This window comes from Paramormyrops kingsleyae, chromosome 15 (genome assembly GCF_048594095.1).
Source record: "Paramormyrops kingsleyae isolate MSU_618 chromosome 15, PKINGS_0.4, whole genome shotgun sequence".
NCBI lineage: Eukaryota > Metazoa > Chordata > Actinopteri > Osteoglossiformes > Mormyridae > Paramormyrops > Paramormyrops kingsleyae.
The window spans coordinates 19,318,456-19,379,403 of NC_132811.1; the positions used below are offsets into that span (position 1 = coordinate 19,318,456).

The window sequence follows — 60,948 nt, forward strand, 5'->3', positions numbered from 1 at the left end:
TCTGACATCCTCCCATCCATACATTAGCGAGAGCATAGATCACCTGACCAGCAGGAATGTGAGAGAAAATCAAATGATCCAGAGAAAACCTCAGAAACACGGCAATGCTGTTAAAGAGCCCAAAGGATCTTGGGATTGGACTCGAACCCTCAAGAAGGGGGCAGAGTGATCAGCTGTACCCTATAGTGTATAATGTTCTCAGCACCGGTAGGCAGCGTATGGTGGATGTATGGGCGATGATCTAACCTCCAGCTTTGAAACAAACCTTATTAACATCAGTGTACGTGCAGTTTATAAAATGCATTAGTGAGGCTGTAAGTTTGTGAACGTGCCAGTAGACTGAAAGGACCTGCCCTTTGAACATTTGGCATAGATTTAACATCTAACAGTCCACACCTGACAGCAAGAAGAGTGGAAGGGGAAGAAAATCCAAGCTCTTTCCAAACAGAACACCTCACTACTCTGGTGTCCATTGCAGCAACCAGGTTTATATTGGAAAATGCTAGCTGTTACCATGGAGACAGCCACGGCACCGTTTTGCATCAAAATACCTGATAAGGTTTATTCACATTACATTCAGAGTGATTTCAGCCAGAGGGGTTAAATTATAACATTGTAAAAGTAAGGAACCCCTATGAAACATAGTCTAGCTGCATTTGTTCAAAGAACTCCCAAAATTTACATAATTTAGTTTACAAACAAATCATGTAGTAACAACATTTTTATTTTACTTTAGCAGTTTGTGTAGCTTAATATTAGCTAGCTAAACTTTATTAGGTAGATAACTTGGCTTCTTTTGGCCCATTTTTGACATGCTGGTAAGGATCAAGCATAAACAGTTAGAATGACAGGCCTTTGCCAGTAGGCCGTACTCCTCTACTATTCTGTATCACTTCACTGCTTTTTCCTATAAAATGTATTTAGTTTACTGATGACCTAAATAAAGAAGCACTAAACTCATTTGAGTTTCTGTGGATGTGGATTACAGCTGTGCATAAAATTACAGCATATCTATAAAATTGTATTTTCAATGTGAATTCATTCAGTCATACACTATATGGACAGAAGTATTGGGACACACCTCTTAATCATTGAACTCAGGGGTTTCATTCAGACCCATTGCCACAGGTGTATAGAATCAAGCACCTGGCCATGCAGTCAGGTTTACACACATTTGTGAAAGAATGGGTCATTATGAAGAGCTCAGGGAATTCAAGCGAGGTACTGTCACAGGATGCCACCTTTGCAATAAGTCAGTTCACAAAATGTATTCCCTGTTAGATATTCCATGGTTAGCTGTAAGTGGTATTATTTCAAGGTTGAAGCGTTTAGGAACAGCAGAAACTCAGCCATGAAGTGACAGAACGGGGTCGCAGAGTGCAGAGGTGCCTAGTGTGTAAAAGCAACTGCAGGGTTCCAAACTTCCTCTGGCATTAACCCCAGTATAAGTACCTGTGCACCAGCAGCTTCATGGAATGGGCTTCCATGGCCGAGGTGCTACATGCAAGCCTCACATCACCAAGCGCAATGCTAGACGTCAGATGGAATGGTGTAAATCACACTGCCACTGGACCCTGGAGCAGGGGAAATGTGTTCTGTGGAGTGTCGAATCACACTTGTCTAGCAGTCTGATGGACGAGTCTGGGTTTGGCAGATGCCAGGAGAACATTACCTGCCTGACTGCATTGTGCCAACTGTAAAGTTTAGTGGAGGAGGGATAATGGTATGGGGGTGTTTTTCAGGGTGATGGCCCCTTAGATCCAGTGAAGGGAAATCTTATTGCTTCAGCATACCAAGACATTTTGGACAATGCTGTGCTTCCAACTTTGTGGGAACAGTTTGGCGGAGGTCCTTTTCTGTTTCAGCATGACTCTGCCCCAGTGCACAAAGTAAGGTCCATAAAGACATGGTTGGGTGAGTTTGGTGTGGAAAAACTTGACTGGCCCCCACAGAGCACTGACCTCAACCCCATCGAATACCTTTTCAGTTATTACTGCTAAATGCAGGCCTGCATTTAGGACTTATTACTGCTAAATGCAGGCCTGCTTTTCCAGGCCACCTGGCTCATCTAGAGGCCACAAAATGGCAGCCACCTGAGAAACATTGGTCAAGAACTGCATTGAGAGTGACATTTACTGCATTTATTCAAAATATGAATTGGGGAATCCTGAACTATATTCATCTACAGCTACAATCTAGTTCCCCTAATCCAGTCCACTATTTACTTGACACAGAAGTGATTGGTCCCCAAGGCCACGCCTACCTCCAGTTATCCCAATATATAATTTACTGAAATCCGTGTATTTAATTAAGCTCAAAATGGGGTCCATGGTGAAAAGAATTGCATGGAAATATGTTTTATTGTGTTTTTCCTGACATTTACGCAGTGACACAAACTAAGAGCTGGGGTTTATGGGGGTTCATTAAAAGCTTTGTGGGTGTGGCTTTCTGTTCTGTTCTATGCAGCGCTGAAAACAGCCATTCATTTTCTTGAATGTGAATTCACGGGCTGCCCCAACATTTTGGAGTCTTCCACTCCTTTACCCTCAGAGACTGCCGGGATAGTGACCCGTGACATGAAAGAATGCTGGCCTATCTGAATTATTCAATAACTACGTGCAGCCGTTACACATTGAGTGACTTATACAAATTAAAAGCACTGAGAATTCACAGTGCGTTCAATCCCCTCTCAGCATGTAGGTCAGCCCATCGTCAGTCTGACCCAGACTCAGCGCCACACAATTGCTGTTTTTCATACTTGCTCCTGAACAAATCACTGTAGTACATAATAACAGCAAATTGAACATGTAAGTGAAATTGAGAAAAAACGCATCCTTTATTGTTTTCTGTGTTACTGCACGTAGATTTTTTTTTATAAAACTCTAAATGAAGAAAAGCGCAGAGAGAGCAGCTGGGAAATGGACTGAAACGTGCAGCTTATCCAGCCTCATCAGGAACTTATGCGCTGGTCAAACAACCACAAGAAGAAAAGAGCTTTAAAGCCTAGTTCATACTTCATTTTTGCGCATGTTCTTTCGGGCTGCAGATGCTCGTCCGCGTTGCAGCTTGTGTTCATGCTATATTTGGCTGCGGATGCGGATGGTTGCAGTCAGTGCATGCATGCAGCAGTGACATTCTCCTGACCAGAAGAGGGCAGATATATTGCAACACATACAAATACAAGCTGTGTAGCGAAACTGGTAAACTTCTATTACACAACACAAGGCTTGGGCGGTATTACAGTAAGAGGCGGTATTCCAGTAATAAGGCATACCAGAGTATTTTGAAATTGTTACCACAAAGTTAGCCAGGACTCCACCGGCTCACCGAATTTTATTGCCAAGGTTTTAAAATGCCGGAATAGTGCAACTTTTTAATATTCAGTATACTTCGGTATAATGTCTGGCCAGTACGAAAAATCAGACATGCGAGTAACTCTGACCCTCCTCATACAGCTGCTCACCATAACTACTACAACAACAAGAACTACTACTCTTCCTCTACTCTTTCGTTGTTGACTGCTGATCGGTGAGCATCCACGCTGCCACCTACTGGAAACACCTAATCAATTATCTTGCACATGCATAGTTGATGCCCACGGATGCGCAAGGATTCCACTAGACGCAAAACTGTGGGCTACATGTGTACTGACCACAGCCAAGCCGATGACGAAATTTACATCACATTCCCTCGTCTGCAACCCAAAACAACCGAAAGTGAAGTATTAACTGGCCTTAAGACACCAACCATGTTCTCCCCTGGCAGATCACGTGGGTGCACAGCACTTTGTTCAGTGTGACGATGCCTCCAGGGATTTCCTCCATTGTTATCTTTTAGCTAGAGGCCTCTCCCTGGGGCAAAATTCAAACCAAACACTAATGTTAGCAAAGGCAAATTGTTTCTCTCTCTCTCTCTCTGTTTTCTTCATCTGAAGCCTTAATGCGGTCTGAATTGCGTCAGGCCCCAGACCGTTCAGAAAGCTTGGAAAATAATTACGCAAAATTAATGCATGCGGCAGCCTCGCCAAAGCCACGATGTGCCCACGTCTGGCATGATGTGCCAGCGCCCATCCCGAGCCCCTTTCCATCCAATTCCCCTTCCTGTAAGAGTACACTTGTGTGATACTTGTATATGTCCTTTAGAGACACTCTGTGTGAAAATACCCTCCATTAAGTCAGGTCATTAATCTTTACTCATGACATGTTTCCTGTTACAGTGTTGCCCAAATGAACAGCTTACCAACTGATTTCAGAATAAACATATGTGCTTATTGAAATGCGAAATAACTAATGTCTGCATCCTGTGTTCAGGTTAAACTAACAGAAGTACCTTTCTCCTCGATCCACATTTCTGGTTAGATCAAATATCCGCATCACACCAACACTCTACATTACAAAATAAAGACACCCCCCCCCCCCACACACACACACACACACACACACACACACATATACACATACACACACACACACACATTCAGGGCTTTAGAAGATATACAGCTGACAGCAATGAGGGAATTACTGTGTAACATTTTGTATTATATGGGGTTTGCATGTTTTCTCTAACACAGGTTTTCTCCCACAATCCAAAGGCATCTCCTTAGGTTAACTGCGGCGTGGGACAAGATTTGATGGGTGGATGCGGGTGCGGGCGGTAAAGTCCTCATGTATGTGCGGGTTGCGGGAGAATAGAATTAATCGCGGGACTCCCGCAAAATGGAATTCTCTTAAAATTAATTTATTAAAAACAAATACTCTATTATTTATCTACTGCACAAAAGCAACAAGAACGACTAAATTAAAAATAACAATTTACAAGCAAATCGTCTACAGAAACTACAATTGCCGCGCTCTGAGTGCCGGGGGACGTAAGCGGACACCCCAAGAAGGAATCAGCCTGGTGCTTGGACGGGATGGCATGTTCTGAAAAGCTCCTCGTTCGTGGCCATATTCATCATTCCATTTAATTAAACTCAAATAAAACGAAACATATTTGTTTATTTTCCGTTTCTTTTTTATATATACTCAAAAGGGAAGCAAGTGAAACAAATAACAGAGTAGCGGGAAGAAGCGGTAAAAATAAAACTACTTATATGTTTACCTGCGGGATTTTGCAGGCGGGAGCGGGACAAAACTTGAATACTGAGGGCGGAAGCGGGAGAAAATAATATATATATTTTTGCGGGAGCGGGACAGAATCTTACGGGAGCGGGCAGAAGCGGGACTGAAAAATCCGTCCCGCGCAGGTCCCTAACTGGTATCTCTCAATTGTCCATAGTATGTGATTGTATGTGTAGGTGTGTGTGACCTGTGATAGACTGGTATCTATAAATTGCTCACTTTGTATCTTTGTCATATGTGCTTTGTGATGGACTGGCATCCTGTCCAAGCAAAAAAATAAATGTCCTCCTCCTCCTATCTATCTATCTATCTATCTATCTATCTATCTATCTATCTATCTATCTATCTATCTATCTATCTATTTGCCCGGTCAAATGACAGGGTGGGAACCGCAGTACGCAGTACAGATAGACAGAGAGAAAGATAGTAAAGTAGATAGATACTGGATTATGCCTGAATCTTGTTCTCTGGGGAGGGCCAGTACGAATCCAAGGGCCCCTAAGTGGCGTGGATCAATGCCATGCAGAGAGACAGAGTGAGCGCGGTGAGCGTCTCTGCATCAGGCGGGTGCTGACCTCATCCAATTCCTCTTCATACAACAAAGAGCAACGAGTAGCCTGGTTAAAATGAAGCAGAGATTGGACCCGTCAGCGACGGCGCCACACAGCTGTGCCTGTATAAATGGGTACAACTGGGGAACTGTGTATCATATAAGCAACAGCCGAGCAACCGAATACGGTAATATTTTACAAGGTAATCCCATATTTTCATTTATTTGCATTTATTTACAGCCCATGGGCCAGAAGGTTGAGCTTAAATAATCACGGTAGACATGTAATACCCGGTATCTGTTAGTCTGATATTTAGGTTGCAGAACTTTTGGTTTTTTCCAAAAGTTTGTCTAAAGGAAGGTCCTTTTTTTTTCTTTTTTTTTTAAGCTAAGTATCGTTCCTTTTATTCATATATATATATATATATAGAATGGTAAAATTTATTCTGACACTGTCACTAGACCAAAAGTATTAACTAAACTGTTTGGTTTTGTAATTTTCCAAATTACTAATCCAGAACAAAGTTTATTGCCTGAAGATCCCGCATAGACTTTCTAACAATAACAATTTTAAGGTCCCCCAAATATACATCTTTGCCAACATCCCTGGTAGTTGGATGTACATACTGTGCGTGGGGTAAATTTGCCATCGTTAGGAGCCCAAACCCAGTTTCCCTCGGAGGCACCACAGCTGCTGATATTCGCTGTCAGCACCTCGGTCATTTCCGTGCTGGATAAAAATACCACTCGGCGGAATAAAGTAGCATCATTTACACGTGTGATGGGCAGTGGCGGGTCTGAAACGGGGGGACAGACGCTAAGGCACAGTGACACGTTCGGATGTTAAATGCCGCTTCCGTAAAGAGCAGCTGGTTTATTTGCTGGCAAACACACCGCGCGTTACTTTACACACCCGTTCCCGGCTTCATTCACTACCACAGTCGAGCCGTTTGACTTGCGAGACTCAATTAAGAGAATCCCGGGAGTTACGAGGCGCTGAAATGTCACAGCTGGAGTTTTACTGCGCGTCCTTTTAATAAAGCGCCGCCATAAAGGCTCGGGCGCGCGCAGCAGATGTGCACCTTATTACGCTGCTATATTAATTGACTGGTTTCAATCAATTGAGTCTGGAGTCAACTCCAGAAATAAACAGGTGACATCTATATTTACCCAGCATCTTGTGTCATGTTTCTTTTCTTTCTTTCAGCTCATTTCTTCACCTTTTTATTTTAAGGATCTTAAGATGTTTAACCTAATGCAAAACGGCTCTTTGGATTGTACAGCAATACGCGACCATTGTCAGACCATCATGTCAACTCAGAGAAGTTATACTCCACCTGAACTTGACCCGCTGAGTGGAGAGCGCCCCCCACCCTGTAAAATCAGAGGGATTACTCTGCCTGAAACTGACCCGCTGGGTGGAGAGCGACCCCCACACTGTCAAATCAGAAAGATTATACCACATGGAAGTGACCTACTGGGTGGAAAGCGCCCCCTGCAGATAAACGGGTGTGAGTGCACAATAAACACTGGCTTAATCACAATAATGAAAAGAAACAGCTCAGATCCCATTAAGAGTAACTGACTATGGCTGCTGTGTGATTACTAACTCCAACCCCCGTGTAAATGGTAACGTGTCCTGCATTAGTCATAAGCAAATTCGCTGCTCATATGCAATAGTTCGGCTGTAATACCTTTCATCTGTAATTTACTTGGACCTGCTGGGTCTGTGTTAGATCTGTAACGCACTAGTTGCAAACTGCCCAGACCACCGCTAAATTAGCATAGCCCACTTACCAAAAAGAGATTTTAAATTTGACAGTTTTCCTGGAAACGTAAGTTGAACCTTTGTTTTTGGGTTATTTATTCAGTTCGTGAACCTTCTCCGTGCCATAACATTAAGTATAGTGTATAAACAGCAGCCCATTGACTGATGATTAATGAACCCGGTAACTGCCCTCTGCTGATTCCTCGAAATCATATAAATGTAGATGTTGAAGGGAGCTATCAAGTATTTTAAATGATAATAATAATAATAATAATAATAATAAGAAGAAGAAGAAGAAGAAGAAGAAGAAGAAGAATTAATAAAACACAAGGAGAAACTGTGTTAAAATTAGATGCGATAATTGCAGTCTATCTGCACCATCTCCTCCGGGACGAATAGGTGTTTCTTATATAAATCACTAATTATAAAATATTAAATTACAAAGAAAACATAAATTGATGGAGATGGCAGTGTTGTGTTTGTTTCCACGCCAGTGAGGACACTGCCTAAAACTGCGAATATGAGTCATATATTTCAATGACGCTCATGATAAAAATTATAACATGTTTTAGGTCTAAGAAAAGATGCTTTGGTATATTAAAGTGACGCCTTATCCTCCGGCACCTCGCGCGGCATTCTGCGTCATCTTGTTGCTTGCTGGTCCCTCACACGCTCTTCCAGTCCCGTAGCGGCTGCAATCACAGGTCAGGTTGCCTGAGATGCCGAAATTACCTGAACGGCTGGACATCAGGAAGCCTAAAAGAGCAACAATGCCAAGAGACTCAGCGATCGGCCGTTTTCCGGGATACCAATAACCTGTGGAGGTCCCCTGTAGTACAAGCTAGGCACTTAAGAGTCATGCTACAGCGTGATTGCTAGTCCGCTTTAGCAGGAGGAAAAGCCAAAAGGATAAAACACCGACCGTTAATCGTGGCGTATTCCGGCTGTCTGGTTTTGTACTAAAATAAATGCTTATTCATGCATGCTTTGCCAAGCATGCGCCGACTGCATAACTTAATGTTTAATCACATTAATTACAAAGCATATCTCAGCTAAGGTTTTGTTCCTTGAGGAATACATACATACATAGCCTACACGCATGCATAGAAAGGCCTACCAACTCGCATACATCTATGCATACATGATGTACATACCTATACGTGCGTAAAACCATATGTTGTTGCCCTTCGATAGCTCAGTTGGTAGAGCGGAGGACTGTAGAAGCTTCACTGTGATCCTTAGGTCGCTGGTTCGAATCCGGCTCGAAGGAGGGTTAACCTTTAACGAATTTCCACTTTGAATTGATAAGGTTTCTCTTATATTAAATCCGTATCTCAGAAACAATAGACTTGTCGGAGGCATTTAATTAGTTCCTTCTCAACAAATGTTAGAGTTAAGTTGGGGTTCTGCTTAGTATACTTGCACCTGCTACTTGTTCCACCACGCCACCTGCTGCCTAGTTCTAGGTCAATAATTGCCAGGTTATGTGGTTCTCATGGTCGCCCAAGCAAATGAGACACTAACCCATTTGAGAAATGGGTTGACTATGTGGTTATTCCAAGGAGTACTAACGTCAGTGCTCTTTGGCCGCGTGATTAAGGTGTTGAGCTATTAATCTATTATGCTCCATGCACGTGGGGTCGAATCCTGTCCTCGTCAGGAAATGTGCATTTGCCTTTCTTATAAATCACTTTGGATAAAGCATCTGCTAAATAATACAAAAACTAATACATTTCCCCACAAAACCAGTAAAGTACATTTATTCTAGTTTTACATTTAAAAAGCGTCCCCACATTGATATACAGTGTATGCGACAAATAAAACTCAAAACTGAGTTCCAGAAATGTGACACCTATATATAGGCCCAACAGTGATATGATTATTTTGAAATTTTCCGTTCAATCAGGGTGGACTGTTTGGCAGCGCAGACTCGCTCGCCTTAGATATGTACAAATTTGCACATCTGAGAGCATTTTTCATCTGTCCCGCTGGGCAGCGTCAATCACAGACCGCTAGTGGCATATCCGCTGTTCCGTAGCGCAATGGCTCCCTCTTGTGGAGGCGGCGCGTTATTTCTATCGCGTCGCTAAAAGACCCGGAAGGAGAATGTAGGACCTTCTACACGCCTCCTGGTAGAACTGAGCGCACACGTGGGAGAAGCTCCGCAAGATGGCAGCCAGCATCGAGGAGGTGCTCGCTAAAGCGGAGAGGGATGAAGCGGAGAAGCTTCAGAGCATTAGAGTTGAGAAGGAGTTAGAGTTGGAGTTTGACGTGGGGAACCTGCTCGCCTTGGATAAGAACGCGCCGGACCTCCGAGACTTCAGAGCCCAAAAGAAGGAGGACTTCCTGCGATCGCTGGCCCGGGACAACGCGCAGCTCCTCATCAACGAAATCTGGAAAGTGCCGACTGACAGGCTTGACGGCGTCGTGGTCGCTAAACTGCCTGATCCTGTCACCCGCCTGCCAAGGGAGAAGCCGGTACCGAAGCCGAAGCCTCCGACTAAATGGGAGGAGTTCGCGAAACTCAAGGGGATCCAGAAGAGAAAGAAAACCAACCTGGTGTGGGACGATGTTCACAAGGAATGGAGGAGGCGCTGGGGCTACAAGCGAGCTAAGGATGATACCAAGGACTGGGTCATAGAGGTGCCAGAGACCTCCGATCCGAACGAGGACCAGTTCGCCAAGCGCATCCAGGCCAAGAAGGAAAGGGTGGCGAAGAACGAGCTGAACCGACTGAGAAACATCGCGAGGGCGCACAAGCTCCAGCTGCCGGGCGCCGGGCTGGCGCCCACCGGCCAGCCGTCCAGGTCCGAGCTGGCCAAGGCCGAGCAGGTGGCCAAGCTGTCCACCGCGTCCGTGGGCAGGTTCCAGGAGCGCCTGCCTAAGGAGAAAGCCCCGAAAAACACCGGCAAGAGGAGAAAGTTTCAGCCCAACATTGGCGACTTCTCCACGGAGAAGCAGAAGCAGCTGGACCTCCTGAAGATCATGGACGGGAAAAAGCCCCGGCTGGATGTCACCAAAGCCGTGAACAAGCAGATGAGGGAGGAGGACATGGAAAACGCCTCCAGACAGAGGAAGGGAGCCGGAAAGAAGGGGCGAAAGGGGCATTTTACAGGGAAGGGGAAGGGGAAAGGAGCCGGGGCAGCTGCCGGGGGCAAGAACCGCAAGCCGCGAAAGGGGCTCGGCAAGAGATGATGATGCTTGGAGACGCGTGTTTGAGGCGTGGGCTGCACTGCATTAAAGCCGCTTGCATCCCCTCTGTATAGATATCCGTTTATGTACATGAATACAGAGATAATTAAGGGGAGTTTGTAAGTACACGCAGGCGGCTGTAATGGATGGATGCCTGTTTTGTGACGACTTTTTCCCAACTGTGTTAAAGTTAAATATGCTTATCGATGATGTATGGATATTCTCAGGGGAAACTGATAATCTCCCCTTTTCATTAAAGTGATGTCTCTTCTAGAGTTTTTTTTTTGAGCAATGTATGTTTTGATAAAATAAATCTTTAAAATGGGCTATTCTTTTCTAGCGCTTGGAGAAATTAAATGCCATTTCAGATTATTTTTCTTGTTTCCTAAAATTAGAAGATGGTAAATTAGTGATTGTCTTTTTTTGCAAGATCACCCCATAGGTACATCCTTGATTTGTCAGGTACTTTGAAAGGTTTTTTTTTTTTTTCCTGTGATTGATGGATGGATGGACGGGTGGATACTTTATTAAATTTTGGGGAAAAAAAATTGTTAATGCACTGCTGAGTGTGGATGAAGGTGCAGACCTAGAAGAGCTAGAGAGATGATTGTCCACACTTAGTGTCTTGTTATAATTTGATATTAATTATGAGATCCATTGGATGAAACTGTGGCTACATTTTCAGATATAGAACAATGTTCTCAGCTTGGAATGGCAGACATTATAAAGATCTGAGCAGATAAATTTAGTACTGTAAAACTTGTAGTATTCGTCTACAGACACACCATGTGCTGATGGTTTGACCTTAGTATCATCCCCGGTATGAAGAAAGACATGATCAAATGACGTAAACGAATCCACATAACATACCCATTATGTTATATGGAGAATAGTTTGTCACTTAACTAAATCATTTCGATTCTCATATTAACTACATTAACTAGTGTTACATCACACAGCAAGCCTTTCTTGTATTGGTGAGAGAATGTCATGCACTTTTCACGTTATGCTTTCTCGTTATAACAAGAAACTGGACAATTTTAATTTTATTATGGTAGCAGCAATAGGCTGCCATAGATTGAGAACTCAGCTGGACAAGCCAAATAAGTGAGTGTCTTAATCTGACCGGTTACTGATTTGTGAATGAGGTGAATTCACCCTCAGGTATGAGCCTCTGTGGGAGATGACTTGGCTTGCTCTTGGGTAGGGGTGGCCAATCTTATCCGCAAAGGGCCGGTGTGTATGCAGGATTTCGCTGCAACTCCCTATTTAGATTACTAATTAGAGGACTGATTGGTTGAAGAGTCCTCACACCTGGGTTTGAACAGCTGACCTACAGGTTATCCCAAAAACCTGCATACACACCGGCCCTTTGCCGATAAGATTGGCCACCCCTGCTCTAGGGTAATAAAACATGCAGGTGGGAACCCCCATTGTAAACGTTTTGTGTCCTCCACAGGATGTAATGTAGTGACACGGCCAGCAGTGGCAGCATGCAGAATCACTGATACCCCAGAACTTTGTGGCATCTGTAGAAAATTTTGATTGCGGTGGACTTCAGGGGCTGGTTACATTAATGGGGGTGGCCAGGTGCAGGTTTGATGTTTCTGGGGTCTTATAGCAGAAAGGAAATGAGAGAATGAAAAATGATGTGATGTCTATAATCTGCTAATTAGGATGCAGGGTAAAAAATTCCCACTGGAGGGCGCTGATGAATCAACCTCCTGATGGGTGTGGAATCGTGGTGGATTGATCAGCCAGATTAATTGATGTGGGGTGACAACAGCCACCCCTTAGATCCAGGCCTATCAGAACCAGCCAAGCGGCCCTTGCTTCTGCAGTACCTTTCAGAGTTTCAGTATTTTGTTAAAATTATCTGGTTAGCTGCCTTTGTTTAACTGTTCCGGTGTTTCTTAGCTTGTATGTATTGTGTTTTGTCCTCATCTAATTTAATGAATTGACTATTTATTTGTGAGAACAATGTATTCTGTTGAGCATCTGTTTGATTTTGAAGGGGGCTGAAGCGTGTGGTTCATTGGGGAGAAGGTCGGCAGCAAGGTCATGGAGCCCCGAAAGAAATGCCTTTCTCTCTGGCCAGACGCCCTGATGTCTGCGGAGCGTGCAGCAGTTCGTGCTCTTGGTTCCCTTCCATCTGGAGCTTGGTGGGTTGTGGCGGTGCCCTTCGATAGCTCAGTTGGTAGAGCGGAGGACTGTAGAGGCTGTACTGTGATCCTTAGGTCGCTGGTTCGAATCCGGCTCGAAGGAGTGCATTTTTAATGGAATTCCCCCCTACCCCCAAATCAATATAAAGTTTATCTTACAAGAACAGTGTGCGGCTCAGTGATGAACAGCCGACCCCAGGAGCTATTTGACCCCGATTCTTTCAAAAAAGTTAAATGTGCCTGGTTTCTCGATATCAGTCACTGTTAGAGTCTTACGAAGATTTTAAAGATATATCTTACGAAAAGTATTTGTTTTTCTACGTATGTTTCTCGAACAGTCTCTTACGAGAGCTTCTGAAGTACGACCTTAATAGGTGCTGGAACACCTGATTGGTTGACATCGACGGCTCGAGAATTGATTATTACCTCCAGGCAGCAATTGCTTGACTGCCGCATGAGAGAGTTCTTTACAAATATTATAGTGCCGGAATACTTCAAAATATTGCAGTAATCAGAATTGGGGAGAACATAAAAATAAAATACAAAATTAACAACTTGAATCATATAATTGTAAATATGATTTTTGCTGATTGGGTGCACGAGCCTTTGGCTCGAAACGTCAGATTGTGCGGCGTTGTCCACTTTGTTTAACGTCAGAGCGTGCGCTGTTTGCTGTATACATTAGGCGCGTTTGAGCAATGGCGGACTTAGCCGAAATAGTGCTTGTGCTAACCTTGCTGACAGGACTTCTTACATGTGTAGAGATAAATGTTGAGTCACTCTCGCATTATATTCATCAACACAGGCGTCGGAATGTGCGCCATGGTTTTCAACAGGACTGGCAATTAGGCTTCTGATTGGCTAACATGGCAGTGCGGTTAGAGTTATAATGCCGCCTGTTGGTTTGGCATACTCTTGACAGTGCATTTTAGCGGTTTCATGTGGACGGAAATTTTTTAGAAGACAATGTTCGTGTGGACGGGGATTTTTTTTTAAACGGAGGAGGAAAAACACCGTTTTAAAAAATATCTGTGCAAGGGTGTAACTTTGGCTGGAACATTGGGGGGGTTGAGGTCTCCACCCATTACAGGGGAAACATGATTATTGGGGGGGTTATATTGGCTGGATCTGATTATTGGGGGGGTCATGACCCCCCTAACCCCCCTGGAAATTACGCCCATGTATCTGTGTACGTATGGACAAGGCATTATTTTAAATGAGCAGTATGAGCCAACAACAGCGATGAGACCGTTAAAAGAGGCTTAGACCAATCTTTTAAAAAAATATACTTAACTAAGAATGTTTCAGGAAACACGTTGGAGCGTTAAGAGACATCTTAAGGTAGAACTTAGGAACGATATAGCGTTAAGCAGGTTTTGGGAAACCAGGCCCAGGTTGGTTTAAGGTCGGGCCCTGCTGGATTCCTCAGATGCCCTGCGCACCCTTTCCTCCCTTCGCCAGCAGGTGGCAGTGTGTCACAGTGCGTCTGTGTGCAGCGGAGCTTGTGCTCCAGCTGAACAATGGCTATGTCCACAACCCACAAGGCTGGCTGCGTGGTACGCCACAGGTCGCGTGTGTTTACGCACCCCCCCCCCCCGCCCCCGAGGGCCCCCCCCACCCCAGGAGGGGCGTCCTCCATTGTTGTCTTTTTCACGCATGTCATCACAGATCCATCACGCAGCCATTTTGGCTGCGTTGGTCAGACCTACATCATTTACTGTCTGCCCTGCTGCCAGCTGAAAAGGACTAATTGGCACAGGCGATGGGGGGCAGCCTGGGCGTGTATGCCCGTGTGCTGGCATGTGCCACGGTGCCAAAACACTTCCTTCAGTATCCGAAATGTCTGTCTGCCGCACAGCGGGGTGCACTGTGGCTCAGTGGGTTAGACTTGTGTGCTTTTCACCAGAAGGTTATTAGTTCAAATCCTATGCTTGGGGCTCCAAGCTTTACCCTTATATATATATATATATCTATGTCTGGAAAAAGAGATGATGGGATGTGATGTCAAAATCAAGGAGTTCCTAAGTACTTGCACAAGTGGCAAATAAAGCATTGCTTCAGGCTTTTTGAACTTCCAGAATGACAGACCAGGGTACTCAGCACTTCATTTTGTTCCGGACCTGCATTCATGAGTTTGAACAGAGCAGTATGAGGTCAGAAGAGGCCCTGAGGTGGCCCCCCAGCCCCCCAGCCCCCAGCCCCTAGCCCCCAACACTCAGCTCCCAGCAGCTTCTTTCACTAGGTGGAAAAAAACACATCATTGATTTTATTTAGGACAAACAGGTTTAGAATTTGCTGAAAATGACCCCCAAAGAAGCGATGATCTCCAGTCTTACATCCCCATACATTATATACACTCCTGAAACAGATACTCCCTTGTTTATATAACAGCCTGGTTAGATCAATATAACGCAGGCAATGCTGAATCATGCTGCAAATAAATATTGTATTTCTTTGGCAGTTATTGAAAAATTAATTACTGTTTAAGCCTTTTATTATTTAACATGTTATGATGTGAGGTTCAGATTAGGGTGTCAGTTGAAGGTGGGGCTTTACTCTAATGTGGATCATACTGCTCTTTCCTGCAGTCATGGCTCCAGAAAGGCAGACAGCTCAGCCTTAAGCAGGCGGATGTAATGACTGTTTGATTATGAAGGTACATTTTCTTTTTCATCTTCATTCATCCATAATGACTAATGCTGTTTGACTGCTGTACCATGTCCATCTGTTTGTAAGCTCAGAGCTAAGTAATGACCCCCCCTGCCCCATTTATTCTGTCAAAAATGGGACCCATTCATTAATCCCTCCATTGACGTTTGACCTGGAGGTATTCATTGGGAAACCAGAATGGACGGTCTTACATGACCTCACACTGTGTGACAGATGGACGAATGACGAAAGGCAGAGACATATTTACCCTTCATGCATGGATGGATTATCCATCACACCTGGTTACTGAGCCCAGTACACAACCAGCAACAAGGATAAATATGGCACATTGAAAGATGATTGGTATTGTGGAGCTAGAAAAATGTTCATCGAAACATTAACATGTTGGTGGAATTGGGCCAGTTCATTTCAGAAACATGCTTATTGGTTAAGTATGCTGACTTGCACAGGAAGTTTGTCTCCATGGTAACATGATTGCTGTACAGATTGTTACACGGCTGTTTGTGCTTCATGGTGTTTCCGTGGCATTTGGCCGAGGCCGCCCCCCTCCCACTCGCACACAGTGAGGCTCTGTAGCTGGGAGGGGGCTGACCTGGTTACCCTACTTCTCACTGGGTAGTTTGTTAACTTTGTTACTGGGTTTAACCAAATAATGACTGACAATGAATCCCAGCCTGACCTTCCATTCTTACATAAATGTAAAATGATGTCTGAGTTGTTTGTTCATTATAATAATAATTATTATTATTATTATAGTTGTTGTTGTTGTTGCTGCTGCTATTGTTGTTGTAATTATTAAGATCAGATCACATCACTTCAGGCATACTGCAATTTCTGAATATTTTGTTTATATTGTCTGGTTTTTGTTATTCACTTTTTAAATTACACAAATGCAATGTTCATCTTTATTGTATGATCTGAATCTTAGAAATATATACCCAAATTAAGAACCTTAATTAACAATGAGGATTTTGATAAATGCGAGTTTATTGACTGTGACTTTCTATAATGAGCATGCTGTCCTGTAGGGGGCGCTACCAACCAGCCACAGGTCTCAATGAGCTGTAACAGCTGACGTCATCCAAGCCTGGTAGAAAGATGACAAATTGCAAAACGGTACTTTCCTACCTTGTGACTTGAGTCAGTACAGTTTCCAATTGTGTTGCTGTATATTTTCAGTATTAACCTTCTTGGTGATTATAAAGCCAGATTAATAAGGACAATATATAATGTTATCATAAGACAGAAATATATATGACCAGAAAACATGTATTATTTATGTTACAGTATATAATAACTTTGTTATGTGGCCACACAGGGTCCGGGTCTGGCTGACAGCCTCAGGTTGAACAGCCTTACATGTGTTTTCAGGAAGACAGGCGTGCCAGACGCATTAGCACAGAGTTCAGTCCAGGACGGAGCCACAGATGTCCTTGGTGCATATGTAGGCTAAGCCCCACCCTCCCACAACACCCCCAAATGCACCCCCCGCCCCCCACCCCAGCAGCTGCTGTGGCTGCCCTGCCCCCCCAGCTCAGCACACCCTGAGCAGGTGGCCCGTCTCAGTCTTCATTAGATGACAATACAGGCAGATTAGGCCCTCGCCGGTGATCGATTCTCATTCCCGGCTCTGGGGCGTGTCACGGGGTCCCTGCACACCCGGTTAAGGGCCCTCTGTTGGCAGGGGGCAGAGCCTGGCCTTCTGTACACAAACTTCAAATGAATTGTTCAAGTATTTACTGTAGTGCTGCGTACTACACATAGGAGGTAAGTGACAACAATTACAGCAGGACAAATCTTTGTAAATGGTTAGGGCAGGGGTGGGGAACCCGATCCATGGAGGGCCGGTGTGGGTGCAGGTTTTTCAGATGGCCTCTCAATCAGCCAATAACAGTGGGTCCCCAGGACTGGAGTTGAGAACCATCGCTTTATTATTGACTGATTGAGAGGTCATCCCAAAAAAATGCACCCACACCGGCCCTCCATGGAACAGCTTCCCACCCCAGGGTTAGGGTGTCAGGGTTTGTGGTGGTGAAGGACATAGGCTCAGGGCTCAAAGCAGCCCCACCCTGCTGTAGTGAAATGGGTGAAGCTGTAAGAGTCTCTGTGGAGCGTGAGTACTGCAGTGTCGGTGCTGTGGAGATTGAGTATTGCACCATCAATGCTGAAACCTCAGTGTCGGCCATTGTGGAGCTTGAGTACTGCAGTGTCAATACTGTGGAGCTTAAGAACTGCAACATCAGTGCTGTGGAGAGTGAGAACTGCAATGTCAGTGCTTTGGAGTGTGAGAACTGCATCATCAGTGCTGAAAACCTCAGCGTCGACCACTGTGGAGCGTGAGTACTGCAGTGTCAGTGTTGTGGAGCGTGAGTACTGCAGTGTGAATGTTACGGAGCATGAATACAACAGTGTCAGTGCTGTGGAGCGTGAGTACTGCAGTGTCAGTGCTCCGGAGCATGAGTACTGCAGCGTCAGTGCTGTAGAGCATGAGTACTGCAGTGTCAGTGCCGTGGAACGTGAGTACTGCAGCGTTAGGGCTGTGGAGTGTGAGTACTGCAGCGTCACTGCAGTGAAGCGTCAGTACTGCAGCGTCAGTGCTGTGGAGTGTGAGTACTGCAGTATTAGTGCTGTGAAGCGTCAGTGCTGTGGAGCATCAGTACTGCAGCGTCAGTGCTGGGACCCTCAGTGTTAGGCTCATAGAGCTGCAAACAGTGTCACTCTTGTGCTCCCTGAATTTGGGTGACAGGAATAAACAGCCCCTTTGCTGTTTTAGTTGTTTCTTTTATGTCCCCCTCCCTTTCCTGCGCCTCCACCCTTTGGTGGGTGCAGGCCGCAGTCCCCGAGGAGTGTTAGAAGGGCCTCTTCCTGGCGCTGAGGCCCCAGCCCCCCCAACAGCCCAGTCCATTGCAGGCCGCCTTCGAACCGACCGGACTGAAAGCCCAGTGGCCTCCAGGGGAACATACATATATCTCCGTCTCGCAAAAAGACACATGGACAGGGGTGATCCTGCTTCGTGTGATGATTCTTTTTACGTTGTTAAGCCCTATTAAGTGTGCCCACTTTCTGCTCTTCTCAGCCCAACCCATCAACAGCAGCTCCATGGCACCTCGACAGTTAACCGTGCCACTGCACTCGGGGTTGCCAGGGCGACGCTGAAACACCTCTCACTCGTTCCATGAGGCCCAGCCGACGTCTCAAAGGTCTTTCCATAGTGTACGGCTGCAGGAGGAAGCATGGGGGGGGGGGGGGGGGGGGATGGAGTACTGAACGCAGAACACTGAAGGGATGGGGGCGCATCTGAGGCAGGATAGATGATGTTCCTCATCTGCATTTGGGGGAATAAATGAATAACACAAAAGTTCTTAAAAATCAACCTTTTTCTTCTTGGGCCTTAGCCAGTGTCAAGCTACAGGTGAGGGCTCTCCAGTAGGAGGTCTGCAGGGCTGTGCCAGGGGCGTTCATGCTCGCCGGCTCCCTCCAGCTACGTGGGCAGGTACTGAGAGCCCCAGACAGCATCCCAGCCACCCCCCTCCCCATCAGCCTACGGATCCCCATCATGCAGCAGATGTCAGACCTGCTTAGGAACCTGATATTGCTGTACCTCCCCTTCACCTGCTTTTTAAACCTGCAACCTTTTTTTTCCCTTTAATTCAGAACACTTACAGAGAAAGCAATGGCAGAATGCAGTGAATCCATCCCGCGTAACCCTACATGCTCAGTGGGCATGGTAGAGTGGGGGGGGGTTGGGGGTAGTGAGCCACCCTGACCTAGTTACGAAGCTCAGGAGCTGGGCCGGGCTGCTGAAACCTTCCCGCCAGAACTGGGCCCGGTGCTGTGCTGGCGGGCGCTTGCCAGATGACTTTACCATCGCTGCGATAATGGCCGGCCATCTGCCGTCTGGCACACACAAAGGCTGCCAGTGTGAGCGGCCCCAGAGAGCGGAGGGGGGGGCTGGAGGGGGGCCCTCATAGGGGCTGCCGGACCCTGCCACATTGTGTGGCCTCCTCCCTGCACAGGACAGAGCCGTCACACACAGCCACCGCTGTGCAAAGGCCTCTCGCCGCACATGCAGGTGGCAGTCTTCCATTTTAACCCTGGTATGATGCTGGAGTTTATGGGAAACAGGAGGGTCATTTTGTAAGAGAGACACGGTGGTGACTAAAACAGTTAAGATTGTGTCAGGGTTCGAAGGCGGCACGCCTCTGGCGTTTCACAGGTGAGCAGGACTTGGTGTGGAGGCTGACAGCAATAGCTTCATGTTCCCTCTGTTTTGGACGGCCTTTAGCTAACAGAAGGCATATCGACATGCACCTCCCCCCCCAACCCACGCCTCCTCTATTCAGAGCCAATTGAGCAGGGGGGCAGGAGAAACCAACAGGCTTTAAGAACAATGGAGCCAAAGGGCATTATTCCAGTGGTAAGGGAGTCCTCTCAGCCCCCAGCTGACCTGTGGAGAGCCCCCTTGTTTGAGAAGACACATATCCCGGGGGACACCCCCCCCCCCCCCTTTCCTGGTCACAGCAGGGCACTGTATTCCCTTGCTAGCCCCTCCCACCTCGCCTTCCTGCCACCAGCACCTGGCCCAATCCTTCAAACGAGGTACCCTGTCCCAGGTGCTAATCCCCCCCGACAGGGCACACCGGGGCTCGCCGGTGGCCCTGACGCCGAGAGAGACTCACGCGGTGTACCGTAATGACATATAGTGTTTTATTTCTCAAAGGAAGCACATGCATTACAATGGCAGCAGGCATGAATACAGAAGATGACCCTGCAGGAGAAATGAGAGACAACAAAAACCATCAAAAACACGTGAAAAAGCTCAGCTCGGCACTGCTCGTTTGCTGCCTGACAGCCTCTGCTACATGGACTTAACATCCGTCAGAACCGACAATCGGTTGGAGCGAGCTTTACAGAACCAGAAGGTAACATTCATCAATTCAGCAGAAACACAAAGTGAAGAGACTCAGACAGCTGAACATCTGAGCAAACTGCGATCGCGATGCTGAAGCCACCCATCGGCAGTAGTGCTGTACCGTGTGCAAGTAAAACCTTTCGCTTTCCCTAGTAGGTAGAGTGTATCTCAGTTAAAATTAATGCTCGACGGCCCCATAAACATCACCCAAACCAGCTGGTTTAGGTCCAGGGGCCTGACATTGAGTGCTATTGACTAGCTTAATAATTCACAGACATTGTTAACAGTAGAAGCACAGGTTCGCTGGAACGGGAAGATGTTTTTAAAGGTCAGCATTAGTTGACAGCCAGTAAGAAGCTCAGCTAGTGTCTTTGCTGGTCAGCGTTTCATAGGATTTCTACAGTGCACCTTCCTAGCTGTTGTACATGAAACATAACAGGGCCCAGACAGCTTCCTGATTCTGTCTCTCACATGTATAGAGAGACCCCGCCCCCTCGCTATCAGTAGCAGCAAACATCAAAACCCCCCCCCCCACCCCAGCCCCGCCCTATAGCCAAACGCCATGCCCCTAAATGGACAACGAGAGGCGGGGCCCAAACCCAATGTCCATATCACGTCTCCACCTGCTACCCATCACGCAACACAAAACCCGACATCCAGAAACACACACGCGTTTACACAGTTAAAAAGTGCAATTTGCCTTGGTTTAGACGCCACAAGCTGGACGTTATCTGGTTAGAATAAAGACTGGCTTCGCTTCAACCGACTTTGAGAAAAACACGTTAACTTCTGAAACAATTAAATTTGTGCTCAATATCAAAAACACCTTCAAACCCCCAAGGAATGAATACTTGTGTTAAGTGAGGCAGTGAACTTTGTAAAGTTAGAGAACATAAGTGTAAGGAAGCCAAATAATTAAATTGAAAAAAATTAAGTCTTCATATTTTAGAAATAAATAATTATTAAACTATTTAATAAATAGAACCTACAACCCTATGCAATCAAACATTGGTCTGACCAACAGGACTGCTAATGGACTGACTCTTTGAGACATGAGACAGCAGGGTGACAGAGAGTCTCCTCGAGCCCCACCATGATTCCAACATGGCTACTGGTACAGGTGCAGAACACAGCCACAAAGCCAGAGATACACAAATAACACTCCAGAAGCCTTAGAGGGGAAAATAAATTAAAGGAGAAAAGCAAAAGGTACCTTCCTGACTGACATCGTCTCCAGTCAACACACTGTACAATACATTCAAAAAAATGTCTCGACGGGAGGAATACTGTGTGCAAGCAGAGCCTTCATCCTCGGAGTGAACATGACCGCACCACAGTGCCGCTCCCGTCGCCGTGACGACCCTCTGGGCTGGCCGCCCCCTCCGCTCCAGCACTGCATCTCAGCTCCTTAGCCTTCTCACTTATACCGATGCAGCATTTGCAGGTTTTAGCCGGTTATGCTGAGTATATATGTTCATTCGCTTTTATGCCTATATACGATATTCAAAAAAAGCAGCTCCGCTATAACCCAGGAGCTCAGCGAAAGCCGGTCATTCTGAACACATAGATTAATGCACAGGACTTAAAATGTTCTGTCCGTACGTAGGAAACGCTGGGAAGTGTCTACGAGTAGCTGATGGCGGATTCTATTAAAAAAAAAAAAAAGAGAGACCTCGATAGACAATGATAGTAACCGTTTTTAAACTGACGCCAGGTGATCTATCTACAGTCTAAAATGGCGTCCCATTGTCACGTTCACTCAAGTGCCAAAGAAAGTCGTTTCAGCTGTTCCATCTTGGTTTTCCTCAAATACCATTGTAGAAAATCCATCATGAACAAGAACAACTGGGAAAATACAGATATGAATGATGTAACTGCTTTCTCGCGCCTGCAGAAATATACGGCAGCTTCGATAAACGTTGTGCGGACAGCTAAAAAGAAACCAGCACGCTTCAGATTGACTACAAAGGATTGTCTAGGTTTCAGGCCTGCTCATCAGAAGACATCCAGCTTGACTGACAGCTGGAGGGCGGGGCCTCCCCCCTTCACAGCACCAGGGCTCTGGCGGTGGTCCCGCTCGTGTACGCGCTGAGGTACTTCCTGGCCTGCTCCGTCATGATTAGCTGGTCTTCCGTCTTGCCGTAGACCACAGTCTCCCACTCGCTGTTCGCCTGCAGAGGGGGGTTTGGCAGCTGTTAAGGAACACGCCCAGAGAGGAGCCCACGCGTGGGAACTCAGACTGAGCCATCTGCTCCCAGCCTGCACCTGGCTGGCCCGTGTGAACCATCAGCAGAGTGTCACTGGTAACACTGAAACAGCCACATACACAGCCGGCCTGTGCCCTACTTACACCACATGAAACACAGCATTCCCTTGCACTGATCCACCCTTCCGCATGGTGATATCTTACACAAAGCCCAGTGTACCTGGATGGAGGCTTCATATCTAGGCGTCCTGGGTAGGGTAGGGTTTTCCTTCCCCACTGGGGGGCTGTAGGGATGAGCGGGGATGCAAGCCCTCCCCACCTCGTCTTCCGCTGGTAAGGAAGTGCACTCCTCTTGTTCCTGGAGGGGTGTCATCAGCAGCGAGCTGGTCAGGAGGCCGTCCCCGGCAGGCTGCGATAGGGAAGGGCAAACGCCTTTGTAAGGAAAACCAGCACGACAACAGAGTCCTTCTGGGCAGACAAGGGTAGGTCTCTTCTTATGGAAAAATATTACGTAGACTTCAAATTAAACCAACTAGTATCTTAATTTAGGTCTTTGTTTTTAGAGCAGTTAAATATGATCACTACGTCATTTAGAGTTCTTAGAGAATTTTCTTACTTTTAACTGAGCTTATTCGTTCTGGATTTTAGCACATAAAGCGATATACACAAACATAATATGAAACCAGTTTAATGTCAAATCTGGGACTGTGGGACAGCTACAGATTGGCACAATGTTAGCAAGACATTTGGTCAGTTGAGGGACTGACACCTGCTCATTGACTGAATGAGGTGACTCAGAGGCTACAAGGCAGCTTATCGCTGTATAATATTACAAAGTCGCTCACCTTCGGTTTCACTCACCCAAGTGACTAGTCAGAAAGCTAGTCACTATACTGTAACACCCTCTGCTCTAATGCTCTAATGCTAGTGCTCCCTTGTGCACTATTCCTGGCCAGGAACTACAGTGACATCACTAGCTAGGACTCTACTAGACACAGTATTTTTAGAAAAGCCAGAATTAAAACAATTTATTTGCTGGGCAGGAATGTCACATATCAATTACTATTAAAAACATAGAGACTTATCTAAAGTGGCCACATTACAAAACTATACTAAGCATGTAAAACACATTCCCAACAGAAGACATACAAGAAGACATGAGAGACCTTATTAAACGAGATGCACCAGGGAAGCAGAGCTTTCCATCAAGGCCAGATCCACCTAACGTCGGATGAATGGGTGAAGGTGCCTACAGCATCTGGGATCAGTGCTGCAGCAGGTACTGACCTGAGAGCTGCTCACCTGCTCCTGGGAGAAGAGCTGCACGTTCAGGCTGTCCTTTCCCCAGGAGTCCAGCAGCAATGACTTCCGCACTTTCCTAGCAGGGGTGTCGAACTGCGGGGGAGCACATACAGCCTGTGAGAAGGTGTGTGTGTGTGTGGGTAAGAGGTCTGTATGGAGAGGGAAGTGTGTGGGGAAGAGTTCAGTGTGGGTAAGAGGTCTATGTGGGGGACTGGTCTGTGTAGGGGAGAAGGGGTGTGTGTGTGTGTGGGTAAGAGGTCTGTATGGAGAGGGAAGTGTGTGGGGAAGAGTTCAGTGTGGGTAAGAGGTCTATGTGGGGGACTGGTCTGTGTAGGGGAGAAGGGGTGTGTGTGTGTGTGGGTAAGAGGTCTGTATGGAGAGGGAAGTGTGTGGGGAAGAGTTCAGTGTGGGTAAGAGGTCTATGTGGGGGACTGGTCTGTGTAGGGGAGAAGGGGTGTGTGTGTGTGTGGGTAAGAGGTCTGTATGGAGAGGGAAGTGTGTGGGGAAGAGTTCAGTGTGGGTAAGAGGTCTATGTGGGGGACTGGTCTGTGTAGGGGAGAAGGGGTGTGTGTGTGTGTGTGTGGGTAAGAGGTCTGTATGGAGAGGGAAGTGTGTGGGGAAGAGTTCAGTGTGGGTAAGAGGTCTATGTGGGGGACTGGTCTGTGTAGGGGAGAAGGGGTGTGTGGGTAAAAGGTCCATGTGGGGGAGAGGTCTGTTTTAGAGAGAGGGGATGTGTGGGTTAGGGAGCTGTGTGGAGGAGAGGGGGTATGTCAGTAAGAAGTCTGTGTGGAGGACAAGGAGTATGTGGGGGGAGATCTATGTTAGGGAGAGGTCTACATGGGGTGTATGGGTAAGAGGTCTGTTTGGGGGAGAGGTCTGCATGGATGAGAGGAGGTGTATGGGTAAGAGACCTATGTAGGTAAGAGTTCTGTGTGGGGGAGAGGTCTGTGTATGTAAGAGTTCTATGTGGGGGAGAGGGGGTGTGTGGGGAAGAGGTCTGTGTGAGGGAGAGGTCTATATGGGCCTTATTTGTCAGTTTTCTAGGAAGTCACTTTCACTGTTGCTGTCACAGAGATTAAGCCACATATAAGCAGAAATGACAAGACAGTAGAAATAAACAGAAGATGATTACAGGGACATGCGGCTGCTTATCTGGTTTGAGTAAACAAAGACAAACCTCCTGCTTCCAAGAACGGCCTTCAGGTTGCAAGTCACCTCGGGTGAAAATATCAGTCCCGGTTTCCTCTTTCAGCACCTCTCTGATGTCCTCCTCCAGTAGGGCCAGGGGCTGGGGCTGGAGCCAATCAGAAAGAGCGAAAGATGACCATAAAGAAGCAGTTGAAGAGGAGGATTATGGCAGGACAAAGTGCAGGAACATGATCAACACACAGAGCAGGTGAGAAGCACATGGGGAACAGGAGGGAACCACACAGAACAAACCACAGATGCTGCATGTAACAGCAGGGGGAAGAGAACTGAGAATCTTCTAGATTTAGGGCTTTGATTTACAGCTACGTACCACCATCTTCAGGGGCCCATACAGCTTCTCTTGGGCTGCCATTGCATTTTTGAAGGGTGTTGGAGTTCGTGGGGTGGGACCCAAAATGGATTTTCTTATTTTTGGGGTCCTGAAACTAAACATGGGAAGAAGTCAGTGAAACAAAGGGTGAAGCATTTGGCACAAAGACTTCTGTGGAAGTGCCAGAGAACCATCCTAACCCAGCGTTCTCCTTCTGATGTTTGGGGGTCATCTCCTTCTGCATGGGGGTGTTTAGCAGACATTTCTGCCCACAGACCGGCGTTGATGTCAGGGCTGGGTTGTCCAGCTCGTTCCCAGATATGTTGAAAAACTGGTGAAACATGTCAGAATATGCAGATTACAGATGTTATTCCATCCTGGAAGCACAGACAACACAAGGAGAACATGCAAAGCCCCAAACCTACAAGTATAAGGTGACAATGCCACACACTCAACCATCTTAGATCTTAAGCTATTATTCAGACAAATCACACAAAAGTACAGGGATGAGATGAATCAGGCTCCTGTAAAGAATGGGGATACCTGGGAGGGGGAAAAAGGCAGCACTTTCACTGGCGTGTTCCTGGGAGAGGTGGCACTGGGCTCCAAGAATGAAGCGCAGATGCTTTGGTTGGATGGAGAGTCATCACCCCTGTTGTGCTTCTTCTTGCGTAGGATAGAGGGAGGTGTGCTGAACTTAGGAGAGGAGAGGCCAGAGACCCTGAGCTGCACAGGGCTGGAGCAGCTCTTGCTGAGGTCTGGGATGGAAATGGAAGTTCCAAAACGGTACTCTGTCCCATCAGGGGTTCTGTCCTGTGGCCTGGGGAATGACAGCGATGGCTGCTGCTGCTTCTCTGGGGAGGCAATGTCTGCCAGGCTGAAACTGGCCACATCGCTCCAAGCCACTGGATCCTAGAGCAACAAGCACAGTCACAATGGGTCCTCAGGCAAAAAAAGAAGGGAGGAAGGGAAGGAGGGGAAGGATGGAACAGAGGGAGGGTGGAAGGAAGGGAGTAAAGACGGAAAGGAATGAGAAAGGAAGGAAGGGAAGAAGGGAAGATGAGAGACAAGGAAACCAAGGAACGGAGGAAGGAAGCAAAGAAGGAAATGAGCAAGGAAGGAAGAAAGGGATGAGGGGAGCGAAGCAGCGAGGAAAGAAGAGTGGGAGAGTGGAACAGAGGAAGGAAGGAAGGAAGGAAGCAGGTGAAAGGAGGGAGGAGAGAGAAGGATAGAAAGGAAGGAACAGAGGAAGGGAGGGACTAAAAGAAGGAAGGGAGGGATGAAAGACAGAAGGATGGAAGGGAAGAGGGGAGGAAGGAGAAGTTCCTCACTGAGTCAATGAGCTCCAGGGTCTCAGCGAACTCTGGGATAGTCTGCAGGGAGGACAGAACAGCACTGGCTTCCACCGACAGGAACTTGCTGGGTGAAGGGTGGCCAGCGACCGTGGGGCCCTGGATGTCCTCAGCCCGGCAGAGCTCCACACTCTGGTCATCCAAGCTGCCCAGGGTGCTCATGGTGTCGTCTGTCACGCTGTCTGACCAACCGCAGTACCGCTTGGGGTTCTATGGACATAGATACAGGAGGCTGTTTGTGAGGGAACAGGGGGGGCAAGCAATTTCAGGGCTGTGGGCAGGAAGGACGGCATCTGTGCTGGAGGCCAAGAAACCTAGAAACAAGTGCGGATGGCGCCAGGTGGCAGGATGGACGTGGAACTGGGGGATGACTCTACAACCAGCAACCTACCACAGCTGGAGTAGAACAGCTCCAGCCTAGAGGTCCATCCGTACCTCCTTAATCGTTTTCCTACATTGACGTCCATCCAGAGATAAGAAAAGGAAGCAAACCTGAAGAATCATCGGCAAACCTTTCGGGTGTCTAGGCTGATGCACAAAGTAACCGGGAGTTGACCCATGCCAGTGTGCAGACAGCCTGAGCCATGGGAGCCACACACACGCCGTGCACTAAGGCTACTGATGCTACGCGGGTGGGGCAGTTAGTGACGGCCAGCCAGCGAGTGCAGGCAAGCTCTGATGGGTGGGGCTACTGGGTGGGGCTACCAAGCGGAGCGGGCCGGTATGAATGGGTCAGAGGGGAGGGCGGGACTACAGCGCACTACGCACACACAGCGTGTTCTTACGCATGGGGCCGACCGTCTTCCCACTTCATTCTCAGCTGACATAAGCAGCAGCTCGAGCTCTTTAATGCGCTGCTCTTTATCAGGGTCCTCGGGGCGTCGCGGCTGCTGGAACAAACACGTGGGGGGGCAGGGTGGGCCCAAGGCCGGGGTGCGGAGGAAGGGAGAGACACCCAATTTACTGACATGTGCTTCAAACAGGCCCTCCGCTCAATTCCAGCTGTCAACGGTGCAACATAGAATCAACACATAAAACATGACTGGGTGAGATTGTTAAACTGGTTTCGCTGGAACCACAAATCTCATGGCATCAATGCAAACTGGAGTCAAAGCCAAAGATGCTCAGTAGATGACAATCATCAGGAGGGAATTTTAATGCAGAAAGGAAAAGAGGACCGTCATGAAACATCTAGATGCGGTGGAGGACAAAGCCAAGCTCACAGAGACCAAAACAGAAGCAGAGAGCTCGTAGAGGACAAACAGAGAGCAGAAGGAACTCACCGGAACAAAGATGGAACCATCTGAGACAGCGTCCACACACTGCCGGTCCACTGACCTGAAGGGGTACCCCGAGAGCTTAGACAAAACAAAGAGGAGAACACATAAGAGGAGGAGATGCAGAGTCAGTCCTCTGGACAAAAAACATAGGAGAGCACACAGGAGACACAGAGTCTATCCCCCGGATGAAACACATAGGAGATCACACAAGAAGAGGAGATGCAGAGTCAGTCCTCTGGACAAAACACAGGAGAACACACATAAGGAGGAGATGCCAAGTCAATCCCCTGGACAAAACACAGGAGATTACACAGGAAGAGGTGATACAGAGTCTATCCCCTGGACAAAACACACAGGAGAGCAAGCAGGAAGAGGTGATGTCAAGTCAGTTCTTTTGGCTCTAAACCCAGATTATGAAAGTTTTTTTAGTAGAAAGCTGGGAATCTGGTTCAGCACTGAGTGTTTCCAAGTTCTTACGCAGACAGAATCATCACCTGTGCAGGGATGGCCATGACCAACTGGTTCTGCGCGTGGAGGATCTCCATGGAGGAGCAGGACTTGGGCCGTCTGCGGGCCACCTGTTTGGACTTGTAGGAAATCAAGCCATCCTGTAAGTAACCTTCATGCTCCACCTTCCGGCGCATAGTGGAGTTCCAGTGGTTCTTAATGGAGTTGTCGGTCCTGCCACAGACACAGAGGAAGCGCACATTCAGCAGATGAACCATCCTCAACAGTCTTTCCAACAGGGCAAAGAACGCACCGGGAAGCCCTCATCCAGCAACCACACTGTACCTGCCAGGCAGCAGCTTGGAGATCTCCGCCCAGCGGTTGCCCAGGCGCTTGTGGGCCTCGTAGATGATGCGGTCCTCCTCCTCGGTCCAGGAGGACTTCTTGACCTCGGGGTTGAGGTGGTTGTGCCAACGCTCACGGCACTGCTTGCCAATGCGGCCCTGCAGGTGCTTGGCGATCACAGACCAGCGCTTAGGGCCATACTTGTGCACGAGCTCGATCACCTGCGTGCAGCAGGAGGAGCGGCGTTACTGTGCTGCTCAGGCAGGCCTCGGGGACAAACAGGGGGCACCGCCTCACTCAACCAACATGAATGATTTGTTTTCTCAGCAGTGACCAAACCTCATTTAGTTATATGCAAATTGGTCGGCGTAGGGGACAGAAAGCTAGCAGGGAGCCTCTAGATCATAACTGTCATTATTACAAAGCAAGACGAATGGAATCCACCCACAGATAAGATGCTGTGAGCTCAGACATTTGCCATTCTCAAGATTCCTGGCGCCAGTATGTAACCCGTGTGGGAAGAATGCATTGTTCACATGATGCCAGCGGAGACGCCATGCCCCCTGGGGGCAGGGTGGCATACTGACAGCAGGCAAGGAGCCCACAGAGACAAATACACATCGCCACCTCCAAGTTGTGTTCATGTGCTTAGGTTTCCACTACACATTCACTGAGAGTAAATTTCAGAGCCACCAGCACTTGTTCAGATTGTTCATAGTTAGTAATGCCTAAGTGAAAAATGTTTGTATTATTATCATAAACAATATTTATTCCACTTCCTGCCATCTCTACCCCATAAAAAGTGAGACATCAACAGAGGTCACCCCCAAGAAACCTAAGAGCAGTATTGATGTTCTGAAGGGTGTGGACCTTCCCCCGGATCCCCTTACCCTCTGATCCTCCTCTTTTGTCCACGGTCCTTTCACCAGCTCTGGGTTGAGCACCTTCTGCCAGCGGTGCTGACACTGGCCATCTGTTCTTTTCTGTCACCCCATGCGCACGCGCATGCACACACACACGCGCACATATACATACACACGCACACACACAGACACGCACAAAGAGAAGCCCCATGTGAAGAGCTGCAGCTGGTCCGCAAGCGTGATCACCTCTCTTGTTAACACAGCTCTGGCAGAAGGTGGACAGAGGCCCACTAGGGACACTCATTCACTGCTCAATGAAAGGTACAAAGGTTTCTGAGCGATTCTAACACTCTAGTCACGCACACGGGCACCTAGGCTATGATCCCCACTACTAACGGAATATTTGCAGAAAGACGAAACCACAGGACACCCTCTTCAAATAGTTTGCTAATTCTAAACATTATCAACTGCATTAATAGGCAACTGAGCAAGCAAACAAATCAGTACCCAGCACCTTTTCAGCACATTGTGTTAAAGGGGAGTATGATACTTACCGGAAAGTAACTAGCAATAAGTTTCCAAGCGTTGGTTCCATGTTGCTCGACCAGCCCCTTCAGCTTCTCGTCCTGGACACAGAGCAGAAAAAACAGGCCATCAGACCTGGCTTCCTAAAAAAAATTACTTGAACGACTGAGCTCGAGAATCCTTCATATACAGATACTGCATCTAGCCTAGTTTTTAGAAGAATACCGGCATGAAATTCTGCTCTTAAACAAACATTCAGGCATAAAAAGACACACACACACACACACACACACACAAGGGACATACCTCATCCCGGGACCACTTGACTTTGCATAAGAGCTTTTTAGAGCTTTGGAGGTCCCTGTTGTCAGGGTCTGTGGACAGAATGTCCTCATCTTCATCCTCACTGTTGAAAGAGTCAAAAGGAGGCGAAGTATTTATCTGAGGTACCCAAATTACTCTGTCTATCACTAAAGATTACACTCCAGTCACACAAAGACCATGTCCAAAGATACCAATATGCATATCAGCCAGTATTTTTATTTTAATATATCTTCAAACTGCTGCAGAGTAAAATAGTTGTGTCCAAACAATGGTATGGCCACTCAAGATCAGGCATTTTAGAATAAACATGTTTTACAGCATAGGAGAGCAACTTTATTTTTTTGATCCATTCAGCAAAAATACCCAGAAGAAACCAATTAACTGGAAAGCTACATCACAAATGTTCACCCAGTGTCACACAGATAAAACATGTCCTGTTTCAAAGGGCTTGCAAAGGAAATCACCAAACCTAAACAGGACATTCCAAGTCCTGATTATAGGAGCCATATTTAGCTTAACCACATTTAGAGAAACGTCTTTCTGCCTTATTGCACCTGCAGACAAGCTGATTTTGTGTCCACACAGCTCTATTACTGCACCAAGCGATTTACATGCTAAACAGATTGCAACTGCTGCACACTGGAGACTGTGGATGTTAAAAGTAAAACACACGGCGCTGTTTTTGCCACTGTTCCAGGCCCATTACATGCCTAAGTAAACCGGGCCACTTGTAAACCAACAGATCCTGAGAAAGCTTTGTTGCCAGGCAACAATTCCCCTCTGCACAGTGCCAGGCTAATCTATTTTAACAGGGTGGAGAGCAAAAGAAAGGATCTGCCCAGAAGTGCCACCGTGAACACGCAGCCCTCTGCATCGCTAACGCAAATGTGCAAAGAAAATCAGTGCAGCTCGCTGCACACAGCTGTGGGTGTTACCAAGAGGTCCAAGGAGATGTGGGGTGGAAGAAAACCCCGGATTACCTCACAGAGCATTTGGGACGTAAACTGTGAGTTTAGCTCCTGCATGAAGCAGACATGCACCACTGTTTTGTCAAATGAGGGATGAACACAGTGAGCACACTGAATATGCCCCACTGCCTAAACCCAAAACAAGCAGCAAAGATGAAAGACCTCCAGCAGCTTTTGGGTATTTTTGGCATCTGATGAAAGAGTCGCTTCAGCACTTAGATACACAGCGCTGACTGGACTGCAGGATAAACCCGCTCAATAGAGCTGAGTGTCTGTGTGTGTACGTGGATGGGGGGCCCCTCAGATACCTATAAATATGCAGATTAGTCCAAGCAAACAAGCTGAGGTGCGGTGGATTGAAGGGCTGGAGGTAAGCAAGCTGGGGTCATTGCAGGGTCAGTGACAGAGAAAGCCACTACTGGCACATTTATAGCTAAAAACTACTAACTGCTGTCACCCAGATGGCTGAAAGGCCTACTGAAGATGCTGGCAATAAATACCCTATTAAAAAAGAAAAACCAGGAAAAATACAGCGACATCAAGAATGAGTGCTGATACACATTGCTTTTAAAACTGTCCTGGTGTAAGCCTAGTTAAATTCTCCTCCATGACTATATTTTTGTTGACAAGATGTGCACAATATATTTCAAATTAGCAGTTTGTCCTCAGTTTAATTTTGAACTCCCCCCCCCCATCTGACCTAATGACTAAAATTCCAGCTTCTGCTTTCTGCTTCTGCCTACTTCCTTGGATGTCTCTGTCTTTGCTCCTCCCCAAAGAGCACTGACCATTTCTTCAGGCCACCTAGCGATTTGCCCTCGGCCTGCTAAAATCAAAGCATCAATGGACACCTCTAGCAGCAACACACAATAATGTATCATTATTATCATTGTTATACTCAGAAAAGACTGCGAGAGGTAACTCTGCCTAGCAGCTACATCTGTCAGGCTTGAAGGCAAGATGATATGGGCCTTTGTATATTACACCTTTTGGTCTATCATGTGTAAGTCTGCCAAAGGAGATTCAGTTTAATGAGACTGTAGAAAGACCTCATTTTCAACAATGAACCTTCAGTCTTATTTATCCAAAGAACTAACCCCTATGCCATTAGTTTAGCTCAACCCAGTTTGAATTATGCAAATTTCGTAACAGTCAAATCTACAGTGGTACCTCAGAACTCGAACTTAATCCGTTCAGAACTCCAGATCGAATCCTAAAAAGTTCGAGTTCTGATCGAATTTTCCCCCATAAGAAATAATGGAAAACCAATTAATTGGTTCCCCGCCCAAAAAATTACACCTAAATATGTTTTTTTTTTTAGCATTTAAACACAAAATGAACCGGATAAAACAAGAAGAGCATATACTGTACTAAACACATCTAAGCACATTTATCAAAACAGTAATTTGTAAAGTAAGAAAATAAATGTATCCAAACAATATGTAAAGTTAAAAAAAAACAATGTGTCCTGCCCTGATCGTCCGCTCCTTCCGTGTGCCACGCCCCCTCGTTAATCCCTGTGTGATCAGCTGTTTCTGGTTGTTGTCATGAGTCCTCTGTATTTAGTCCGCGTTTCAGTTTGTTTCCCCAGTCCAGTCATTGTATTGTCCGTCTGCGTTTTGCCTGCCTTACTTGTAATTAAACCCCATATTCCCCGATACCCTGACGTCTGCGCCTTTGTCTCCGTTCTTTCCCCACTCCGCACAACATTATTATTATAATTAAACGTATTAATGGTTTATTATTAGGATTAAAATAATTCATAAGAAATCTTTATTTTTAAATGTATTTCATTATATAATAATTACTGTTACTGTCTATCATTGTCTAAATGTATTTTTACTGTCTAAATACATGTATTCAGCTAGTGTAAACATGCACGATGCTATCACAGCGAATGTGAGGCTGAGACTAAAGCGTTACCCTTTGTTTCCGCTGAGAGACGTGCCACGTGACTCATTTCCCCGCGTATACAAGTTATCTTAGGTCGGCATTCACGGTTTGACTTTTGAAATTCAGATCGAGCTATAGGTAATTTTTTTTCGAACTGGTTGGTTCGACTTTTAAGAAATTCGAGTTCTGAGGTACCACTGTAATTTAAATACACTGGAAAAAGTAGGATGTCACTATGGTGGAAGTTACATGAAACAGGCAATAATATTTTCTTACAGATATACAGTACTGTGCAAAAGTCTTAGGCAGTCCAAAGAAATGTTTAAAGCTGTTTATCTGGGTAGCAAGTGTACTTTGGCTTAGAACAAAAAACACAATTTAACATTAGAACATGTGCAAATTAAGAGTAACACAATAAAAACTAGTAATAATTTCTTCTGTTTTCTAAAAAGTTACTGATATCTAGTTGGATGGCTAGATGAACACCGCTTCAGTTCCCAAACTTCTCCTCAGGGGCACCTCAGCCGTTCCATGATTTTGTTAAATTTCGCCAACAGCTCAATTAAATAATTAAATAAATTGGTTTAAAAAGTCAGTGACAGATTGACTAGGTGTATGAGGTGTGCTAGTGGCCAAGTCAAAAAATACATGGCTGCACTGGACGGTCGCTGCAAATACTGGGGTGAATTTAGCAGAGGTTCTGAAATAGCTAAGCTGACACATTTTGACAGGCATAATATCATAGTTTTACACCAACATGAGGATAATCTAAACATAATTTTCTTTGCCTGCCTAAGACTTTTGCACAGTATTGTAAATGCTGTAATGTGGCACAGACTACAGGAATGTACTTAATCTCTACTGTCCACAATGCTGTTGCTATTTATTGCTATTTATCATTCTCTGCACATCTCATGATGAGTCTGTGCGTCAACATGCAAGTACGAATTTCACTGTACGTATAACAAAAGCTCTGAATTCTTGAATAAAGAACAAAATGAGTAATGACACTGGTATTCTCCCATCCCCATTGATGCCATCCTGTTTAGCTCAGTCCTCTATTGAACTCTACAGAGAATAAACATTTTTGTTAGATTTAAATTATGTTGGCACCTAATAATACTTTTCATTCATAAATATTTAAATGAAAAAAAAAAAATCACAAAAAACTGCCAGTTCTCCATAGGGCTGTTCAAAAAAATTCTACTCTAAGCCTCTACAAAGAAATGATTCATGGCTTTAAAAAAGCTAACATTCTTTAACTATTACCTAATTTAATGGCAAGAAATACTTAAGATATATGAGAATGAAATGCTTGTATATGCTGCTTACACATCCAAAAAGGGGGAAAATGTATCTAGGCAAAATTCATTACTATTTAGTACTGTATGCATTTTATAATTATTGTTTACTGGTCTGGACTTGCTTCAGGTTCTACTTCCAGGAGGTGTGATGTTCTTTTTGAAGGAGATGCTGTCAAAAGCTGACAAACATCCAGGCTTCGTTACTCTGCATTATGAATGAAGAATAATGTGTAATTAAAGATAAAGTTCACTGCCCCCCAAAAGGAAAGTGGGACAATGCGATGTGGCATTAGTATGGGTGGGGGTACAGCTGAGTAATACAGCTCCCCCCCCCCCCACTCCTGGAGCTCCCATTCAGCATCTATTTGTCTGATGCAACATGCTGCATGCTTATTGACACCCATTCCATCAAGAGGGCGACACCAACTTTTAGTGGCCTTTGGGGCACCGATGGCACTGGCAGGTGACATCATGATTACAATTTCAGAAAACAGAGGGGCAACAAGACCAATCAGCTTTGAGTTAAACTAATGAGGTGAGAATTTAAATGAGAATACAGTAATTTCACCCTCATTTTCTTATGTACTATCAGTAACAAATGAAGAAACTGTACCCCCCAACTGTTCATTAAACATTCCACAGAAATAAGAAACAACTATTTTTTAAACTATGGTTGTAGTCCACAACTTACAATATTTATATTTAAATTATTTTCACAGCTTTAATTAACAGGTACTTCTTGGTAAAATGTAAGAATTAAAGATCAGTGCCTATTCATTTATTATTCACTGTCAATGGAGATGATATTAAAAGTTAACTTGTTAAGCACTATGGAGGAACAGTGCACTATAAAGAGCAAAGTCACCTCACACCTCTGCTCAGTATGTGCACATGTGTCTGGTGCTTTCATGATCCCCCTCTGGTTTCTTTCTGCAATCCAAAATCATGGTGTTAAGTGAACGAGCCCACAGTGTTTGAGCGTAAGCTCTGCAGTAGACTGGCATCCTGTCTGTCTTGTGGCCTGCCTGGGCTACATGGGATAAGCACTCCTTTGCTGTGGGAACAGCCTGATTGCCTTTACCTGCGTTATATATAAATAATATTCATGTATGTACTAGATCATACCAATGTTGTTGTGTTATGTTGAAGCATGAGCCCTTCATGAAATAAAGAGCCGGTCAGAGACCTAATTTACCCACAATTCACGTGTTAATCGCAGTGACACATACTTTTCAGAATGACATAAATTCTAGATATAATCTTTAATTATTATATTATTAAATATTATATGGAGCAAAATGCATTAATAAGTGAGCCATTGGACCTTAACTACCAACATTACTTTAAATAAAACTATTTAAATAATAGTGCAATAATACAGAAAAACTGACATTCTGATTAATAGCTAAAATCTTTAAAATAGTATAGCAACTTTGAAAAGTAAAATATGATGAGAAATAGTGTAAAATCTTTCAGCAATTTCTCACAACCAGCTATCAGTGACTTACAAAGTGCTCTTTACATCTACAAGTATAACTTGACAGTCAGATGGTGGACAAGTGGATGATCTCCGCCCATTTATTTAACATGTTCTGTGGGCTGTGAATATGGATCAATGAGCAATATGAAGGTGAGTGAAGGCAGATTCATGTCAATCAGTTGTAATGTGAATATGGAGGGATCAGGATTCATGCAGAACAATGTAAACTCATGTGAATTTGAGTTAATATGGATTCATACGGATGAGTCAAAATTAATGTGAATGTGTATTAATGAAGATCAGTGAAAATTACTGTGAATATGTATTAATGAGGATCACTGAAGATGAATAATGTGTATTAATGTGGATCAGTGTAGACGAATATGAATGTGGATTAGTATGGACTAAGGTAAATGTGTATTGATGGCGATCAATGTAAACTGGTGTGTGTATTAATGTGAGTCAGAATAAACTAATGTGAACGTATATTAATGTAGATCAGTGTAAACAAACGTGAATGTGTATTAATGTGGGTCATTGTAAACTGGCGTTAAGGCGAGTGAAAGCGAATGGACAGCCACACGTACAGTGACAGTCCGCACACGCCCACCTCGGGCACACAGCACCGCGCCCGTTTCTGCTGCTTTCTGCCTGCGGGCGACCGATCCTGTAACTGCACAGTAAGCAGTACTGGTCCAGGAAAGCGGGTTAGCGGAACCTGGCCCATACCGGGTGCCCGGTGTCTGAAAACTTACCTGCGGGACCTCCTGCGCTGGGCGCCACTGACGTTGCTGGCCATGCTGGCCTCACCGCAGGATCACTGTAACTTCGCTGTAAGCTCACTGTAAGTTCACTGTCACCTCTTCGCTGATCCACAGACAGACAGTGTCAGTTCCGAGTTCGAGTTGGCTAGGCGTGTCCTCAGATCGCGGGCAGTTGTCCGGAGCAGTGTATCAGGTCTCCTTGTCACCGGCAACCATCAAGGTGTCTTACATTGACAGTTACGGAACCTGCGCCGGTCTCGGAGCAAAGGCTCCGCCCGGCGAGGCGCTCATGTTGGTGCCAGGTGTCCGTGTCCCGCTTACTGTCTCCCTGTATGTCGATACTGGAAGGTCCAGGTCCGTGTCCCGCACCGTGTCAGCGTCAGCCCCGTATTCTTGCGGCGGAGCTCCCTTTCCTTGTCCCGGCAGAGGAGCTCCTTTTCCGTGTCCGTGTCCCGCTCCTTCTCTGTCCGCTTATCGCCGCTTCACATTTTTGTGCGTCCCGCCGATTCTCGCGCGCAGCCTCCGTCTACAACGGTGTTTGAATCTGCGCACGCGGCCTCTCACCTGATTGGCCGGCAGCGGGGCAGCGCTCGCGTGACGGCGCCCTTGTTATGGTGAAATGACGGACTAGATCAGCCCCCCAGAAAGGCTAATGCCGCGTTATAAGCAACTAGCAACTGCGTTTTGGGACATAACAGTTAGTGTGAGGGAAGAAAAATCCCCTGTCAGGGAGCTGTCAGGGCCGGCGTTCTGCTGCCCTCTGCTGACTATAAATGAATATTGCCCCGGTTGGAGGCGACGACGGCTGTAAAATCACCTTATTTCATTTGATATGCTCTGGTAAGAGGATAAATTTAAAAAAAAAACATTTTTCATAAGAACTACATGACAAACAGTAGTGTTAAGGAATTACTTTATTGCAGAGGTTGAAAAGTGATGCATGCAGACAGCAAAAACTGAGCCTCGTTAACTTTATTTCATTAGCAAACAAAATAACAAAAAAAAATCAACTTTCTGTACAGATAAATGTATAGTACAATATATACTATTATAATACACCAGCTTACAATACATAGATTTCATACAGCAGTCAAAGAAAAACACCTTGTGTTTGTGAAATTAACCAGTGTTGTTCAATTTTCATAAGCATTCCATGTCACATATTGCTGTATGGACTGACAATATTATACAGTATTCTTAGAGCGTAACAATTTTAATTACTAACACAAACCATTTATACACATTCTAACGTCCCACCTTAAAGGTGCTTCATTGTTTGTCTTTGGAGACCTTACCCACAGTACTCCTCTGCTTGTTCTGTTCTATGTCAGTCTCACCATTTATTAATCTGATGCTCTCTGCATGGCAAGAAAAATAACTAGTATCATTTTATGTGACAACAAATGCAATTTGCCAGCTGAGAAAAACAACCACATTTCTCTGACAATCAGAGATTGGTTAAGACTGAGAAAGAGGCCCAGGTGTGAATGTGGAACCTGCGTTCTTATCACCGGATGCGGTGATGCATTCATCTGCCACTCAAAACACTGTCAATTAAAAGAAAGTTCAGAAATGAGGATAAAACATCCAATATCACAACTGGTTCTCAGTTTGTTTAGAGAGCCATAAGACACAAATTAAGGTTCCTATGCTTTTTATATTTCTTTACAGAGAATTGCACTGAATTCTGAGTGTAGTACATCAAACTGCCTATGCACTGATCAGATCACACCGAATGCGTCCCCGCCATTAATGCAGTATATGTAATTCTATCAAATGTAGGTGTAATGAGTACTTTGTCAGGGATTTCCTATTCACATTAGGAGCCACTGTTACTTTCATTACCTTGCTGAATTTGCATGTAGACATGGAACAATGGCAAAGAGCATCGGGGGGGGGGGAATAACTTTCTGCAATCTTATTTATCAAACCTATACCCTCCATGGCAGCAGTTTATTTGCACAAAACCTTTTCCTTATTCTGAAGTCTTCATTTCTAAAACATCTCAGTGCATGATGAATCAAAGTGGTTACGGGAAAAGCCTACAGCAATGCAAATGTAAAAAAAAATAAAATAATGAAAGAACACAGCAGATGAGGGGAAACATCCTGTAAGTCCTCCCACCCCCATGCATCCTTAGCATGGGCCAATAATGTGGAAGGGGGGGGTTTTAAGGGCATGGGGCAGAGGGTGCAGAGAAATGGCGTGCTTGACCCAGGGTCACGCCACTCCCCCGGAAGACAGTGGCTCTACTTGCATCTATCTGCTGGTTGGGGGGGGGGGGGGGGGGGCTTGGCTGCAGATGTATTCCTACATTCTGTACATTTACAACCCAACAGTCTGCACAGACCTGAGAGGGGAAGGGACAGGGACACAAATGTCAGTGTCTCCTCCAGCTTCTCCGGTACAGACTGATCATTTCCCTGCATCTCAGTACCTTAAGAAAAGACTTGTTTTACGACTTCATTGTTAAAACGGCTTAGTGGCTGGAGAGATGAGGAAATAAAAGAAGGTACCGGTATGTTGTAAAAAATATTTACGGCTGGACTGAAACATTTTCTATCGACTAATCCAGCCATTACACGGTATGCAAAGGTCCCATTCAAAATGTTCAGACTGCACCGCTGCCAGATTTGTATATAAAGCAGAAATTCGCCGAAGCTGCTGAGAAAACAAACTGTTGGTGTATGACCTTGCCTGCTAAGACAGGAATCACAGCACCACACACAGGAACTTCATTTTAATGGCTAAGATGACAGAGGTGTGCTTTGATTCCACTGTCCATTCAAATTTAACAGGAAAACCGAAGACAGGCTGAATTAGGAGAGTAAAAAACCAAAGCCGATTAGCCGAAAGCGTAAGAGGCGGCAATGAGCCGCGATTAAGCTAGTGATGAAAACTGCAGCGGGGTAACGTCTGTAGTATGGTGACAATAATGGAATAAGAAAATCTCAGCTGGTTTGGGGTTTGTTCAGGGTCAGGCGACGTGTATCACTGCAGCAGCAGATAGCGGCACACGGAGCAAGCTGGGCCCCAGGGGGCGTTGTTCTCATGGTCCACACTGGTAAACCGGACCTCTGCTTGAGACTGTGGAGGGCTGTGAATGAACGCGGCAGAGCACACGCTGGGATCGCCAGCCTGCCTGTCAGCGGCACTGCCGCCGCAGCACTAAGGCAGGCATACTCGTGTGAAGTATGAACCAAATGCAACATCATGCAGTGAAGACAGGGGGCGCTGAACCCAAAGCTGTGATGCGGCCCCAAGGCTGGCCGCGCTGCCCACGTGGACTGAGCACGGCAGGTGTTCCCGCTGCATGCGGGCCTCCCCTCCCAGGCTGCCCCGTCAGGAATGATCCATGGGCTCTGCTGTGCTGCCTGGCTCGGCATCCTGGCTCTCCATCTCCTCCTGCTCCTCCGGAGCCGCGCCCTTTGCCACCACCTCCTTGGCGCCTCCCTCTGCACCGGCCGCACTCACCTCCATGCTGGAGGCCTCCAGGCCACCGGGGGCAGCGCCTTGGGCAGCCGTCTCGGCGCCCCCTGTCCGCTCCTCCTCTGAGTCGCCGTGGCGGAGCATGCTCGGGGCGGGGTCTTTGGGCGGGGCAGACCCGCGGCCCTGCTCCCTCATGTGTCGGTCCATGGAGGCCTGGATGGAGGAGACCATCTCCTGCAGCCGCCTGCGCTGTGCCTCCACCGTGCCTGGGTCCAGATGGCGGCCATCACGCAGGGTGACAAAGCCTGGCGCGGTACGAACCAGCTCGCGGGCCGCATCCTCGGGGAGGGCGGGGGGTGTGCCGGTGCCCAGCTCCACACCAGCGCTGTGCTTGCGGGCTAGCGGTTTGCGCTCTGGCAGGGAGCCCCCGAGTGAGTGGCCCTTGCCCTGAAAGGCGGTTACGCCCCGCAGTGGTTCCTTCTTACGCACCACGCCACCGCTGCCCAGCCGCAAGGCACTGTGGGCGGGGCTCCCCTCGCGACTCCGCGCCGCCGCCGCCTCGGAGCGCAGCTGTGCCAGCGCCTCCTTCACCAGCTCCTCCACGTCGGGGCCCACGGGGAAGTGGCCAGCGGCGTCAACGCACAGCTCCAGCCGCTCCTCTGCTGCATTGAACACGAAGGTCTTGCCGCTGAGATGAGGCAGTGTGCAGTGCTTGCCGTCAACGAGGCCTGCGGGCGAGACAGGAGGGTGGTTACACGTCACACTGCAGGCACAGCACGTGACGTCACCACGTCATGTGATCGGCGTACCCATGTCCTTCTTCATGATGTTGTAGAAGACGCCGCCCTGCTGAAACAAGTGAGGCAGCTTCTTGGCGTAGGACCAGACATCTTCTCCTGTGAAAGACAGGAAGTTAGCACTGGGCTGCTGTCTTTTCACTGCACAAATATTCATAGCTATTGTATTATTACTTTCCCCTATATTCCAATATATCAGAATATCCTATTTGTGTGTAGGTAGTCCCCAGGTTACGAGATCCATTCCCCAAGTCTGTCTTTAAGTCAAATTTGTAGGTAAGTCAGAGATGTAACACAGTACATAACAAAAACAATAATAATTATTATACAGTAATAAAGTAACCTTATACAGTATTGTACCTCCAACTGACAAACAACTGAGACCTCTCTTGTTCATGAACGTTGCAAAGTAGCCAGTGCACTTGTTATTACGACCCACTGTATTTAACCTGAATTTGTAATTTAATAGGCTTTTTGGCAGTCTGTTCATAAGTACAAGTTGTATGCAAGTCGGACCATCTTAACCCGGCTACTGCCTGTACTGCGTGGTTGCCCCATGTCTGTGCTGTGTTTACCGTCTTTGCACTTTGTCTGTTTGGCACCACACGCATGTTCGACTGCGCACAATCACTGCTGTATGCATCGGAATTTGCCCCTGGGATCAATAAAGTTCATCTCAACCTTAAACTATGGGGGGGGGACACTGCAGCCCCTACTTCACTCTCCATTATCGATGTCTGGCTGCACTCCCACTGCTACTCCCATCCCATCTCTGCAATTGCTGTCATTTTTATAATGGAAAATGGAGAGCATCACCACATATCCACATATCCAGAAAGGGGGACCCAGGGGTCTCTGGGCGGAGCTTCAGCCGAGGGTTGGGGGGGGGTTGGGCTGGCTGCAGGGGCGGAGCGCCACAAGCTGGGGGGCGACATGTGCCATAGGGCATATACTCCACTGCCACGGTGATGTCACAGCGGAGACAAGGGGCACATGGAAGTGCCACAGGACGTGTGCAGCGAGTGTGTCCACGCCCCCACTTTGCCCCGTCGGCTCAGACACAATTTTCTGTGGGGTTCACCTGCAGCCTTGCAACACACACACACACACACGCACACACACGCACACACACGCACACACACGCACACACGTACATACAGAGACACACACACACATACATACATACTGTACATACATACAGAGACACACACGCACACATCCTTACAGCAGAGACTTTAAGTTGGAGAGAAGCAGCAGAGCAGCACTTGCTGGGAGAAGGTGACCGACGCTGGTCCCTTATCACTATGGCAACCGCGTGCTGCGGTGCCAACGCGGCAGGGAGGCCAAGGTGAGGGGAAGAGGAGGTGAAAATATGACTCGCCTTGCATAGCAATCATGGAAATGATGGCAGGAAAAAGGCTGGATCATTCCGGCCCCACGGCCAGGCAGCCAGTCCATAGGCTTCCAGTTGTTAAGCTACGCCACACCCAGTCGAACCCATGCACCAATATCACGGTGTGTAGGATGGTGTCCCTTTATGACGGGAGGATCATCTTCCCCTCTCCGCACAGCCATGCTGCATCCCTTCATCACCATTACCCTCAATAATGGTGCCCCTTAAGGCATATGCAGATCAAAATGTGCCTTAATTACAAAAATTTGCAATCAAATAAGGTTCTATAGCTTTCAGTTTCAAAATGACTTCAAAGTGACTTCTCTTTAACAGGATATGCAAGAACAAAGCTTGCAATCACTCATCGACTGCTGGTAATGATTACCCAGATAACTAAGGAGGTCAGGGCTTTAAAATCAGTTGGCTGATGTCAGCTGTAAGTACCCTCAAATGAGAAATCAAGGCAGGGCAGCGTAAACTTTTAAATTTCGAGCAAAGTCCTTCAATACTTTATCCACAGTTACACGGGAGTGAACTCTGAATGATGGTGTTAAAGTTTCAAATTCAGTTTAAAGAGACACACATGAACGCTTAGATTAAAAAGTTACAAATGCACAAACAAACGAGCCAGAATGACACCTGACAGCATCAGTTTGCCGTGTCTTACCCATCAATGTTGCCAGAAGGCAGAGGGAGGACATCTCAAGGTCGATGTTCTCCTGCAGCTCCCGTGATGTCACTCTGCTGGAAGATGCCGGTTCCTCACGGCCGACAGCATGAGTGTCAGCCGCAGGGGCAGCGGGCACCGGGCTGCTCTTCTCCCTGGGATCCTTCAGGGTCTCCACACTCACACGGTCCCCATGCTGCAGGGGCAGTGGCTCCTCCTCCTGGCCCTCCTTGGGTGGGAGGAGCTCCTTTGGCGGGAAGCCGTGGCGGATGCACTGCTGGGCTGGAGGCACGGCAAACTCCTCAGCGATGCTCCTCTGAAGCTCCGAGAAGGTGGTCTCCGCCCTCAGCGTTAGCGTGGCCTGCCGGCCGTCGTCGGTGGTCACACGGATCTTCTTCTCCTTGCTCGATTTTGGGGAGGAGGTGGCTTTGGTGGGCGTGACCGGGGCAGAAGCCGGCCCCTCCTGGGGTGGGCCTGGGGACACAGGACGGACCTGTCCCCTCTGTTCCTGCTTCAGCTGGTCAGTGCGCTTCTTCTGGGCCACCGAGGCGTGCTCCCCGATGCTCTGCTGGAGGCTGCGCTCAGCTCGACTCATAGTCAGCTCCTCCTTGTGTAGCGTCTTTGCTTTCTGCCCCGTCAGGATGATCTTGGTAGGTGGCTGCGCCTCCACCCCGGCTGCTCCCTCAGCCACGTCTGTGAGGCGCTGTGCATGCGCCCCGTCGATGGCCACTGGGTTGTATTCATCAGGGTTCTTCTTGGCAGTGTGATGCAAGATGGTGTGCACCACCTTCTGCACCAGCACCTCACTGCCAAACTCGCCAGGGAAATGCTTGGTCACCAGCTTCATCGCCACGTCGTAAACATTGCTGTTCAGTGCCGGGTCGCTTTCAAACTGGAACCAGTATACTGTCTCCCTCACGACACGACCTCCCCACTCCAGAGTGATGGGGAAGGCTTCGGGAAGGTTGTCATACTCCTTACCGTCCCAGTAATGCTTGAAGCCGCAACCACACTTGCCTCCTTGGGAGCGGGTGTTGGTCCGGTCCCCATCCAGGTACTTAACGGAGCCGTCACCTCGGATGTGACGCACGGCGGTGCCGTGGCACCAGTGGCAGGTGCTGAGCGTGCTCAACTTGTAATCGGGGACCAAGACGTCCCGTTCGGGATCATAGGAGCACACCACGTTGTTGAGTGGGAAGCTGTAGTTCTTGTCGGGCCGGAGCTGCCCGTGCGTGGTCTTTGCCAGGTTATACAGCTTCCCGCCGGGAGAGAGCCACTCGGGAGGGACGAGGAGCTCGGAGAGCGCGTTGCAGATCAGACATCGATGCAGCCGGTTCTCCAAGACTGATCGCTTGGCGGCCTCTGTGACCTCCTCCGGCTGCACCCCGATCACTCCTGTCCTCCTATACACGTACTGGTGCACGTCAGCGACCAGTGAGGGGTGTATGCTGTGCTTCTCCATGAACACCTCCTCCATGGCACCAACCAGCCTCATCAGATACTTGTCCTGCAAACAACGGTCCCCGCCAATAATGCAGCTGCCGTCCTGCTCCAGGGTAATATACTTTCGGATGAGCTCCTGAGGCACACCCCAGGCCTTGGGAAGCAGCCTAGCAGGCAGCCGGGGCAGGGGCGCATTCTTTATGCCAACCAGAGGGATGTAGTGGTTGTGGCCCGAACTGCTCCAGGCGATGCAGATGGGCTTGTTGAATTGGCCATCTTTGGCCTTGCACTGCTCCTCCGGGACCAGGCCTGGGAGAAAGGTGGCAGAGTAATCCCCAGAGCTCCGCATGCCACTCAGGGAGTCCAGCAGGATTATGGGCCGGTGCAGAACGTTAGCCAGGCCAAATATGTGGATGTTGCGCAGCCCCAGGGGGACGCCCTCCGGTGGCGTAAATAAAGGATCGCACTCGTTGATGATGTCTTCCCATTCAGCAGCATCAATAAAGTCATGAAATAGAGCCTTGTACCGGTCCAGGTTTCCCTTGAAATGCTGCTTCAGGTTCTCCCTGAGGGCGTGCCAAAACAGCTCCCTGCCCACCAATGCCCGAGACACAGCATGGACCAAACAATGTCCATCTCCATCCACATGAACAGGAATAAGGCACTCTTTATTATAGTTTGCTTTCTTCACCTCCTCCAAAGTGTCGTGTAAGTAAAGAAGGCTGCCCGATCGGTCTTTGCCATAGCCCACAGTAGAGACATGTTCCTCCTCGATAAGAAAAGCTCTGTCGCCTAGCAGCGAACAGTCGAACATCTCTCCCTGGTTCATCTCCCTCAGCAGTTTGGCTTTGCCTGTCTGCTTATCCATGCCGTAGCGCGTAAGAATGGGAGACAGCAGCTTACAATGGTAGTTGGAGAGCCCCATCACTTTCACTAGCTCCGTCCCCTTCTTGGGGGCTCCCGTGACGCCCAGCAGTGCATTCCTCAGTAAATTGTGAAGCACCACGTCCGGGTCCGTGACTTCCTCCACCTTCAGAAGGTTTCTCTGCTCATGCCGCTGGCCACACTCGGTGCACTCGATGCTGCCGGAGCCGTGAGCAGGAAAGAAGAGTCTCGCTTGGCACTGGGGGTCCGGGCAGGTACCTGACAAAACTCGTTTGTCCTTCTTCTTCGATCCCTGCTGCAATGACATTTCTGCGGATAACGTGTTTCTATACTATTTATTACAAGACCATTATAGGCTTCTCGTCGACTATTCGTCAGTCTTATTTCACCTCACCCAGCTGTTATTCATCACAATTCCAGAACCAAAACAACACGGAAGCGGTTCTTTTTTTTCCATGGACTTTTTCCACTGCCTCTTTTTCAGGACGTAACAGGCGACCTTACTCGCAGAAAAGTATGGGGTTTGTAGTTTTTATGCACCTGACGATGCTCCGTGTGATCAGTATTTGTCTGTATATTAAACTTCATATCCCAGAGACCATCGCTACAACTAATGGAAGCGGTTACATTAAAGGATCACGGGAAAATTAGTTTGGGTTGTCGCATAGCGCTTAGGTTTCAGTTTTAAAGAACTGCAAGTACCACATATCTGAGTGTATCATGGGCAGTTTTGTTTACCTATTTGGTTGCATCAGTCCACCGGAAGATGAAAAAAGAATTTAATATTGTTTGTTTCGAATAATAATCCATATCATACTGAATCTTACTGCTTCTTAGGTAGCTAATCACTTTAGTATTTAATCCTAGGGTAAAATCGCCTTTTGTGCCTGTCGGACGCTAAAAAGCACAAATGTTATTTAAAAACGAGATGTTTTCTCCTATGTAACGGAAGATGGAATATTCTTTGCTAGGGAATTGTTGTAGCTAGTGAAACAAATGTATTTCAACGATAATTTTACGTGAGAGTTATGTGATGTTTTGTTGGTCCATTAATGTTCAGTAATTTGCAGTAAGGGGAACTGTCATAGAGAAGTTTAGACTCAAATGCCATACATTTATCACCAGTGACAGCTGGAGACCCAGGTTTTTTGACGGTGTGTTAAAAGCACAGTAAACGTTAGTAATTAAAGCGTTATTTTCGCGAACCACAAACATAGAATACTACATGCAGTAAATAAACACGCATGTCATGTCCGTAAGCTTTAACACGAAGTAAATTCCGTAAATGGCAGGAAGAGGTGATGTCTCAAAGGTCTACAACGGATGTATAATCCTGTAATTGATGCATAGAGCCCCATTTATGTGATCCTATAACTCTTCTTGGCATCAGCCCTGCTTGTTTACTCCTATTGCTTATTTATTTATTTAGCCCTTTATTCCATCCCATGCTGCTTCTGATTGTAGGTAGACGGTGTAATATTAAATATGTAAAATGTCATGTTGCGTGTTTATGTTATACCCTGGCACACCCACCAAGACAGCCTCCTTGTATGTTGAATAAACTTGGCTAAAAGATCTTTATGGTTCTTAGAATTATGCACAGACTCCATCGTTCGGATCACACGAAGAAGTTTGCTGGACAGCGGAGGTGTTACATGTGTGACTCGGGCGCTAGATGGCGCTGCTCCCCGGCCAGCCCGGCGGCGCGGTGCCGAATGAATGGCTCAGCCAGCCGCTTCCGCCCCCGCCGCTACCTGCAGACGCGCCGCCGGCCGCCACCCCGGGCTGCTGCCTTAATTCCCCACCGCTGTCGGACACGTCAGCGCGGGCAACTGGAGGAGAAGCTGAGGAGAGCAACAGAAGGTAAGATCTCGGTTAGTTAATCACGTTCGGATCTCTTTAACTCAGCTTCTTGGGTAATTAGTAGATCTAAAGATTTAAACTTTTAAACAGCGCTAATTTGGCTGTTTTCCCCCTTATGATGTGCGTGGATATCTGTTGTTTTAATGCCGTACCTGGATATTTGGTTTCTAATAGTTTATATACATTGGATATATAGGCACATATTGAAACTCCGCTCACTGAATCCATGTGATTTCAAGGAAAGTTTGTGTACCTTCACGTCCCTTTGGAAAGAGTCACCACAACGGTGACTGTGGTTAAAACGTCGGAATAAAAGCGCCTATGCACGGAGAGCATCGAACAAACGGGGCGATTCAGCCGTAATTAAAGCCCCCACATATGTTTGCTTAAGCTTGATTAGGAGGCATGATGACCGATCGCATACGGAGCCGGAATCTCACACCATCGCCGCAGCTTTCGTGTGTGTAAACATGGTTTAAAACCATACGAGATTGCATTTTTGAATTCCGCCTTTATTTCAACACTTTCCATGGCTTCTTTTCTTTATGAACAAAACTAGATTGAGAGTATCGATGTAACAAGACGTGGGGGGAAATGAAGCCGATCGCTGATTGCCTTCGTTCTTAACTGTGTTGTTCTGCCATCCCATCGTAGTATCTGACGCTGGTTTGCTGAGAGCTCTTCTGCTGCTGGGGATTGTTCCACTTCTGGCTCCTTCTTTTTCTTTGACCATACTGACAATCTGAATCATTTGGATATTTTCCCGGATTGAATTTCTGAATGGGGAACTTGACAGCCCAACTGTGGTGGGTGCCTGTTTGTATGTCAGTCCCGGCTCAGCTGGGCTGGTGTGTCTCTAGGGCTGAGACAGAAAGAATGCACTGATTGTGCCCTTGTTCAGCAGTCTGGGCCTGGCAAATGAGGGTTAAGCTTTCGGGAATGACACCGCAGGAAACTGAAGGATCTTGAAATAAAATCTGAAAGTGAAAGTCAATGAAGTGAACACAGGGGATGAGTGGGTTTCCTAAAAGGACAGTGGTTCGGTCGCACTCTTTTAGGCGGCGATTGTTTTACACGCGGATTTCCGATGCACATAGCCAGGATATTTCTGACAGTGTCTTTACGACAGCATGTGGTGCCTTTAGGAAATCAGTACCTCTTAGACATTATTATGTGTGACGAATGCAAGTTGAAATGCAAGTCCAGCAGAACAAGAACCAGTCTAAGAATAAATGTCATGCTGACATTCCATCGTATTTATATTTACATGTATAATCTCCAAACCGCTACGAGGTCACGGTGGAGGACAGCTCCTCAGCTTCTGGTCTGCACGTGCTCTGGGGCCAGCAAATGGGAAGCAACACATAGAAGCCCCAGGGATCCAGGAGAAGCCGGTCGTGCAGGTGTCTCCTGCTGCTGTTGGACCCCGTGTTGTTCCGTGTGTGTCGTGTGTGGCACGCAGTGGTCCCTCACTAACTCCCCCGGCTCTGATTCCACTACACATTGCCGCTGAACATCCCTTCCCCTCCCAGAGTGGAAGTCCGGCATGGCCTTCGTTCCCTTTTCTCACGCCGTGATATCGGTGCATTTCGGCAAGTAGATTCGTTACTTGCACAACAGTTTTGCGACAGTCACATTACATAACCGATTTTGGTATGTTAAATTTTTTTGGTCAGAGCTGGTGAATGAGGTCAGGATGAGTAACAGTTTGCTTTCGTTACAGCGACTATGTTTATGCAAAGTCTTGCTAATGAAGGAAGGTCCTCAGCTCCATAGGTGACCGCAGGTCCTGCCTGTTTTTATTTTCCCAATTTTTTTCTTATAAAGTCTACAGACAAATCGGAGACACATACAGGTAGGTAGAGCTGCCCAGGGGTCCCAGCAAAGGCAGTGAAGTGCCAGCGGCCTGTGTGCCCCCCCCCCCCCCCCATCGACATGTTGGGCTTGCTGACTGGGTGTGGTGTGTTTGTGTGAGGGGGTGTGTGATCTATGGTTTCATTTGACACTGAAACAAATTCTGCACACTCGCTATAAATACCTCAAAAGATTATGCTGCTGATTATCGCTTTATAATATTGATAAGTTTCCACTCAAGCTCAGATGGCTTTTATTAAGCAGAGTTATCCGACCTGATCCTCTGAGCAGGCGGGCTGTATGGTAAACATGCCCGGTCAGTCCAGCACAGTTTCTCCGTGCATGTGGGTGGCTCAGGGATGAGCCGCCTGTTTCCCTCTCACTTTCACTTTTCGCCTGCAGTTATATATGCCTGCCCAGTAGGCCTTTAGACATCGCCTTCTCTTCCCTCGGCCGACTGCTGGATGATGATAATCTCTTCATTGGTGTTTGTTTTTTTTTTTATTTGCTGTTTTTAATAGCGTGCGACTCCTTGGAGATGTTGTGGTCTTCGTTAGGGGGACCATCGCCGCATGAAGGTCAGGTTGCGTAGATTCGCCGGGAGCAGAAATGAGCGTCTGGGCTAGGGAGGGGCCCCTGACTTCTTTGTTATGGTCCTAGTGGGATCTGAGCCCTGTGAACAGGATATGAAACAGAGAAGTAAGCCTGCAGTAACAAAGCACCGTGGCTTCTGCTTTGGCAACCCTAGACTTGCAGTTCCCGGTTGTGCCTGTAGGAGGCAGCGGTCTAGCAACACACCATGGCATTGAATTAAAGCCACCCTCTGTGATTCAGCACGCCAAGTGGACTGTAACATGGCCTTTAGGTTGCTGTGCATTTCAAACTAAATTGACGAATTAAGCATCGTTTTGCCATTATATGACCTTGTTTTAATCCCGCCCACTGTCCATGCTTGGCTGATGCCGTGGGATTGATCAGCAAGACTAATTATGTAGTTTGCAGCACGCTTTAAAAGAGCTGTCATCTCCTTTATTAAAATGCACTTGTTTATTTGTGCTCTGTATATCGGTCTGCTGCATCACAAACATTCTGCAGCCTCTAGGGTTGTGGGGTGGCGACAGATTGTTCTCGCCAACGTGTTCAGTTTAATTTCATTTGAAGTATACGGGCACCTTTAGGACACCTTTTTGTTTTCCGTTTGTTTGCAGTTCTGACTACCCTGCGATGTGAAGGTTCCCTCCCCAGTTCCGCACACTTGGTTCACAGTGCCCTTCTGAGCATGTTAAATAGCCCAGCGGGAGTGATCTCCTGTCCACTGCCAAGTATTCCTGCATGTCAGCGCATATTCGGGTAGCGTGGTGTTTCCCAGCCTGGTCTTTGGGAGCCTGCAGACCGTCCACGCTTTTGCTCCCTCCCTGCTCCCTGCACACCTGTACCAGATATTCAGGTATCTTGATTGGCTGGGAGCTGGGAGGGAGCCAAAACATGGACTGGATTTTGAAATGGGGGTGGGGTGTCTGTGGCCAGGGCTCACTGGCCCATGGTGATGGATGTGGCAGCTCTGAGGTGCAGGAACTGGGAGACGAATGCACTGCATTTTCTGAGGCGAGTCCTCGTAAGCCAGGTGATGGGTGTGTTCGTTAGAGCAGCATTTCCCAATCCATGTTTTAGCTCCCTCCCAGCTCCCTAGTCCTAAGACCTGTACGAGATATTCGGGCATCTTGATTGGCTGGGAGCTGACAGGGAGCAAAAATATGGACCGTCTGGGGTTCCCGAGGACTGGGCTGAGAAAGGTTGCTTCAGAGGCCCTTTGGCAGACGCCCGGATAACGCAAGGTTACGCTTGCCTGCCAGAAGCAGCTCATGTGGCTCAAGTGATGTCATATCGCAAATCTTCCTGCTTCCATTGTAGGCTGAGTGGCGGGCCGGAATGCCGGCCAGCCGGTTTGTGTCACCGAAATTCCCAGCGCTGCAGGGCGAGGAACGCTTCCTTGCGTATTTTGCTCTTCTCTCGTTAGACCTGCCTTCGGCTGCTCAGGGTGCGAGCTGGCTTTGCGGCTTTCATCCGAGGCCAGAAGGTTCTCTAAAAATAGCCAGCTAAGCATCACTGGTCCACAATGCCAAAGTGTTTGTGGGGAGAGAGGAGTATATCTGTATAGACCCCCTCCCCCAATTATTAAAAGCTGTCATAATTTTTTTCTTTTCTGATCTTTCGCAGTTCTTCTCTTTCTTTTCCCTTCCCTTTCCCCCAAGTCCAGCTCAGTTCCTGCATGGAGGTCCCCTATCACCGCTGTGAGCAGCAGCCCAGACTCCCTCACTGCTGACGGGTCCTACCAGAGGGCAGAGAACAGCGCCCCCTTTCAGCCACGTCATGGAGCAGCCTAGCTGTCCCAGCGTCAGCATCCCCTGTCACGACGAGCACAGGGACAAGAAGAAACGCTACACTGTGAGGGCCAGACATAGCAGGGCATGTGGGAGGAGGGGGCGGGGCTCTTATGACTCCGCCCACCCCTTTGGAAATGGTGGACAGATGAACAAGTGCTGCGTATCTCTATACTGACAGCTCACTTGCTGTGACGGTTCAAATACTCGGTAGCTGCTTCTTCACCTGTGACTGAAAATAATGAAAATATATATTTAAAAAGCTCCTTTTCTTTCTCCAGGTTTACAAAGTGCTGGTCAGTGTTGGGAGGGACGAATGGTTTGTCTTCAGGAGATACGCAGAGTTTGACAAACTGTATAACACAGTAAGTGGAGTTTAGGACTCGCCTCCTCAGGCCGGGCCTGACGGTGTGAACCGTGTGACGTTACCGTCAGGTGTTGTGTGAAGTTTGTTTACTACACAAATTAAATATAAATGAAGATGATTTCTTCTTGATTTCTTGTTTTCTTTCTTTTAGGTAAGGAAACAGTTTCCATCCATGAACTTAAAGATCCCAGCTAAGAGGATATTCGGAGACAATTTTGACCCGGGTAAGTCCTGGCACCTCTCAGAGCAGAGATTGGGGGGGGGCAGACACCTGGAGATTTTTTGCTTCCCTGCTAACTGGCTTCTCCTGGCTGGAATCTGTTGCTCCGTGACCCCGGTGCATGTGGTCTGTAGCGACCCTGTAGATGCCAGCATCTGACCGCTTTCTCACATCTGAAATGGAGAACTGTCTGGCGAAAGCAAGGCATGAGCTCGTGTGACTGCGCTTAATAGGCACACATATACTACAGGGAGAGTCTTTGCTCATTCGCACCCTTATTCTTAGAGCTGATGTCACTGCAGCCTGTTTACAGGTGACTGTGTGGCTCAGATGGGTGACAGACTCTGTGCTTAATGTCGGCACAGCAGATGCTGTGGGAAGGTACCACTCATGAGAAACTGATGGAGATGAAGGGTAGTGCTCTTAGTGAAAGGCTGATTGTTTACACTGTACCCCTTATACTCAGTAATATATATTTAAATTCCTTGCCACCCAACTGTCACCTTTCTGAAATTTCTAATCTTAATTTTAAAGCATTATCAAAGACTGTTTGAACTTTTGAGGTTAAAATATCTTGTTTAACTGTGTTTTTTTTCTAACTTCTAGAATTTTTAAAGCAAAGGAAAACTGGGCTTAACGAATTCATCCAGAAGATCGTCTCGCACCCCCAGCTCAGCAGCTGGTGAGGCCCTTTCCGCCGCGTCACTCGCCGTTCCAGCTCTGGATACCCGAGTTTGCCCCAGTCCCTGATTGCTCAGGCCCTGCTAACTGGCTTCTTGCTGGCTTCTCCTGGCTGGAATCTGTTGCTCCGTGACCCCGGTGCATGTGGCTTGTAGCGACCCTGTAGGCACCAGCATCTGACTGCTTTCTCACATCTTGCTCGCAGTCCTGAAGTGCGTAGCTTCCTGCTGATGGACAGGCTGAAACGCTGGTCGGATGCCTCTGAGGATGAGGAGGAGAAGGTGGGTGTGGCTGTGCTGGGGACACGTCTACTGTGTGTGTGTGTGTGTGTGTGTGTGTGTGTGTGTGTGTGTGTGTTATTATTATTGTTTATTATTATTATTATTATTATTTGCTTTGTTGAGACCAGATTTCCAGTTTTCCCCATAATGTGAAAAAGCCTATAACCAAGTGGAAACTCACTGTGACTGCAATCAAAAAACTAAAAATGACAAAAGTCTTGTATTTTATTTGGTCACTTATGTTTAAGGTTAAGGCTGGGTAGGGGTTAAGGTTGTTGGGTTAGGGTTATGCCCATAGAAGTGAAAGGACAGTTCACACAAAAATATACAGTGCTCACAAAAGTCATGGTATACCTGCTTAATTAAGTTAAAAATATTGCAGACTTATTGATTTTATAACAAAAATCATTAATTTGTTCATTCGTTTACCAAAAAAAATATGTATTACATTATAAACAACCAGTAGTTTTAAGTAAAACATTATTTTTAAGTAGCAATAAATTGAAACCAAAATTATAGTTGTAAAGGATCTGTTCTGAGTTAAAAAATTAATTGACAAGCAGTCTCATTGGATGCTTTTTAATCAGTAACACCTTTGCAATACAGTTTTTCTTGATTGCTTTGGCACATTTCATGAAACATATTTATTAACATTCTCAAGAATGTAAAAGCATTTCTCAAAACACTTCATGCGTGTAGCATAACGCTGCAATAGCCTGCAACTTGCCCAAAACAATTAACTCATGTCTCAAAAGCAAATAATTCCACCAGTGAATTAGTCAGTACCACCAAAATGAAAAGTACAATCAGCACCGTTTTGACCTCAAGAGTCAAAATACTTAGATATATTGTCAGTGAAGTCTGCTGCAGAATTCTGCATGATAGTCGGGTACCACTTTCTCATTGTCACTGACTGGCACTTTCTCATTGTCACTTTCTTTAGCAAACTGATAGTTATTTGTGTCAGAGACACTAGTTTCAACACTGCAAGGCTCTACATTACATTATGCAAAGTTCATGCAAGAGAAAGCACATGCATGCACGAGTAACTTCAGATCTCGAGACACAGTACAACAGCAAACAGGAAAGTCACACAGCACTGTGTAACACAAAAACAGCAAAATTGCAATACAAGTTTGAGAAATGCTGTAAAGTAATCGAGGAAAACTGTAACATAGAACACCAAACATTTGTGTTCAGTATTCCTTTCGACGCAAATGAGTACAATTGCAATTAGTAGCAAAATGGCAAGAACAGAACTGAATCAGTCAAAAAATAATGAAACGTAAAAAGAAGACATGCATGGAAGATATGAAGAGAGATGTTTAACGTTGCTTGTCAATGGACTTTTATTTTGGAGCAATAAATTTGCAACATTTCTACAGAATTAAGCAAGTACCCCAAGACTTTCTGTGAGCAATGTAGATACCGTGCGTGCGTGCGTGCGTGTCTGCATGCACACATGCGCACTTGCCCACCCTGTGATGGACTGGCTTCCCTTCCCAGTGTCCCCTGATCTTTCTGGGATGGGCTACAGGTTCATTGTCCCCCTGTCACTGATGAATGTTGACTTGGACCGACTTGGTTATGTTTGCTACTTCTCAGAATAGTCCTACCTCCAGAAACATCAACCTGGGCCCTTCCGGAAACCCGCAGTGAGTCTGTCCCCTCATTTATTTTCTTGGTTTTCTTGGTGTGAAGTGGGTTTTGTTGCATACTTTTGTTTATTTTTGGTCCTTTATATTTGAACAACTGTCTCTTTTAGTTGATGGTATCCTTTCATTTCAGATGTACAGTTTACCCACAGAAATCTGTCCCTTTTCATTTCGGCCAGTTTTTTTTTGTTTTTAATGTACTAAATTTTTCTTAAGTCTACAGTGTACCTCGCCACTATAAGCGTGTACATGCTGTGTACAGCATGGCCTATGACCATAACGTGTCACTTACAGGCAATCACAGCAAAGCTATTAGTGCAGAAACTAACCCACGTTGTTGAGATTGTTAGGGTCTTTGACAAGCCTATGAAAGGGGCCTTGTGGTATCTGTGGAATCCAAAATTTCAGTTTTATAGTAAACCCAAGGAGGACTGTGTGTACTTTCATAAGGAAATGGTTCCTGGCGACATCACTTCCTCTTGCTGCTAAAGGTTATCTGTGAAACTGCCGCCCTTTGCGTCAGACTGCCGGCAGAATTACCGCAAAAAAAATCTAAACAGCCTCCTGTTACCGTTTTGCTATCTGAGTATTTCACAGCCTGCAGCCCATATTTCTGCACAGTGACTCCTTGTTCAGGATTGTCACTCAGAAGATGAAGAATGTCACCCTGTTTCTCCCACTCTGCAGTGCCAAGCCCACAGACTTCGACTTCCTTAAAGTCATCGGGAAGGGGAGTTTCGGCAAGGTATGTGTCCATCCCGGGAAACCCGATGAGGGTAAACATCCCTCCTGGCGGTTACTGTCCAGCAGTGGTGACCTTAAGAGGAAGTGTGACAGAGCTGGTGGGAGATCATCAGCCTGGGGGGTTGGGTGGGTGTGTTGTGTTTTTGGACGATTGCCCAACACGTGTTCATTTTCCCTTAAAGGTTTTTCTTGCCAAACACAGACTGGACGGGAAATATTATGCAATCAAAGTTTTACAGAAAAGGCTGATTGTGCATCGGAGGGAGGTAACAGCCTGACCTGCTTCCAGCAAACTTGTCCCTTTTACTGCTTGATCTCTGATCTAAGCGATTCACCTGCGTGTGGCTGTAGCATTATGGAAGCTCAGTTCCCTCCCGCTAAGCACGGGTGTAGATGATGCCTGCCCCCCCCCCTCCACTCCCCCCCCTCCCCCCCTCGGCATCCCTGCCTGCGCTCTGCTGTTACCGTTTAATCGTCCGCCACGTGTCACTGTGCTTGTTTTCTTGCAGCAAAAGCACATCATGGCCGAGCGTAGCGTCCTCCTGAAGAGCGTCAAGCACCCTTTCCTCGTGGGCCTGCATTACTCTTTACAGACTGCAGACAAGCTCTACTTTGTCCTGGATTTCATCAACGGTGGGGAAGTGAGTGCAGGGGACCCAGTAGCAGGGAAACCCAGAGTCACGCAATGTGCGATGTCGCTGCCACTGGCAGCTGCGCCTCGTTCCTGCAGAACTCTGGAAGCTTCTCTCCCCCTCTGCCCAGCCAGTTCCTTCCACGCACCTTCACTTCAGTGGCAGTTCCAGACTATTTCAACTGGAGGGGCCAGACTGGGGCCAGTTGTTCTGTTAGGGGGGGCAGATACATTTGACCTTTATGCCCTCCAAGTATTACTTACACTAGATTGCAAGGATTAAGAAGTAAAAGTCAGTTTTGAAAATCGATGTTGTTTATGCAGTGCTTTGCAGTTACATGTTTGTAAAAACTGTCAAATGTAACTCACTCTGATTTCTTGTTTAGATTCTCTTGCTTCCACGAGCTTGATTATTTTTTTCACTCATTAACTTTTCTGTTCAACTGAAGGGACTCAACCTCCCAGTGCACAAAATTTTAGCCCACATATGTAAATGTAAATAATAATAGTAATGCATTTATTTCAGAACCAAGTAGCATACGTATTCAGGGGGGTATGTTGTCACAGTGGCACTGCCCCCCCCAGAACCCCCCCCCCCCCCCCCGCGCTTCTCCTCGTCACTATTCCCCACCGGTTGTTTGTTTTTCCTTCCAGCTGTTCTTTCACCTGCAGAGAGAGCGGACCTTTCCGGAACCTAGAGCCCGGTTCTATGTAGCAGAAATTGCTAGCGCTCTAGGCTACCTCCATTCCTTAAACATCATTTACAGGTAAGTGGCTTTTTCCCTGAGCATATGACCCCCGCAGCCGCAGCCGTGATTTTCCTGCATAATCTATTGTTGCTGTACAGTCTAACGCTAGACTTTGTACTGCTAATAGTGGTTTCTTAGACGTCCTCCTATCTTTACTCCTGATGTTTGGGCCATTGCAAGGCATGCTGGGAAATGTGGTTTCTGTGGTGTCACAGGGCTTTGTCTTGTCCTGCGTCTCTGCTCTCTGCTGATGTGTAGATTTATACCCTTCATCCTCTGTGTTCCTTACGGTCCCCACAGACTGACCGTTGTCGTGCTGGAAACCGCAACTTGTGAATAATGACAGTCTGCTCTTAACAGGGATCTGAAACCAGAAAACATCCTGTTGGACTTTCAGGTGAGTCCTCGTGGCACCGTGTGGGGGCGAGAGAGTGCCACTGCACCGTAGCCACGAAAGGTCGTGGCGGGTGGACTGGCGGGTTTTGGGGGGGAGGGCGGTGACCTAAAAAACCCTGTCTGTTTCCCAAAGGGCCACGTTGTCCTGACGGACTTTGGATTATGCAAAGAAGGCATGAGCCTGGCTGACACCACGAACACCTTCTGTGGGACGCCGGAGGTAAGCGGCCTGGGAGGTGGAGGGATGGCCTCCTGAGAGGAGGGGCTGTCTCGAGCTCAGGTGCGAGCCAGTGTTCCTCAGCCCATCCTCAGGGACCCCCGGACTGTCTGCCTGAATCAGCCAATCAAGAACACCCAATATCTGGTACAGGTGCACTGGGAGCTGGGAGGGGGCAAAAATGCGGACACTTTGGGGTTCCCAAGGACTGGGTTGAGAAAGGTGTTTATTTTTGTTGATAATCAGGGTTAGGGTCAGGGTTGGGGCTGTAGTGTGGAGTGTGGCCCCCGGGCCAGTCCGTTTAGTGTCAGTTGCTCACACCAGACTCCTCTCCTGCCCCCCCCCCCCCCCCCCCAGTATTTGGCCCCTGAGGTTTTACGAAAGCAGCCCTATGATAACACGGTGGATTGGTGGTGTCTGGGCTCGGTCCTCTACGAGATGCTCTTTGGCCTGGTAGGTTGCAGTTCTCCACAGCATCCCCCCCACACCGCCCAGAGGAGCTTCTGACACTGAGCTGACCACCCCCCCCCCCCCCCACAGCCCCCCTTTTACAGCAGGGACACGCATGAGATGTATGACAACATCCTGCACCGAGCGCTGCGGATGAAGCCGGGGGCGTCCGGCCAGGCTGAGGCCTTCCTGCATGGCCTGCTGCAGAAGGAGCGCACACTGCGGCTGGGCTCCCGCGGGGACTTTGTGAGTCTCAGCCACTGGGTGCCATTACAGCCACCAGGCCAGCATGTACTGGTTCCCATTGCGGCCACCAGGCCAACACGAACTGGTTCCCATTATAGCTGCTAGCCCAGCACAAACTTGTTCCCATTACAGCTGCTAGCCCAGCATGAACTGGTTCCCATTACAGCTGCTAGCCCAGCACGAACTGGTTCCCATTATAGCTGCTAGCCCAGCACGAACTGGTTCCCATTATAGCCGCCAGCCCAGCACAAACTTGTTCCCATTACAGCCACCAGACCAGCATGAACTGGTTCCCATTATAGCCGCCAGCCCAGCACGAACTGGTTCCCATTATAGCCGCCAGCCCAGCACGAACTGGTTCCCATTATAGCCGCCAGCCCAGCACAAACTTGTTGCCATTACAGCCACCAGGCCAACACAAACCATTATAGCTGCTAGCCCAGCACGACCTGGTTCCCATTATAGCTGCTAGCCCAGCACAACCTGGTTCCCATTATAGCTGCTAGCCCAGCACAAACTTGTTCCCATTACAGCCACTATGCCAGTATAAACTGGTTTTCAGTACAGCTTCTCAGTGCTTGCATAATCCATACTCAGGGTAGGTAAACCACACATACAGTAACTAGCAGCCATAATCCATCCATCCATCAATCATTGTCTTTTGTCTGTATTGTCCTTCTTGTGGCACACCATCAGTATGAACAATCAGAGTTTGTGTGTGTGATTATTCTTTTGTTTCGTACATCTTCAGAATGAGATCAAATCACAAAGCTTCTTTTCCTCTATTGACTGGGACGCTCTCGAGAAGAAGCTGATTGAACCGCCTTTCAGACCTACTGTGGTAAGTGCCAGCATCCACTCACATTCCTACCACTGGAAATAGGTCAAAATGTTTTTTTCCCCACCTGTTTTTCTTATTGTACAAGTCTTATAGCCAGTTCTGTCCTAATAATTTTTTTTTCACTTGCAGAGTTCAGGGTATGATACTACGAACTTTGACCTAGAATTTACGGAGGAGAGCGTCACAAATTCGGTGCGTTACCCCATTGTCAACGCCAGCGTTCTGGATGCAGATGACACCTTCCTGGGCTTCTCCTATGCCCCGCCCACTGATGACTCCTTCCTGTAAACGAGCCAATGAAGACAGCTGTTTGTAATTCCCTCTCTTCCATTTGTTAACATTGACCTTGCTTACGATTTTCAAGGGACCTTTTGAAATTGCATTAATTAATGTAGAATAAAAGTTTAGTAAACAATGTCACATGAATGAGCAAGGATTTCTTTTGCTGGATTAAGTTTATAAACTGAAAACTGAAGCTTGTGATGTGGCTGTTTCACTTCCTGCTACATGGTCTTGGATCCTGCTGGACTTTTTATTGAAAACTTTGAATGTGTTGCGTATGTATTTAGCCCCAGTTGCTGGCATATTCTGTTATGCAAAATGTATTTTGTATTCACTGTTAATAAAAATACGAGAGAATTTGTAGACAAACAAGCGCTTAAAAATAAAATGTATATGTCTTTTTGGTTATGTTCAATATTGCATTTATTTCTAATCATGATAGCTGTAAATATGTTGTTCTAATTGTTTTTTTAATTTTATGGGTTTTTTTTTTTTTTTCCTGCCACATCTTCTCTGAATTAAAATTAGTTTTCCAGGCAGGTACATGGCCAACGTTGAGAAAATTCAAGACCACCTGTTGCCTCCCTCCCACAAATCGTTTGAGGGGGTAAAATTATATTCCTGCTGAAAATAATTTTAACTTCTGGACCTTTTTCCCCCAACACTTCACCACATCATTATATGATCCAGTAGTTTATCTTTTGTGTTTCTTGCATCATGCTTTCTGTCCTGCGAACCAGGAAACGATCATCATGTATCATATAAATGAATTCCGTGGCATTATGTTATGTGTCCTGTACTATTAAAATTATACTATTTTACCTTTTCCATGTTTTTTTTTTCTGATTTATGGCAGGTAAACATCTATATTCAGCATGAGGTCTACCCTGCAAGTCCACCTTGGAAGCTGAAAGTGCTTTACTTAAGCACCAAACAATGAAGGGCATCTCAGGGAATGAGACAGGGAATGGGTAGGATTCCCGCGTAGATGGAGACCTTCAGCCTTGCCTGACAGATCTTTAAAATGCTGTTGTGGGAATTTCCACAGTGGCACAGGTTCAACTGGTACTCAAGCTTATTTTCTGCAGGACAAAGCTTATCGCTGCTTGAGTTTGGAGTTTGTGTGTGCTGGGGATTGGAGGGGCTTCCCTATCTACTGCTCCTCAGCTTTGGCACATGGGGCAGTATGACATTTGCATTAAAAGTCCTACTTTCTAACCAATCACAGTCAGACATTATCAGTCATCACTAGTTGTCGATTAGAGGAGGACAGTAGGAGCTGGGATGTACATCAGGTCCAATGCTGTCATACAAACCACACAGTTGTGGTTTTGGTTTCAGTATCTTTTCTGGGTTTCAATATTCTGAGTAGCGTTTCTGTCAGGCGTGTTTGCAGCCGCTACCATGTAACAAACAGGCTGTTGAAGTGGTCAGTGGGTCCCAGCAATGTCCTTGTGGGACTGTGACAGGACCTGGCACACAGCCATGAACAGGGAGGGTGAACGCAATCACAAGGAAGGTTAGGGATGG

The 60,948-nt window shown here is 46.9% G+C and overlaps 4 protein-coding genes and 2 non-coding genes across 11 annotated transcripts; 4 read left to right on the top strand and 2 right to left on the bottom strand.

The window, feature by feature from the left end:
- The first annotated feature begins 8,622 nt into the window (after positions 1–8,622).
- Positions 8,623–8,708, top strand: trnay-gua (transfer RNA tyrosine (anticodon GUA)). Its single transcript is given in 2 exon segments — positions 8,623–8,659; positions 8,673–8,708. It is a non-coding gene; the product is annotated as a tRNA-Tyr (tRNA).
- Positions 8,709–9,545: 837 nt separating this feature from the next.
- Positions 9,546–10,955, top strand: rrs1 (ribosome biogenesis regulator 1 homolog). The gene has a single exon (XM_023794404.2). The coding sequence runs from the start codon at positions 9,608–9,610 to the stop codon at positions 10,631–10,633; it is 1,026 nt and encodes a 341-aa protein (XP_023650172.1). The 5' UTR covers positions 9,546–9,607; the 3' UTR covers positions 10,634–10,955.
- A 1,854-nt stretch (positions 10,956–12,809) lies between these two features.
- On the top strand, positions 12,810–12,895 carry trnay-gua (transfer RNA tyrosine (anticodon GUA)). The gene is given in 2 exon segments: positions 12,810–12,846; positions 12,860–12,895. It is a non-coding gene; the product is annotated as a tRNA-Tyr (tRNA).
- Positions 12,896–20,920: 8,025 nt separating this feature from the next.
- On the bottom strand, positions 20,921–37,483 carry mybl1 (v-myb avian myeloblastosis viral oncogene homolog-like 1). 4 transcript variants are annotated; one of them, XM_023794356.2, is made up of 16 exons: positions 36,938–37,483; positions 30,520–30,619; positions 30,243–30,314; positions 29,716–29,808; positions 28,826–29,046; positions 28,528–28,714; positions 28,037–28,111; positions 27,539–27,640; positions 26,733–26,963; positions 25,945–26,313; positions 25,602–25,732; positions 25,402–25,516; positions 25,060–25,176; positions 23,883–23,975; positions 22,801–22,989; positions 20,921–22,545 (listed from the first exon to the last, which is right to left on the bottom strand). In XM_023794356.2, exons 1-16 carry the CDS (start codon positions 36,979–36,981, stop codon positions 22,420–22,422), a joined length of 2,265 nt encoding a protein of 754 aa, XP_023650124.1. In that variant the 5' UTR covers positions 36,982–37,483; the 3' UTR covers positions 20,921–22,419. The 4 variants fall into 4 exon arrangements, with proteins under 4 accessions (XP_023650124.1, XP_023650123.1, XP_023650125.1 ...); XM_023794355.2 differs by having other exon boundaries at positions 23,868–23,975; XM_023794357.2 differs by lacking the exon at positions 27,539–27,640 and having other exon boundaries at positions 23,868–23,975.
- Positions 37,484–37,842: 359 nt separating this feature from the next.
- On the bottom strand, positions 37,843–46,248 carry vcpip1 (valosin containing protein (p97)/p47 complex interacting protein 1). Its single transcript, XM_023794542.2, has 3 exons — positions 43,233–46,248; positions 41,185–41,271; positions 37,843–41,103 (listed from the first exon to the last, which is right to left on the bottom strand). The coding sequence occupies exons 1-3, from the start codon at positions 45,865–45,867 to the stop codon at positions 40,289–40,291; spliced, it is 3,537 nt and encodes a 1,178-aa protein (XP_023650310.1). The 5' UTR covers positions 45,868–46,248; the 3' UTR covers positions 37,843–40,288.
- A 39-nt stretch (positions 46,249–46,287) lies between these two features.
- Positions 46,288–60,244, top strand: sgk3 (serum/glucocorticoid regulated kinase family member 3). 3 transcript variants are annotated; one of them, XM_072699462.1, is made up of 18 exons: positions 46,288–46,397; positions 47,152–47,423; positions 51,530–51,722; positions 51,940–52,023; positions 52,177–52,249; positions 52,852–52,927; positions 53,132–53,207; positions 54,813–54,862; positions 55,550–55,607; positions 55,789–55,872; positions 56,116–56,247; positions 56,892–57,004; positions 57,347–57,383; positions 57,516–57,602; positions 57,957–58,052; positions 58,140–58,295; positions 59,047–59,136; positions 59,266–60,244. In XM_072699462.1, exons 3-18 carry the CDS (start codon positions 51,648–51,650, stop codon positions 59,422–59,424), a joined length of 1,446 nt encoding a protein of 481 aa, XP_072555563.1. In that variant the 5' UTR covers positions 46,288–46,397; positions 47,152–47,423; positions 51,530–51,647; the 3' UTR covers positions 59,425–60,244. The 3 variants fall into 3 exon arrangements, with proteins under 3 accessions (XP_072555563.1, XP_072555564.1, XP_072555565.1); XM_072699463.1 differs by having other exon boundaries at positions 46,394–47,423; positions 51,495–51,722; XM_072699464.1 differs by having other exon boundaries at positions 46,394–47,423; positions 51,535–51,722.
- The last annotated feature ends 704 nt before the right edge of the window (positions 60,245–60,948 follow it).

Coding starts and splice junctions, on each gene's coding strand:
- rrs1 (XM_023794404.2), top strand. CDS start 9,608: ATGGCAGCCAGCATCGAGGAGGTGCTCGCTAAAGCGGAGAGGGATGAA.
- mybl1 (XM_023794355.2), bottom strand. CDS start 36,981: ATGGCCAGCAACGTCAGTGGCGCCCAGCGCAGGAGGTCCCGCAG. Junction 30,315..30,519: donor TCAAGTGGTCCCGGGATGAG/GTATGTCCCTTG, acceptor CTCTGTGTCCAG/GACGAGAAGCTGAAGGGGCT. Junction 25,177..25,401: donor ATGGGCCCCTGAAGATGGTG/GTACGTAGCTGT, acceptor GATTGGCTCCAG/CCCCAGCCCCTGGCCCTACT.
- vcpip1 (XM_023794542.2), bottom strand. CDS start 45,867: ATGTCATTGCAGCAGGGATCGAAGAAGAAGGACAAACGAGTTTTGTCA. Junction 41,272..43,232: donor CCTTCTGGCAACATTGATGG/GTAAGACACGGC, acceptor TGTCTTTCACAG/GAGAAGATGTCTGGTCCTAC. Junction 41,104..41,184: donor CATCATGAAGAAGGACATGG/GTACGCCGATCA, acceptor TCTCGCCCGCAG/GCCTCGTTGACGGCAAGCAC.
- sgk3 (XM_072699462.1), top strand. CDS start 51,648: ATGGAGCAGCCTAGCTGTCCCAGCGTCAGCATCCCCTGTCACGACGAG. Junction 52,928..53,131: donor CACCCCCAGCTCAGCAGCTG/GTGAGGCCCTTT, acceptor TCTTGCTCGCAG/TCCTGAAGTGCGTAGCTTCC. Junction 53,208..54,812: donor CTGAGGATGAGGAGGAGAAG/GTGGGTGTGGCT, acceptor GCTACTTCTCAG/AATAGTCCTACCTCCAGAAA.